Consider the following 72,089-nt stretch of genomic DNA (forward strand, 5'->3'; position numbering starts at 1 on the left):
CAGTTCTTTTCTCTCTGCTTCTCTGTGAATTTCAAGTTTTTAAAAAATATTTCAGGCAGCCAAAGATTTCTCATTAATTAACTGAATACTCTATAATATTATTCTAAAGACTTAGTGGGGCACATGGCTGGCTCCATCAGCAGAGCATGTTGAGTCTTGATCTTGGGGTTGTGAGTTTGGGCCCCATGTTCGGGGTAGAGTTTACTTTAAAAAAAAAGTCTTAGTTTTTTTTTTAAGGATCTTGAAAATTATGTTTAAGCTGCAATTATAAAATAACACAATCATTGCTATTAAAGTTTGTCAGAGAGATGACAATCAGAAATTTTCCACAGGGTGAAAAAAAGAGGGATGCCTGGCTGGCTCAGTTGGTACAGCATGCAACTCTTGATCTCAGGGTCATGAGTTCAAGCCCCACATTGGGTATGGATCCTACTGAAAGAAAGAAAAGAAAAGAAAGAAAAGAAAAGAAAAGAAAAGAAAAGAAAAGAAAAGAAAAGACAAGACAGAAAATTTCGAAGGACATTGAAGGTGAAGTAATGAAATCCGAAGGATTTGAAGCATTGTCTGAAATTCACAAGAACAAATCCATTTTTTTCTTTATTATTAACACATTTATTGTTATAATTTAATTTAGTTGAATGTACATATTTGCATTCTCATAATCTTAAATATTTTGTGGAAACAATGATAATTTATTTGACCTGTAAAACCAGTATCAAAAAATTAGAAAGTTCAAATCAATTAAGCTTTCCAAAGAAAACAAGACAAGAAAAAAAAAAAAAAACCCGAGTCTTGCCTAAGATGAGATATACATTTATATTACACCCCACACTGTGGATAAAATGAAGCTGAAGCTGTAAAGCTGTTTTTAAGCCAAAATTGTCAAATCGGTCTTAACTATCAAGGATTCACCTCTATTGAGAGTATCAGTGAATGTGGATCCAGATATAATTTTGCATTCATTTATCAAATATTAAAAATACTTCATAGCAGTTCACCTTAGTACTTTCTTATGACTGTGTAGACTTTATTTTCTGTATTCATAATCAAAATGCTCTGGCATTTGAAGCCTTGATCCTGGACAGACTGCACCTCCCAGGGCTAGCCAATCCCTAGAGAGCAAACACTCCTCTCTAAGAGTCTCTTTAATATACAAAGCAACCAGTCCAGAGCCTACACCTGACCATCTCTTTTATCAAACTCTTCACACACCAAGCCAGTATTTCCCCTGCCCTAAACCACCTCAGCACTAAGTGCCAGACAAGTAGGGACTATAGCCCAAAGCCCAGCAAAATTACTCAAACCATCCAATGCTAAGTTTACTCAGTACATCTACCCTGCCTCACCCATTCCTTCCTATGAACCACAATAAAGGCTTTGGGCTGTATTCTTGGCTTCTGTCTCTTGATCAGCATGGTGCTTCCCCATGTGGCCCTATGTCACATGCCTAGCCTCCTGTTTCTAGGAATCTGTGAGTATAAACTTCTTTTCATGACAATTGTTTCCATGTCTGTATGTCTTACCATCCCTGATTTTTTAAAATACTGGCTTTAGGGCACCTGCCTAGCTCAGTAGATAGAGCATACGGCTTTTGATCTTGGGGTTGTGAGTTCGAGCACCATGTTGGGTGTAGAGATTACTTAAAAACAAAATTTTTTTAAAAAAAATCCCAGATTCATTTCTTGAACAGACTGCTAATTGTTACCTCAATGCCTATTTGCATTTCTTTTCCTTCTCTTGAGATCCCCATTATAAGTCTGAGTGACAGGTTCCTGTGATCTGTTAACCAACTATCCCTCAACAAAGCCAATCACAGATGTACAGACAGATCATCATACATGGCCAATCACTTTTCCTCTGTGGGGAAGGGCAAAGGTTTTCCTCACATACAGATGCACAAACAAGAACCACAAGCTCCGGTGCTGTAACTTTAACCATGGGTCAGAAACAAACACAGACACTAACACATGTGCCTACCATAAACAAAAATCAGAAGTAAACTTGTGTAGGTAAACACTTCTGAGAGTGCAGAACTAGACAGGCAGAAAGTGTGGGCCACTATTTTCTCCCCACCCACTCTGGGGATCTTGCATGGTTCCATCCTGTGGAATTCCTTAAACAAAGAAATGTTGACCTAAGCCTGCAAGCCCAGGTCTCCACTTCACCTTTGGAGACTTTTCTCGGACTTCCCAGCACAACAGTGGTTCCCCAGAGCCTTACCCAGGCTCCCAGCCTTTAAGCTGGAAGATGAACATTTAACTTCCAACTTCGTCTACCTGGACTTCTCTCTGGTCAGCACCTCTGGGACCCAGTCCAGGCCTTTCAACTCTCCCCCGAAAGACAGGTCCTAGCGGTTTCCAACAGGCACACAGACATGACTTAGCCACATTTTCTGCTTCTAACTTTTGAAAGACAAAACACACACACACACACACACACACACACACACAGACACACACACACATCTCATCCACAATGGACAGATAGGTATGACCACCAGATTTTGACGCATAAGAACTCTGAAAATGAGCCAAATTTGCCAGATTTTGGCCAAAATTCACTGGTTGGTTAAAGCAACTCTGAACTCAGAAGGTCAGGGTGGCACAAAGTATCTCAAACTTCTGTTTTCTGTGAGGTTCTTGATCTGGGGGCTGCTCTCTACTCTAGGGAGTCCTTGTGAGGGAGCAGGACCACGGAAACTATGAAATTGTTAAAATGACAATAACAATCATTGTTCTTCAAATGAAGTTATATTCCTCAGCAAATCAGCTGAGCCTTAGTTTGGCCTATTAGGACACATTCTCAGGTGATATTAAAACATCACACAAACATCTCTGCCTTATTTCCAAGTTTTATATCATTTTCCCTGAACAAAGTTTCATCTCTGGAAGTAGAAGCAAAGACCACAAATAAAGGCAAGTTCAAGTGCTAGATTTTCTGATTCCTAAGAAATGAGAAAATATCACCAGATAACTTTCAAACACAGTCAGATGTTAAAAGTGTTCATAGGCTTTGAATTTAACATTCCACTGCTAAAAACCTATGCTACAGAAGTCTATGGAGGCGTATATGCCCAGAGCTTCATGCCCAAAGATGTTTGTCTTCATGCCCTTTATCACAGAGAAGAACTGGAAACAATCCAAAGGGTTCATTAATGATGTGTAGTAGAAGCTTTTACTCCTTCAACAGTATGGGACTTTATCCTCACTCCACTCCTTACCAATTATGTGTCCTGAACTCCTAGCCTTTTTGTAAAATTAGGACTAACAATGCCCAGGGTTGGATTACCCAATATGCAGATGTGCACAGGCCCTAGTAAAGCAGAGGCACCAAAGAAAATGCTTTTGAAGGAATCTAATGTTTGAGGGAAAGAAAAAAAAAACCACTATAATAGTTAGAATAAAGTATACTTTCTTGCGCTTATTTTATGTTTTTTGTTTGTTTGTTTTTGTTTTTGATTTATGAACAACATGGTGCTCCCATGATCTTGTTGGGAAAGAAAAACTTTACCTCTACCCCCTTAAATTTAAAGCTTGGGACCTGTGAGTCAAACTGATAAAAGAGCTTAGCAAGAGAAAAGATGATTTTAATCTCATGTGTATGGGAGTTCACAAAGCCGTGTGATTCAAAGGGGCGATTAGAATTTGGGGATTACATGCCATCCTAAGAGATGAATCAGGGGAGAAGGAGAAGGGCACAGTATGGAAAAAATAAATGGGCCCTTAAGGGAGTGAATGGGACTCAGGATAGTTTTGCGACAGTGTCTGTTTGGGCATGGTGCTGACTTCTCTGGGAAGATTAGTGGCACCTGGGGAGGGGGTTTATGACTATTAAGTTCTTTGGGGAGGCTCTGCTTTTAGGCAGATAAGGGATTTCAGGAACTGAAAATATTTGCATTCCAACTCAAAATAGTTTTTATACCATAGTCACAGAGACTTAAAAAAGGACCCCTTCAGTCTTCTCCTAACCACGAGTACTCTTTGTCAGTGATTGGTTGTTACACGGATAAGCTACTTGAGAATTTGGGAATGAGGGAAGTAGGATTGCTCCAGAAGGTGAACTGTAAACCCTGTGACTAATGGATCAGAGAGCAGATAGGCAAAATTACTGAAAGAGGCTCAGCAGCCCGGCAGGACTTGACTGCAACCGGATTAAATATATTAACATATTTAAAGAGAGTGTGTCATTTAGAAGTAGGGCTGACTTTTCCCCTCTCTTGTAGTTACTCTACTTTCCCCAACTGCTTACCTTTAAAGCAGACTTCCCATAAATGTTTAAGGGTTTGAATTAGGATATATTGACCACCAGATGCCAGACATTGGGCTAAACGTCGTTAGTGTGTTATCATATTTGAGTGTCACAGTAGCCTGAAGCGCAAGTATTATTAACCTATTTAACAAATATTTAGAGAGACAAGAGTGTTGCCCAGGAGATAGCCCAAGCTCTCAGGTGGCAAAGCTAAGACCAATCCTCAGAATCCCAGCTCCTGCCCTTCATGCTGCCACAGTCCAGACTCCCGTCCAGGTATCCCTCCCCTGGACCTTGAATGGTTGGCCAGAAATCCCCTAACCCAAACTTTTGCTCATTTTGACAGTGGACCAAAGAAATGGAAAATAAGTCCAGCTCTCCTGGTCTCCTATTCGAGTGACCCACAAAAACATAAATCTTGCAGGGTCTTCACCTCCCAAGATGTCTAAAACCTAGGAGGTGTGAAATCCAAGCATCACTGTGAAGAAGAAGCAGACAGTCCCTGTCTGAGCCCTGGTTCTGCAAACGACTACCTGGGTGATATGGGAGAAGTTGCTAAGCCTCTTTGGACCTAATTTTCTCGTTTAAAATGAGAGCAGCAGGCCTATATCTTAGCACTACCATCCTGGGATTCTGTGGTTCAATAAAAAAGGTAAAAGTCTCCTTAGGGGTAGAGTTTGCAAGCAGAGAGACTGAGTCCTCACTGAAGTGTTTCCAATTCCAGTGATAAAGCTATTTTTAGATTTGATCTGGTTCCCTCATGCATGTTGCATGTTACAGGATGGTTTTCTGGGTCAACCTTTCTCAGATAAACTGTCACCTAATCCATGACCAGAACATTTGTCCCTATAGAGTAACAGCTTTTCCCACACTAGCATTGGCTATTTTGAGATTCCTTTGCCCCACTTATCTGACTGTCCTTCAAAGAACTGTGATGTAGGGGCTCCACATGTCTTTGTTTGAAAGGGGTATTGTGGAGGTTCTAGTCTGTTACATGTGGAATTACGTGCATTCATTCATTCCATAGTTTGTTTTTCTGGAGAGCCCACTTTGTGCCAGGAACTTAGAATGCAATATGAGAATAATAGACAGGATCTCCACCACCAAGAAGCTTACACTGGGGGGAGAAGACATTAATTAAATAATACTACAAATTTTTATTGTGACTATAATGAGAGTGCTACAAAGGAAAAATATAGGATGCCCTGAGAACCTACAATTGGAAGCTCAGAGAAGGTCCTTAGGAGGTGCTATTTGAACTGAGTTCTGAAAGATGAGTATAATTAAATAGATGCCAATGAAAGGGAAAAAAATTCCTGGAAGAGAAAAATTCTAGGCAGAAGTCTGTGAAAAAGGAAGAGTCATGAGACTAAAAGAAAGCCAGTGTAGTTGAGCACAGAGATCAAGGGCACGTCAGGGAGGAAAATCTTTTCCTCTACCCTCTTAGGTTCAGTGCTAGCAGGCTGCAAATTAAACTAACAAAAGATAGCTTAACAGGAGAAAAAATTATTCATATATATATGTGGGGGCTTACAAAAGAAGTAGCCCGATAAATGGTTAAAGTCAGAGGTTTATATATCTAATTTAGTAGGGAAAAGAAATGGGGGGAAGGTCTCTATGAAAAGAACAAATAAGCTTCTTTAGATGAGACAAATGGGTTTCTAGAAGAACAAATGGGAGATCAAAAAAGTTTGTGATAATGTTTGCTCATGCAGGTATAAGTGGTCTTGCTGACTTCATCATGGTCATAAAACTCCCCTAGAAAGAGAGTTCATAGTAGGTTAATAACTCTTGGTCTCATATCCAGGAGCAAAAGCCACCCTGAAGAGGGAATCTGTGGCATCCTTATCTCCCAGAAATTGCTGCATTTAGTCAGATAAGGGAAACTCTAAGAAGGCTTCTTTCTGCATCTGTTGAATTTCACATGTCTTCAGTTTAAAAGAATCTTCATACCATTTCTGGGGTTCTAAGTGGGTTTCCACAGGTGACTGATGCAAGGTGATGCCAGGGAGGTAGCAGGGCCAAGATGACGCACAACACTATGTTAGGCTATGGACAGTGGAAAGAATTGGAGGGTTTGAAGCAGGAGAACTGCAGGACTGGATATGCATTTGCTGAACTTTGGGTGCATGTGAAAACTCTAAGAGTTGATGGTGAATAGGCAGCAAGCTGGATATACCAGCCTGGAACACAAAAGACGGCTCTAAAAATCTTTGTATGAGTCATCTACATATAGATGGTAATTATAGACCAGTGCATAGCTGAGGTTGCCTAAGGAAAGAATGTATAGGAACATAGTGTTCCTTCCCACCCACCTGTAAATTAAAAAAAAAAAAAAAATGGAAGGAAGGAGGGAGAAAGGGAAAAGAAAAAGTTGTAGGGAAGGAAAGCTAGTTTGCAGGAAAACAACCCGTTTCTAGGTTTGCTGAAGGGACCTCTAGGAAATTGTAACTATGTTATTTCTATGACTTCATTGCAACTCTGACCTTGGAGGTGTCCCTTCATCTGGCTAATGAAGTTTACTTTACTTCTGCTACTTAAAGAGACTGATAAAACTTGGGGCGCCTGGGTAGCTCAGTCAGTTAAGTCAGTTAAGACTTCAGCTCAGGTCATGATCTCACTGTCCATGGGTTCAAGCCCCGCATCGGGCTCTGTGCTGACAGCTCAGAGCCTGGGGCCTGCTTCAGATTCTGTGTCTCCCACTCTCTCTGCCCCTCCACCGCTGATACTCTGTCTCTCTCTCTCTCAAAAATAAATAAAACATTTAAAAAATATTTTTAAAAAAGAGACTGATAAAACTCAAATAATATGAAAATTCTTAGAACATATAAAGTATTATATTATTATTGTTACTATTATTACTAATGTTATTATATCATTGTTGGCTAAGAAGGGAAGGAAAGTGAAACAGAGAAAAAGAACATTTGTAAGTTTACTAATTTACCACACACTGTGCCAGCCAATTTGCATTGTTAATCCTCACTAGAGCAAGACAGAGGCTAGAGTCCCACTTTACAGATGAGAAGCTGAACTAAGGCTCAACAAGGTAAAGAGATTGCCTCTACAGTTTCATCGCTAGGACATAAAGAACTACAATTCACACTCACACCTGAACACCATGGCTCATTCTTTTCCTTTTAAAAGTTCTTTGTCTCCATCTGTGCAACCCCACACCCCACCACCGCCACCCACCCCTCACCACACACACACACAGATTTTTCAGCTCAAACTGTGCAGTATAATCAAAGGGAATAGAATGTCATAGGGTCATAAAGGTTGGTCTGGGTCACTCCTTAGGCTGGTAAAGCTCTTGTTCTGACACTGGGGAAATGAAGAAAGTCAGCCTTCGTCCCTATTGTCCTGCTATCGGACTTGCAGTTTGGCAAACAGTGTTACATTTATTTTCTCATGTTATTTATTTACTCATGTGTGTCCTCACCGACTTTTTATACGAAGAATTAGTAGCTGTTTATCTAATCTAAAGAGCTGGGGTGAGGGGGGCATCTGGATGGCTCAGTTGGTTGAGTGTCTGACTCTTGACTCCCACCCAGGTCACGATCTCACGGTTCGTGGGTTCGAGCCCTACACCGGGCTCTGCGCAGGCAGTGCGAAGCCTGCTTGGGATCCTCTCTCTCTCTCCCTCTCTCTGCCCCTCCCCTGCTCCTACTTTCTGTCTCTAAATAAATGTCAAAAAAATATATTTAAAAAATAATAAAATAATAAAAATAATAAAGAGCTAAAAATTTGTAAAATTATCATCGTTGGGCTATGCAGGTCAAATCCTACTACATCAGATGTATTCCCAAATCTCAGCCAACCAGTTTTCTACCTTTCTTCCATTTTTCTCATAGTACAGAAACAAGTACTATAAGAATAAGTACTGTTCTCAGTAGAACAGCAGGGAAAAACTTTGGACAGTGCAGGTGTGTTGTTATTCAGCACTCTGTAGTGAGAACCTTAAACACTATGGAGGACACGTATATGTATCTACACACATTAAACCCCGGTTCCTACTCTCAAGGAGCTTACACTCCACCTATCATCTAATGGCCATCCTCCTGGGCACTGTGAGATAGCTGTTCTTGCTTCTGAGAAAGGTCAGAGAGGTCACTGTGACTCGGGAGGTTGAAGACACATTCACAGCAGAAGAGCCGCTTGAATTTTGAAGAAAAGACAGGGTCCAGAGAGTGCACAGGGGGGCATTCCAGGCAGAGGGAACCACAAGAAAAAAGGCACAGAGGTCAGAACTGAGAAAGGCAGGTTTAGGCATAGAGACAGGACCTGCCTAAGAGAAGCAGGAGTGCAGGTGGGAAGTGACGGTTGGATATGTGGGTGAGGGGCATAGAATGGAGGGCATCAATTGCTGAGTCAGCTCAACTCAGGGTTCCTCTACCTCAGCACTATTGCTAATATTGACATATTAGACCAGATTGTTCTTTCTGTGTGGGGGGTAGAGGTGGGAGGATGGGACCCTCCTGTGGTTAGGGATGATTAACAGCATCCCTGGGTTCTACCCACTAGATGCCAGTAGTACCCTCACTGCCTATTGTCTCTTCCACTCAGCTGTGACACACACAAAAATGTCTTCAGACATTGCCAAATGCCCCCTGGGGGTCAAAATTGCTCACTGGGCTGAGAACTACTGAGTTAAGGCATTGTAATAGTATATGTGATCCATGTGTGATTTATCTTGGGTCGACAGGTCTGTTGTGAACTGGTTTCATTCTTCCACGCACCATCAGGGCTCCTGTGCTCATGGCGCTGTGACAGCGACCTACGGCCCAGAGAGAATCCGTCTTCCTGGTGGATTCAGCTGTGGGTGGTGTCCTTCTTCACCAGCCCCTACTTGCCTAGAGAATGACACTAGGGGAGAAAGAACAGGTACAATGCAGCAAGCCAAGAATTAACAAGAGCCTGCCATCCGAGTGGAGATGAAACACTTTAAGATATTAAATAAAAACACATGGAGAGTTCTGAAGCAGTTTATTATTAACATCAAACCCATGAGGATGGCTACTATTGACAAAACAGAAAACAAGTGTTGACGAGGATGTGGAGAAATTGGAACCCTTGTGCACTGCTGCTGAGAATGTAAAATGTACAGCTGCTGTGAAAAAGAGTATGGCGTTTCCTCCAAAAATTAAAACTAGAACTACCCTATGATCTAGAAATTCCACTGCTGGGTATGTACCCAAAAAATTGAAAGCAGGGTCTCAAAGAGGTACTTGTATACCCATGTTCAAAGCAGCATTATTCACAGTAACTAAAATGTGGAAGCAACCAGGTGTCCATCAACCAATGAATGGAAAAGCAAATTATAGTGTATACATACAATGGAACATTATTCAGTTTTAAAAAGGAAATTCTGCAGTATGCCACAACATGGATGACCCTTGAGGAAGGTATGGTAAGTGAAACAAGCCCGTCACAAAAAGACAAATACTGTGTGATTTCACTTACATGAGGTACTTAGAGTCGTCAAAATCATAGAGATGGAAGATAGAATAGATTTAATACCACTGAACTGTATACTTAAAAATGGTGAAAATGGTAAATTTTGTGTTATGTGTATTTTACCACCATAAAGAAAGTGGAAAAAAAAAAAACAGAAATGGTAGGGAAATGCACTATTTCCTTCTGAACATTGAACCCATTCACAATAAAATGACAACTGTGATTGTCCCAAAGTTGGACAGTGAAATGCTGTCCAATTATTAGAGCTGGCATCAAGCCAACTAGAGCCCCCGATTAACACCAGCTGGGATGTTTAGAGGCTGATGTATTGTTTTCTTGGCCTCCGTGACTGGCAGGTTGTTGATATCAGAACCCTGTAAAAATGTTTACCATTATTCTGGCTTTTCCTAATTAGAGATTCTAGAACCACAGGCTTTCCTCAGGGCCTCTGACATGGGGAATGGAATGTCAGGCATTGGAACAGAGCATGTGTGCGGCTGGGTGACCCATGTAGCTGAGCTTCCTATCTCTGTACAGGCCTTTCTGCAACCTGTCCCCTTCCAGTTTTATCTGGAAAGAAAGACTTGTGAAATACCCCTCTTGGAGCCTAGAAAACTTTTTTAAAAGGTCATTCCATTACTGTTAGAATGAGTATTTGAAAGGCTAAATTCCATTGTAGTGATAGCTAGCATTTATCTAGTATTTAGTATCCTTAAAGGTCTTACCAACACAGCATGAGGAATCTGAGGCCTGGAAATGGTGGATGTCCTGCCAAGTACACACAGATGGTCACTTGTACACTGAGAGTTTGAGTGCAGTTCTGCATGTCTCCTGAACACCCTTAACTTTAACACACATCAGCAGTCAGACCTGCCTACATGGGCTGCTGATGGATCCCCTCAAACCCTCACAAAAAGAAACTCCATCCAGACTTGCTTTACATCGAGCCTGGGGGACTTATAGCTGTCTTGTCTGTATCCCCTTCTTGACCAGAAGGGTCAAGAGTAGCTGTGGAGAACCTACGACAGTTCCCTTCTTGCTCTTTAAAAAAAAAAAAAAGTTTCTTTCACTTATTTATTCACTGTAGAAAGTTAGAAAACTCCTGAAAAGCACTGGAGGAAAAAAAATTTATCCGTGATTACAAAACCTTGAGACAAGCTTTTAAAACAGCTCCATGTATTTCCTTTACATACAACATGTTTTCAGAGGCCTGTTGACCCCAGACTCTCTAGTAGCTCCTAACCCTTGAGCATTGGTAGTGTTCACAGGCAGGCCCACCCTACATGCTACCCACAGAAGGTCCAGGAAACACCCCTTGTGTCCTAGAAGCTTCTCCCTTTACTCTCATGGGTGAAGACTTTCTCCTCAACGTAGCCTCCACAACACTGTGTCCTACAATCTTCCTGCCGCAGCTCAAAGTCAGAGTTTTGAAGCCAACTTTTAGAGAAGTCTGGAGAAATGACCGCAAGCAATGATACACTGTTTCCTCCCTGAACTTCTTATCCTGAGCATAATGCTGATTTGGTTCAAATCTGACGCTGGCTTTTTTAGAATTCAGGCACCCTACTCAGGCTAATACAGAGTATGTAGTTACAGCTCTAATAAGTAACCATGTCATAAATCAACCAGTCCCTATCCCTCTAGACTAACAGAAATATAATGTGACCTGCATGTGTATTGTAACTTTTCTAGTGGCCACATAAAAAAGTAAAAAGTAAGAAGTGAAATTAATTTTTAAAATATTTTTAACCCAGGACGCCTGGGTGGCTCAGTCGATTGAGTGTCCGACTTCGGCTCAGGTCATGATCTCACGGTCCATGAGTTCGAGCCCCGTGTCGGGCTCTGTGCTGACAGCTCAGAGCCTGGAGCCTGCTTCGGATTCTGTGTCTCCCTCTCTCTGACCCTCCCCCATTCATGCTCTGTCTCTCTCTCTCTCTCTCAAAAATAAATAACCATTTAAAAAAATTAGAATAAATAAATAAATAAATAGATAAATAATAAAATATTTTTAACCCAAGATATTAAAAATATTATTGAGATAGTCTACAATCTTTTTGTGCTAAGCTTTTGATATCCAGTATATACTTTATCCTTATGGCCCATCTTAATTTGGAGCAGCCACGTTTCAAGTGCTGTATAGCCACACGTGACCAGTGGCTGCCATATTGGACAGCACGGCCACACCGATTTTAGCTCCATTTGGTGACCGGCAGCAGCTCCCCCTACCATATCCCCACTCTCAGGTCACTTCCCAGCTAATCTTGAATGCTCCAGGAACGGGAGAAACAGAGAAAGGGTCTTTTTACACACTGAACAGCCCTGCCCTCTGTCTGGCATACTAGATAGCAGGAAGCTGAAGCTGATGAGAGTCTCTGCAGATCTGGTTATCGTAGGCTCAACATCCTTCAGTACGTGAGCCCAGATCACCTTCCTGGAAGGCGGAGGAGCACATCCCACTCCCTTCTCAAAGCCCTCCCACTGGCTTCCTATTGCATACACAGTAAAGTTCAAACTCCATATGCCGCTGCCTAGCTCTGATTTACCTCATCTTCAGCTTCTTTTCTCATGACTCCCCAATGGAACCTTAGCTAAAGCCAAGCCAGAGCAACCTGGCACCGTACAAGCAGGCCTGGCATCTTCCTGCCTCCAAGTCCTTGTGTATGCCACTCCTTCCCAACTAGAATGCCCTCACCTGCTTATTCCAGCCACATTCCGAAGGCCTGGCTCTTCCTCTCTTCCCTGAGGCCTTAAGGACTTCTGCTTCAAGGGTCTTTGCCCTCCTCTGACATCTGTAACACATTCATCGGCAATAACCAGGTCCTGAGATGTCATATTTTAGGTCATGTCTTACTTACTTTCGCTTTAGGTTGTAAACACCTGCAGGGCAAGGCTCAGAGTCTTAAATAATAATACATGATGGTCAATGTCTATTGAGCACTTACTATGTTCCAGGCACTGTGCTAAGCATTTACATTTAATTCTCACAACAACCCTGGTGAATTATTCCTATTTTATAGGTGACAAAACAGAGGCAAAGAGAGGTAACATACCCAGTCCCACAGCCAAGTGTGGCTCCACCCAGACAGTTTGGATACCAGTGCCTGACTACCACTTCCCACCTGACGCACACTCCAGGGCCTCTCTACTACATTTGTTCCTTCTCTAGCACAGTACTGTGAACTTAGTAGACAGTAAAGACACATTTAATTATACGTCAGGGCACCTGGGTCGGTTAGGCATCTGACTCTTGATTTCGGCTCAGGTCATGATCTCACGGTTCATGAGTTCAAGCCCCACGTCGGGCTCCACACTGCTGGTGTGGAGCCTGCTTTGGATTCTCTCTTTCCCTCTCTCTCTGCCCCTCCCCTACTCCCTCTCTCAAAATAAATAAACTTTAAATAAATAAATAAAATGTTAATTATATGTCAACCACTTGGGGTTTTTCCCAGAGCGTCTGACGGTGCGTTAGGCACATAATAGCGATGCCATAGAGATTTAAAAACTAACGCCCTGCACCTGCATGGCCACCACGGGACTGGGCACTTCTTGCACAGCCGTAGCATGGCTCCCTGCTCTGTACAACCAGCACCCCCAGCACCTACAGCACAGCTGTACCATCAGATGTTGCTCTATAACTAGATGTTGGCTTTGTTCTCAGTCTTGGTGCATGCCATGTGCAGCAAACAACACAGATCCCAAAAGTGGGGAGCAAAGAACATCCCCACAGGACACGAATGAATTCCTCCCCCATTTCTATCAACCTTATCTGCTTGTTGTGGCTCTTATCGCTAAGAAGAAATTTAATCCCCCTCTTGGAACCCAAAAGTCACATACCCATTCCCCAAGGAGCTGAGATCATAAGAAAGACCAAAGTTTAGGATTACTCCTTGATAAGAGTCTTGTTTAAACAAGATCGCATATAAAAGCCAGTCTGATCTCCACACCCTTCTTCCCTCTGTTCTCCTCTCTGCTTTTTCCTCCCTGCTTGGAAGATTATGAAATTGTGTAGTCCACCCCAGGGACTCAGGCTCTGACAGACCTAACGCCCATTGCTTTCAAACACACAAATCTGTTTCCCAGCCCTCTCTGGAAGCCAATGTTTGGGACTCCCCCAGGGCTGTTTGCTCAGACCAGTTCCTGGGCACTTCCCGTTGGCACTTGTTCGTTTACATTTTGAAACTAGAACAAAGTTCAACACCCGTTGGCTTCAGCACCCTATGAATCGCCCAACCCTGGTTAGAAAAATGCAGATAATAGCAACCTGGGAAAACTGCCCTCCTGAAATAGCACAGCCCCACAGCATTTTGGCAACAGGTTTCCCCGTGGTGAGTCTTCTGGCTCTGCAACCGTGGAGACACCCTGGGATGTAAACAGCAACGAGAAAAGGCCACTTGTGCCACTATTAGGTTTTGCGGTGGTGAGCGCATTTTTCCCCCCACACAGCGTCAGTTGTAATTTTTTGTTGTTCCATTTAAACTTTGAATGAAAGTGTAAACACCGAGAATTGAGGCCTTGTTGTCCTGCTTTTATGCTATGAGAGTTTCTCCCCCTCCTTTTAGTGACCTGGCTTCTCTATTTCAGCTCCTGTCTGTCCTGTCTGAAGACAAGTTCCTTCAGGCTGCAGACCACTGCAGCCTCAAGAGCTGGGACGGTTAGAAGGAGGTAGCAAAGCCCGGCGCCTGGTGCCACTCCTGCCTGTGACAGGCCCTCGGTAAGTCAGGGTCACAGTCAGATTGGGCTGTTGCAGGCCACTGTGGGGGCATGCACTGGGGGGCCCCCTTGGCACTTGCCCGTCACACCGATACCTGGCAGGCTGGCCTGCTGGGCGGAGCGCAGGAGCTTGGGGTGGAAGCAGCCAGCTCCCCACACTGATCCCCTTTTACAGGATTCCAGGCCAGGGCCAGCAGCCCTTCGGCACAGAACTTTCTGTACATTCCACAGCAACTGAAAGGGCTTTTGTCCGCAACAGGAAGAATGAACGACAAAGGCAATTGTGCGTCTCCTTGCAGACCTGCACAGCAGGCTTGGAAAGAGAAACTTCTTTCCCCAAGAGACCAGTTTGCCTGAGCGACTGCAATCACAGATGTGGTCACACAGTCACACAACACGGGAGCAGTGTGGTGTTCAAGTTCCCACGTGTGTGGCAGGGTGCTTATCGCACGTACAGTACACACCCTCACACATGCACACAAACCCCAACACACTGCTCCCGTGCCAGCCGAGAAGGGCTGTGAGTTACACACCACAACTGCAAGGGGCCTCAGGAAGGCGTCCCGCTGACCCCTTCAGGAGCCATCGCTTGATTATTCCTCTCTTCTGGTGGAGCCACAAAGGTCTAGCGGGTCCTATGACTCGTCACAGGTCACATTGTTCTTTTCGAGACCCACACCCCATTCCTGTGAAGAACACTGGGCAGCATCAGAGAAACACCTGTCTACAAGAAGCCTATCCTGGGGTCCCTTCAAACGCATAGTTATTCCTGGCCCATTGAGTTCTGGGTATAACTCCAGACCGCCCATATAAGATCCATTACATGGAAGAAATATTTCTCACCGGAGGAGAGTAGATCTCTCCTTTTGCCATTTTCTCCCTCCTCTTTTTCCCTTTTTCCCTGTAATTGCCATAATAGGAGGCCAAAGGTTTGAAGGGTTTTAAATTTTGTTTGTTAAAGGAAAAAGCTTTCCTTATCAAATGAAATTATTACGTATCAGTTTACTGCACCCTATGAATGGAATAACGCAGCCCATTTCCCCTGCAGATCTGACTGCCAGAATTCTCAGTGCTGAGTTTGGTGGATGGGTTAAAGCCACTTACTCAACCCAGGCACATCTGCTTCTCCCAACAGGTGTCTGCCCTGGTGTTTGTTTTTGATTCATATCTTGTCGCATCCCAAGTTTTAACATCATAAGCAATCTTTGTGCTATGAAAAAAACTTTTATTGACCTGGGAGAGTTGGGAAATCTGAGTATTATTTCTGGCTCTGCCTGAATGATCAGTTCTACCTTGAGCAAGACATCCCCTTTCTCTGGGTCTTGATTTCCTCATTTGTGAAACACGAAGACTGAGCTGTCTGTGTCTCCCGAGCTTGCCTGTCACAGCATCACCAGGGGCTCTGGTTAATTGTACAGATCCCCAGGACCCTTGCCTGGATGGCAGGGGAGGCTGGAATCTGTATCTTTAAATCAAGCAGCCCAGTGGATTCTTATCTTCCAGCAAGTTTGGAAGACACTAACACCAGATAGTTGCTCTGGTCTCGTTCTGCACTATGATCTATAATTTATATAAATAATTTCTTAGAAAGAAGATGAAAAAGGATGAGGATTTTGAAACTATATGTTTTCTATTTGCTGGATATAGTTTATCATGATCTTCAGTTTTCATTTATAAACACATGAGGGGCACGCTTCATATTTCCCCACCCAAGTGCTGGGTCTCCTGCCCATGCAGGCTGCGCTTCTTCAGGAGCTCAGCAAACATTTCCCCAGACACTTGCATGACTCCCCTCCCTCCACACCTTCCCCTGAGCGCTTGCTCAAATGTTACTTTGAGCAAATGTGAGGCCTTCCGTGGGGCCAGTATCACAGCTTCACAGCTCCCTCCTCGTTTCCAATCCTCCTTAGCATGCATAACTGTGTAACCTCCTTAGCATGCATAACTTTTTCTCCTTAGCATACATAACTGTGTAACCTCCTGAATTTTCACTTATCTATCTTGTTTGTCATCTGTCTTCCCCACTAGAACACAAGCTCCTTAAGGGGAGGGATTTTTTGTCTGTTTTATTCTTTGGTATAGCTTCAGTGCCTGGGCTGGGACATGGTAGTTGTGCAATCAATATTTTTGTAATTGGTAAATGAAATCCCTACTGGACGAATGAATGAATGAATGAATGAACGAACGAAATTCCAGAAAGTGTCCAGACGTTTAATCCCAGGGAATGGCTTCTCCATACCCATGCCGGCTCCAGGCTTCCAGCAACTGTGTTCTAGTTCGTTGCTCATTACACACAGATAACATTGGAATCCCATGATTGAGGCTCTTCTTGGGAGGATATTACTCAATCCTGCCTTGCTCCTGTGGGATTGGCCTCAGGGCACACAAAGTTCCCCAGGCCCCCCACTCACACCTTACTTCTTGATGCGTGACCCTGACTGTGTCCTTTGACACAATCCCCTTTTTTCTCTCCTTTTCCACTAGGATCCACTGAGACCTCGGTCACCTTTGCTCCAGGCTGGTGTTGTCCACCTCCCAGCCACACTCCTGAACCTTTCTCTAAAAAGAAAATGTTCTCGGGGCTCCTGGGTGGCTCAGTTGGTTAAGCATCCGACTTTGGCTCGGGTCATGATCTCACAGTTTGTGAGTTCAAGCCCCGCATCGGGCTCTGTGCTGACAGCTCAGAGCCTGGAGCCTGCTTTGTGGATTCTGTCTCCTGCTCTCTCTGCCTCTCCCCCGCTCGTACTCTGTCTCTCTCTCAAAAATAAATAAAACATTTAAAAAAATTTTTTTTTAATAAAAATAAAAAATAAAAAGAAATAAAAAGAAAATGTTCTCATTTAACAGAGGGGAAATGGCAGATGCTGGGATCCATCTCCCAGCGGGAGGTAGGCCAGGCACCCCTTTAATTTTAGTTTTGAAGTAAACTCTATACCTAGAGTGGGGCTTGAACTCATGACCCTGAGATCAAGAGTTTCATGCTCTACCAACTCAGCCAGCCAGGTGCCCCATTAGAAGCTTTTAAAATTTAGCCAGCTACCACACCTCAGATTAACTACTTCCAATTCCCTGGAACAGGGGTCTGGGCATTATCATTTTTAAAGCTCCCAGGTGATTTCAGTGTCCAGTCAGTGTTGAGACCTCAGGGCAGGGGATGCAAGCCCCCACCACATATGCTAACACCTGTTCTCTCTGAAGCCCCTTTCCTGCCTCCTGGGCCAAGGGTTGCCCAGACCACAGAACTCTCTAGAGGTTGGATTAACCCTTTGGGCTCTGAACTTCTGCCCTGATGACTTCAGCAGCAACAGCCTCGAGGCCCCACATGGGTGGTTCTGTTCTCCCAACTCTTCTCTCTCCCAGCTCTTCTCTCTTTTGGTGGAGGAAGGGGCAGGATATTAGTAAGTGGTTGAGGAGCAATGCCACAGGTCTGGGAATCAAGAGGCTTGGCTTTAGTCCTCTCTGGGAGCCCATGTGACCCTGGCCCAGTCACTTGTTCCATTCAATACCTGTAATCAGATAGGTCAGTTCTGAGTTTCAGGGAAATTCATGTATTTGTGAAGCGACCGTGTATGCCACTGGTCCATACAGTGACTTTGTGCAAATCCAAGCGAATTCTGGGTTTTGATAGTCCCTCAGCTGCCTGCTCGTATATAATGAACAAGTATACCTGGCCTGAATGAAACACACCTTAAAGGAAATTTAATTGGCGAAGAAAATACTGGACCTGTACCTCCACCTGAGATGAAATGATGGGTCTGCAAATGGGAAAGGGTGGAGGAGAGAGGAGGCTCTGGGATCTGCTGTGGAATCTCTTGCAGCCTCAAATGGCCCCTGTGCGGGGCTGGGACAGACCAGCAGCAGACAGTTCAGCGTGCATGCTCTCAGCCACGCAGAGGAGCTGAGACCTGGTTTGTAAACCTAGCAATACATGCTTATGTGCCTGTGTTCACAAAGAGAAGCTGGAAAATAAAACAGATTTTTTAAATGAAGATTAAATAGAGTCACTAAAGCTACAGATGTTCATCTTCCATCTAGACATTTTGAAATTGGTCAAATTTGCTCTGAGATACTTCCATCCCCACTCTGCCTTCTCCCCTTCTCTGTGCCCTCTTGGCTTTTTTAAATGTCCAGTGTCCCCAGTGCTCTGCTTACCATTCTCCCTTTCTCAACCACCTCACCCCCATCCCATTCCCATTCTACCCTTCCAGTTAACTTGAAAAGTTGTTGGAAAGACTACAGATTAGACAGATCTGGATTCAATTCCCAAATAACTGGGTGCACTTGAGGCAGTTAACAAAACCCATTTGAGCCTCAGGTTCTTCATCTGTAGAATGGGGATAATGATACTGAGCTGATATAATGGCACTTAGTTGATAGCGTTGCTGTGATAATTAAACAAAAATATACACAGAGTATCAGTATAAATGCAGACAGATTCTACCATTTTTCTCTCTGGAAAGGTGCTGCCCTTATTTATTTAAGCCCTAGTACAAATTTCGATCATATCTTCCTTTTCCTATACGTGTGGGTATTAATCCTTTCGTTGTTGTTGGGAAGCATTGCTATATCTTGAGCAGCCCCAGGCAGCTCATTTCCTGAAATGCACTACTCTTTGCAAACACTCAGTCTTGGAGGGGCAGCGGCAGGGAGGCCAAGCTGTGTGGAAAAGGGCAGGGTGCCCTGGCTTTATGCATGCTTGACAGGTAGCCCACCGGGACAAATGGTATTGGGTTCTGGGGACACATGTGTGGACACCCCCTTGGCCTCAAAGGCACAACAGGATGCAGCTGTCTGCTCTTGAGCCTCGCAAGCCCTGACGATGCTGAGGGCATGCCCTCTGAAAAGCCAGGGTCTCCATGCCTCTCTGAGGAGCCCTGCCCACTATTGAAGCTGCTCGTCATTCTTCCACACCCCTGTCCTTTCCTAAAAGGCTCGGGCCATAGGTTTCCCACTGACTCTCTAAAGTGAGCTGCTGACCTAGACCTCAATACAGAGGGAGCACCGCGGCCTCCTTCAGCCTGGCATCCTAGGCCTTGCCAAGGGAACAGCGGCCTCTTGGACGCCAAGATGGAGAGGAAGCACCACTCAGGTGACATCGGCTCTCCTCTTGGGCACCTGTGGCTCCCATGTCCGTGTGAGCACCTGCCCCCTTCCGAGGGCAGCCTCTTCTGTTGTCTCCATTGTCCACTGTTCTCATAGCCCCACACTCTGAGGCAGGACCTCCTAACATTTTAGCCTTTGTTTGGAAAGAGTGTAAAATCTCTGTGCATTTTGAAGCAACAGAGCTGAGTCACAACCAGCAGAGAGCTCACTTCTTTCTGTCACAACGGACCATGACTGTGAAGCCTCATCCCCAAGGCACCTCCCCCTCAGCTTTCACAACCTTTCACAACCAACTAGTCCAAGCTTCTGAAGCTCAGGGTGTGTGGGTCAGAGCCTGCTCGATGCTATAGTGGGGGTGGGCATCTAGCCTTGTGCTGGAGACAGTAGTTAAAATCTATGAAAAGCTAGCTCTCCCCAGGAGGGAAGGACACTTCCTAAAAGAAGAATCTAGATGTCTTTCTCTGTTCTGTCAGTAAGTCATTTCTGTTGTAGATCGAAAGCAAATGTAGGTATTATTATCAAAAATAATCCCTTTGGGGTGCCTAGGTGGCTCAGTCGGCATCTGACTCTTGATTTTGACTCAAGTCATGATCCCAGTGTCGTGGGATTGAGCCCCCGCATCAGACGCCACGCTGAGCATAGGGCCTGTTTGGGACTTTCTCTCTCTCTCTCTCTCTCTCTCTCTCTCTCTCTCTCTCCCTCTGCCCCTCTCCCCTGCTTGCACTCTCTCTCTGTCTTAAAAAAAATCATTTTTTATTATAAAATCAGTATGTGTTAATTTGCTGAGAACCCAGAGAAGCAAAACAGAAACATAAAAAGCAGCACAGCCCTCCCCCGCATCTGCATGTTTACAGTAACAACTACTTATTGAATGGTATAAGCTAGGCGGAGTGCTAAGCCTATCCTGTGCATTTTTAAATTGAATCCACACAACCCTATACAATAGATATTATTTAAACCTCCAGCAGATAATTAAACAGTCTCACAGAGGGTAAGTGTACAGTCAATAGGGAACAGAGCTGGGATGTGCACACACACCTCTCACCATGGACTAGAAGACTTTATTCTCTGTTAAGGGGCTTTCAGGCAGCAGAGGGAGCTGAGGAGCTCTTTCCAGCCCCTACATCTCAATCCTACAGCAGCCCCCCACTCTGGCATTCCTGCCTTGTTGGCCAACCCTGCCCATACCCACCTGCCCACCTGCACCAGCTTCTGCAGTCGCTTTGTCTTTGCAGCCACAGCAACACATGTGCATGTAGCCCCTGGGGTGGCTACACACCATGGACAGAACTCTTCCTATTAGGACTGCTGATATAGGAGCCAGAGGCCCTGCCCATCAGTACCTTACAGGGTGACCTTGGACAAGATCCTTGAGAGTTATTATTATTATATAACTCTCATGGGAATAATAGCAATCAGTTTGTCCTGTGGTTCTAAAGGAGGTAAGGTAGGGGTGCCCGGGTGCCTCAGCTGGTTAAGTGTCCAGCTTTGGCTCAGGTCATGATCTCACAGTTCATGGGCTCGAGCCCCACGTCAGGCTCCGTGCTGACAGCTCAGAGCCTGGAGCCTACTTCAGATTCTGTGTCTCGCTCTCTCTCTGATCTCCCCTGCTCGTGCTCTGTCTCTCTTTCTGTCTCAAAAATAAATACTAAACATTTTTTTAATAAAAAATAAAAACCTAAAGGAGGTAAAGTACACAAGACTATCATTACCGGTGGTTTAAATGACATAGAACAGTTACCGAGAAGGCAAGAATAAGCTGTATAAAACATGTTCGCAATGTGTACAGAGCATTTGATGACATGAGACAATAAGAACAGATACAGACAGACCACCATGACACCAAAGGTGCCTTAGTTGTGGAACAGGGATAGGCAAATGCATATTGATCAGAAAATTTACCCGACATGCCAACCCAGAGTAGGCAGGTTCCATGTGACATTGGATGAATTGGGGGGCTGGAACCACCCCCCATTCAATGTGTGAGGGTGCGACTGAGATTGGGCTGGAGTCAGGAGAGCCTGGGCCAAGAACACAGGCCTGATTTTTCATCTGGTGCGGCCCTTCCTGGAAGAGGCTGAGTCCCAAGATCCCGGCCTGTTTTGGACTTTCTGGAACCTGGAAAAACATCCCATAGGCTTTGTCTCTTTGAACCTCAGAATAAGAAGACTAAACAGCAACAAGAGAAGAGAGTGGGCCAAGGCTTGCAATCTCCACATCTAAGCACGTCAGCCCCACCAGCCCGAAGTGGTCAAATCAAGCTGCTGACTTGTCATCTCATGGCCCTTCTGGGTCTCACATCCTGCGGGCTTGGTTTTTTTTGTTTGTTTGTTTTTTTGGTTTTTTTTTGTTTAATGTTTATTTAAAGAGAGAAAGCATGTAAGCAAGGGAGGGGCAGAGAGAGGGGGACAGAGGATCTAAAGCAGCCTCTGTGCTAAGAACACAGAGCCCCATGAGGGGCTTGAACTCACGAACCATGAGATCATGACCTGAGTTGAAGTCAGATGCCTAACTGACTGAGCCACCCAGGCACCCCTGCCCTGTGGTTTTAATAGCCATCTCCTGCAACAGGAAGAAGAAAGTACCATATTTCTCCTGGGCTTTGACAGGCTCTTAAAACAATGCTGTTTCTGTTTCAGATGATGATACCCTGAAATGATCTGCCCATCCCTACAGCTTCTCATGCACCCAGTCAATAATTAATTGACCAACTCACATTCCTAGAAAGGACACTGTTGAAGACCCAGTGCTGTGTTGGGCCTATGAGGTTGCTCAGAGGTTCACAACCCTGTCCCTGTCCTCAAGGAGGTTAGCCTCCAGATGGTGTTTCAGTCACCTTGGAGCTCACCATGGGCACAGGAAGAAAAAAAAAAAAAAAAAAAAAAAAGTACAGGAAATGCCTTCCTTGGTGTCAGCCTGAGGACATTTGCCTATGTCTGGAAATGTTTACATGGGGATTGCACCGTATGGAGCGTTACACCACATACATCTGCCTTTGCAGTTGTATTGTCCTTGCATATTTCCATGGGCTGAGAAAGGGAAGACAAGGAACGTTCCTGGGCTCCTCCTGTGGGTCAGCACTGTACCAACAGCTGACTGGGATTATTCATCCTCACACTGCCTCGTGGGAAGCTTCAGGAATCTGCTGTGCAGGGGGCAGATCTCAGCTCTGAGAGGCAGGAGTGCTGAGCTCAGGGGGCTGGAGCTGAGAGTGCGGGTCTGTTAGCTATTGGTTGTGGGGGTTAGCCATAAGGTGACGAGGCATGTTTCCAGCTCATTAAGGGCCTTGGGTGCTGGCTAAGGAAGTTTCTCCTGGCTGCTGAGCTGATCAAGTCTGTGGGGAAGCTCTGTGGCAGCTGTGTGAGGGCTGGCAGGAAGAGGGGGAGGGACTACAGAACAAGGCTAGAGGAGAGGGCTCCGGAAGGGCAAATCTGATGTCCTTCTCCTCCTCCTCCCCACACACAGAAGAATGGTCTCTGGACTCAAGTAAGTCATTTTAATAACCCAGCTTTAGATTTTAGACCCAAGCAGTGGCCCCTATATTAATTTGGATAGTCAAAATTGGCCACATTGAGACAGCTGAGCGAGGGGAGCTTGTGCTGTGAGCAGCAGCCTGGCTAGGTGACTGCTACGAGGACAAACGGAGGAGATTTGGCACCATGACTGAGGGAGCACCCGGGGAGAGGTGGGGGGAAGGCGCTAATTGTAGATTTAGGCAGGCCTGGTTCTGAAATCTGCCCCTGCCATTTATGAGCCATAATACCTGGAAAACATCATTTAAGCTCGTTGGTCCTCTTTCCCTCACCTGTAAATAGATTTCATCATCCCCCTCTTGCATGATTATGGAATTAGAGTATTCAAAGTGCCTAGCACACGGTTGGCGCTCAGTGAATGCAGCTAGTGTGACTTCTCCTAGTGGCTCCCCAGTGCTGGCCCCATCAGCCTGGTCTGCCCTGTAGAGTAACAGTGCCTTTTAGTGGCTGAACAGGGAATGACAGGTCTTCTAGGTGCCCGGGCCCTGCTTCTGCCCCACCCCACATCCCACAGGCTACAAGTCTCCATTGTCCTACACAATCAGAGCTGACAACAACTCAGACCCAGCCAGCATGCACCTCTCAAAAGAGCCCAAACCCCACTCTGGTCAGCAGGGGACAGGCTTCGTTGTTCTAGTACTGGAGGACTTCAAACCCGGTGGGTTCTGAATCTTGGTCTAGGAAGAAAACACAACCTTGAGTAGCTTGGGAACAGTTTTCTAGAAATGGCCATGACCTCCACGAAGAATCGTGTGAGTTGAAAGCAAAATTCCAGCTGCACAGCCAGGCATTCCCCAGCAAAACAAGGAGGAAAGCCATTCAACAAACACCAGGCACCGTCCGGGTCGCTGGTTCCACCAGGCTGCAGATACCACCGCCAGCAAGCACATAGCCCTGCTTTCCCAGGTAGCTGACCATTTAGTGGGATAAAGACATCAGCCAAACAGTCACCCGGATATATAACTGCAGACCATAATAAGGTCATGAAGGAAAGGTTCAGGGTGCTGAGTTCACCATGGACCAGATAAGGGGCTCCCACAGGCCTCAGGAGCACCTCACTAGTTAAGGTGCCGCCCCTAGGCTCTGTGCACTTAGCATATATTTGAATGTTCACTACATTTTGGAGGTGGGATGACATGGCTCCGTGCTGTCTACCCCTCAAATTGGTAGACAGGAGTCAGAGAAGTCACCAAAGGATGAACAGGCATTAGTAAGTGCTGGTTTTTAAAAAGAGCATGCCCAGAAGCAGTTCAAAGGTCCTGAGGTGGGATCCCATGGAGCATCTTGGTGCACAGAAATCAAGGGTAGTGGCAGTAACTCTGGAGCAATAGGCAGGGGCCAGGCCATGAGGCATCGGGGGTCATAATCAAGAGTGCAGATGTCACATTTAGTGCTTCTGCCTCCCTGTCACCCACCCACCCACCCACCCACCCACTCGCCTGCTGGGACAAGCCCCTCATGCTGCCTTCCTCTTCCCCTCACTGCCCAGGGTGCTTCTGTTAAGTCTTTTCTGGACTCCATCCTTTTTTCCCTTCTCTCTGTAGCAACCTATCAAATGTGTCAGAGATTTTTTTTCCCTTTCTTCCTTCCTCTCTTCTTTCCACAGAAAATCCTAAGTAAAAACTGGCATTCAAAACCAAAGTCCCATGCCTAAGCTGCAAGGATTTCTTGCCAGCCCTGTGTGCCCTGTGCTGGGCCTGGGGATGAGAGAGAAGATATGCTCGAGAAAATATGCTCCTTCCTTACCCCTAAGGGCTTCTCATCTTGTCCTGAATCCAGAGACTGCCTCTCAGCTATGCACTACTACATTCTGAGCCCTGTTGTTGGAAACACTTATAAATGCTCCCTCTCTTTCTGAACATTCAGGTCCCCACGCGGTAATCAACCTGGTGGGCAGTCAGTTCATCTGGCAAATGGCTTGAGGTACACAGGAAGGGGCACTGTACCTGGAGCCAAACGCCTGGGTTTGTAACCTGGCTCTGCCATTTTTCAAAACTGTGTGTCCTTAAATTTTTTGACTTCTCGGGGCTTTGGTTTCTTCTTTGATAAAGTGGGGAATAACGAATAACAGGACTTTCCTGCCTACCTTGCAGAGGGTTTACGAGGATCAGATGAGGCACTGCAGTGGTCCCCACATAAGGCTTCTGTGACAGGTGGCAACTGTGAGGACATTTTCACCAGCCCAGGGTGAGATGAGGAAAATAAGGTCAGCGGAGGGAGGCGTTCACAAAGGTAGATTTATTCAAGGGGAAGGACTGGCCATTATTCTGAGATTGTGTCCTTCTTTGCATTGAAACTGCATTTGTTTCATGAAATGATGTTAGAAGATTTTTATGAATGTTTTCACTTCACAAAATAAAAGGGTAACTATTCAGTTTGGGGGGAAACTCACTGCTCTGTGAAAACCCAAATCCACCCGAGTAAGTGAACCCTCTGCAAACCACAGGTACTACTCTTGCTGCCCCACCTCCTGGACTCCTGGCCACAGCCCTCTCATCCTGGAGTTAAAAGCAAAGTTTCTGGAACCCAACTGTTAGGGCTTCAACACCGATGATACACTTTCTAGCTGTGTGTGATTGTGGACACGTTGCTTATGCTTGAGTTTCAGTATCTATAGTGAAGACTAAATGTAAGGGACGTGAAACAGCGCGTGGCACCTATGGACACCGATGAATGTGAGCTGTGATTATTATATTATTTTTCCTCCCAGCCCCAGCTCACCAGGTCACAGCTGCCTGTGCCAAGCCTTGCGTCATTATGCCCTCGGGTTCTCTTTCTCCATCTCCAAGGCCTTTCTAGATCTGCCTTTAGGGGCCAAGAAGCCATTGGTTTCTCATAGCAAGTTCTGGGAAAGGAAATGTACAGGACTGTTCCTAATAAGCAGAAAGAAGAAGAGGGGTTTTAACTCTACTGTGGTGTGTGTGTGTGTGTGTGTGTGTGTGTGTGTGTGTGTGTGTGTGTTTTCCTTTCCACCTAAAACTCTGTCCATTGACTTGCAAATGAGGAATTGCTTTCAGGTTTTCAGCCATCTTTTGCCACAGCTAAGCCCGGAAGTGAACTTGGAAGCTGAAGACTTGAGAGGGGCACGTGCTTGGCAGAGACCAGGTGTTTTGGTTTGTTTTAAGAGAATCCTTTTCTACTTCGGTTTCCCCTTTTCAGGACACAGACTCAAGACCTCTTCCGCTTGTGGCAGACATGCGTGCTCTCCATCATTCGCTAACAAGACGTCACAGCATCTGTCTCCCTTGTGATTAAAAACGTGCGGGGAGCTAGAACACACATATGCCTCAAATGCTTCTGTTCCAATAAGAGAAAACTCACAGCTGGCCCTGGGCTGGGGCCAGCCCATCCAGATCTGAGCATAGGAAGACAAGAGGCTTGGTCCTGAACTTCCAGAACAAGCTGAAAACACCAGCTAGCCCCCGATTCCACTCTCCGTGGGAGCTGGCCACTGACGCCACCGTGGAGCCCACAGAGGTAATGCCCTTTTGCTCTTGCTTATAGCTTGTGGTATCTGCATAATTGACAATGGAAAGTTTGTCAGCAAAGGCGTTTCCGTATTTTTTTATACTTTGAACAATATAAATAATGGACACCGCAAGGTTTTTTGTTAGACTCTCTACTCTTTTTGTCCCTAAGTGCACTAAAAAGCACACAGAGGGTTTTTCCTTTCAGAGGTGCTTTAATCCAGGCCTGGCTCCAGGATTTATTTGTGGTTCCCTGGGCTCTGCCCTCTCTCCTGCACTGCCCACACCCCTAGCCTGGTGGCCAGATGGCTCAGGCAAGCCACAGATGTCCCCAGGAAAAGAGGAAACAGGTCTAACCCAACATTAGAGGCAAGACTCCTACGGGGCACCTGGGTGGCTCAGTTGGTTGAGCGTCTGACTTTGGCTTCGGTCACGATCTTGCTGTTCGTGAGTTTGAGCCCCGCATCGGGCTCTGTGCTGACCACTCAGAGCCTGGAGCCTGCTTCAGATTCTGTGTCCCCCTCTCTCTCTGCCCCTCCCCTGCTTGTGCTCTGTCTCTCTCTGTCTCTCAAAAATAAATAAATATTAAAAAAAAATAAAAAAACAATTAGAAGCAAGACTCCTGAGAGTCCCCCTAACTGAACAACCCAGGACATAGGGGCCCCCGTGAAAGCACTGCTCAGAGGAATGGAGGGTGCCCACTGGCTGTGCCGACCAGAGACCCCAGGAGCTGGGGCTTGGGCCCCCTTCTCCTGCTGGATGTGGGCTCCTTGAGGAAGGGGTGGACACGAAGGCTGAGGGAGGGGCACGAGCAATGCCCACTACTCAGTCATTCTTGAGCTTTGGAAACTACATAAAAGTAATGGACACTCTCCCTTGAAAACTGAACTTATACCAATGACATAAAACTGTGCCTCCAAATTTAGAGGGTTTGTGGGCTCTTGAAGTCCACCTCTGGGGGCTAAGAACGCCTCCACTGCCCTATTTGGCTCAGCAGCTGTTACAACATGCCAACTTGGAAGAGCTCACACCTTTCTGCCCACTCGTCCTCTGAAACCTTCCGGGGTCCTCCCTCATCTGAATGTCCCCTCCACCTGGTGCCACTGTCCCTCTGCACCTTAGTTCTGCCACCTCCTCACTGCTCCTTGAGGTTTCCTGCAGGTAGCCTTTGAGACTGTCCCTCCTCTACCTGATTGCTTTTCCTGCTTTCTCTTTCAGACTAAACACTACCCTAAAAGCTGAGCCCACCCAGAGACACCCCCCTGCCACAGAGCCCAGTCTTATCTGAAGCCTGTAGCTCCTTCCCTCATGGTTCCCATGGAACACTGTGCTCTGGCTGTCAACTGGCTCATAGAACAGAAGGATCTCTAACTTGCTCAACAGCAGAATAGGCCTCCTTGTTCCCAGACTCCTTCACTCCAGCAGGACCTCGGTGCACAGTCACTGAGCATTTGCTCAGCTCCATCCTCTCCTAGTTTGTCCACATCTTCTCATTCTGTCTCCCTCCACCCTGGCTGGACTGTGGAACTCAGCCAGGTGCCATGATCCACACGGGGAGGGGACATGTGACTCTGGCCTCCCCAGCATAGGCCCTAAATAGCTGAGCCAGCAGGGCCTGGAGCATGCATGTTATTGGTTTTACTGACTACAAGTCTTTATGACCATCCAGGACTCAGATAAGTAGCAAATTATCCCCCAAGTTACTCCCTTAGCGTCTCCGACCCTGAGAGGGCATGCAGCCTCCAAGAACCACAAACCATGCAGTGGGATTTCAATGGAAGGAAGTAAGAATCTGTGGCACGTGTTCTCTGTTTAATTGAACACATTGTCTTAGAACATCTACCACCTGCCTGGAATTGTTCTAGAAAGTAAGGATACATCAGCAAACCGACAAAGTCACCATCCTTCTAGAATGTCCCTTCTAGAGAAGAAAGGTAGACAATAAACAAATAAGTGTAATATTTAGTATGCTGGATGGTGAAAGTAGTTTGAAGGAAAATAAAGTTGAGGAATGGGAAAGGGGACGAAGGAAGTAAGAGCAGGTTTGGAATGCTCAGCAGTGTGGTCAGAGTTCATTGATGGAGTGACATTTGAGCAAAGGCCTGAAAGAGAGGAGGGATCAAGCCCTGCAGAGAGGTGGGGGAAGGGCTTTCCAGGCAGGGGGAGAGCAAGTGCAAAGGACCCGTGGTGGGGACAGGTCCAGGGTGATGGAGAACAGTGTGGAGGGCTGAGTGGCCACAGCAGAGTCAAAGTACTTGGTGTCCAGGCCTGGGTTTGGCCTTCAGAGCAATTCAAGGGAAGGGGACAACACAGCCCTTCACCTCAGAGAAGGAAGGAGCCTCTAAAGCCCACACAGCAAACGTGGCAATAATAGCTCACCTAGAAAAGAGAGAGTCCAAGTCCATGCTACACAAGCTCAGAAGAGAAAGCTCAGGACTCTGGAGCAGGCAGAGAGGGCTTCAAGGGACGGTAGAGACCAGCTGAGGAGGCACTGGACAGGCAGGGAGGAAGGGAGCTGGGGCACAGTGCACACTGTGGGGCATTCTGATCAACTATCAGCCATGCTCCCTGTGAATAAGTCTCTGAAATTATTGCAGCTTGGGATTTGGCGAGACAAATCAATAGAGGTTCGTAATGTGCAGGTATTTTCTCCCAGGAAGAGAAATTCTATATCAAGGCTTCTGTCTTTTCTCATTACAAAAGTCCTATTGCTGTACAGTATGAATGTCTTCTGGACATCAGCATTAAAGGAGGGAGTGGGGATTTATAGTAGGAGAGACTGACCAGCAAAGGAGCCTGGACTGCCCAGAGCAGCCTCTACAGCGAGACTCAGGAGCTGCCCTTCCCCCAGAACCCTCAAGGGTTCTCTGTGCCACAAATCTTTCCTGCCTGATCGAAGGCAAATAACCCTGGGAGAATCATATTCCGAGCCCATCACACACTTATGCCTGCTGTCTTCCTTAGTTCATTGTTTTATTCATTTGATTATTCACCAATTCATTCAACAAATTTTTATTCTTATTATTCTGAGGTTGTCAGTGGCTACCTACTCTCACCCCATGGCCCCTTGAGAAGTTCATCTGAAGCCATGAAAACCTGATAAATCATCTTTAATAAGAGCCCAGTAACTTCAGATGCCATATGGACAGAACCAGAAGAGGGTCCCTACCGTCTGCTACCACCAGGGCTAGCTCCCTATGGTGGTATGAATGAAATGAAAATACAGGGTCTCGGGGTGCCTCGCTGGCTCAGTCGGAAAAGCACAAGACTCTTGATCTCAGGCTCATGAGTTAGAACCCCACACAGGGTGAAGAGATTACATACATACATACATACATAATACATACATACATACATACATACATTTAAAGAAAACACAGGGTCCCTTATTCAAAAAGCAAGGAAAGAGGTGCCTCAGTAGTGCATATGACTCCTGATCTCAGGGTTGTGAGTTCAAGCCCCATGTTGAGTGTAGAGCTTACTTAAAAAAAAACCGGGGCTCCTGGGTGGCTCAGTTAAGCGTCTGACTGTCAGTTTCAACTCAGGTCATGATCTCATGGTTCGTGAGTTCGAGTCCCACATTGAGTTCTGTGCTGACCGTGCAGAGCCTGCTTGGGATTCTCTCTCTCTCTCTCTCTCTCTCTCTCTCAAAATAAATAAACTTAAAAAATTAAAAAAATTAAAAAACTGCAAAAAGGAAGGAAAACATGCCATTAAAAGCATTAAAATATGAAACTTTCTTTTCTTCCATGGTCTCTCTTTCTCACACTCCCGTGGTGTTTCTTATCTGCTATCCCTGCTTTGGGCACAGGGATGTTTGTAAGATGAGTGCAAGCCCTCACAGACGCTGAGGGTGAGCTGCCCGCTGACTGCATGAGCACACACAGCCCATCAGCTCTGGGATTCCTCCTTTAGCCAGCCACCAGACTGACATGCCATGCTCCAGGCAAAACCCACGATGGATGGGAGAGCCCTAAAAGGATTAAACCTCTGTGCCAGGACATGCTCAGTACCTGGAGCAGCTGTGGTAAGGGATTCACCCCTGCTGCTGCCTGCCTAATGTACTGTGGCACTGGCAGCCCTGGGTACACATGCTCAACTGTCATTCTCCCTGTACCTACATGCAGGCCCCTACCCAGGGCAGGGGGTGACAGCAGTGAGGGCATGCATGAGGGCAGGGAGAGGGGAGCTAGGCAGGACCAGGGCAACCAGGGAGCAGAGGACAGCCAAGAGCCCATCCCAACCAAAGAGGCAGAGAGGCAGTGAGAGGCAGACCATTCATGAGCGGAGTCTCCAAGCCCCAATGCACACTTCTTTGTGCCATCAGACTTTATTTACAAAATGTAAATTCAAAGATAACATTATGAAGAAGGGTAAAATTATGCTTAAAATTATATTGTTTAATAATTCTTTTTTTGAGAGAGAGAGAGAGTGCTGGGGATAGGGGCAGAGAGAGAGAGAGAGAGAGAGAGAGAGAGAGAGAGCATCTCAAGCAGGTTCCATACTTAGTGAGGAACCTGACGTGGGGCTGGATCCCACAGCTCTAGGATCATGACCTGAGCCAAAATCAAGAGTCAGAACTGAATGAGTCACCCAGGTGCCCCTTGTTTAATAATTCTTGAAATGATTAAAAGTCAAAGTATCAAGATCGTGACCACAGAGCATAAACTCCAAGTGCAAGACCCTTTTTTTGAGAGAGCGAGAGCAAGAGTGCATGTGTGCACGTGGGCTCACGCACGAGAAAGGGGGGAGGGGCAGAGGGAGAGGGAGAGAGGATCTTAGGCAGGCTCATGCTCAGTGCAGAGCCCAACTCAGGACTCGAACCCACAAACCAGGAGATCATGACCTGAGCCGAAATCAAGAATCAGATGCTTAACTGACTAAGCCCCCCAGTCATCCAGTGCTGGACCCTTTTGAGTGTAGGCCCTTGCAAGCATGGGGCCTATGTGATCACACTGGTTGCACACCTATGGAACCAACTGGGCGACAACTTTCAATACATGTGTCTTATGGTTTAGGTCCTCTGCAAAGTCTGTTGCTTCCATTATCTCCTATCAGGGCTGAGATGGGTCCTCATCTGGCATTAGGAGAGACATGAGGCTCCCCACTGTAGTAATAAAAATATCAGCCAAGGCCTGAGGAGTAATGGCTGAGCATCCTCAGATTCGGATCACTGCTGCCTCATCAGCTTCTTCCAGATGCTGAAGGCACCTCAGGGTTTTGGGGCCTGGTTTGTTTGTGTCAGATATAATAACTTGCGTGGTAATCGCTTTTAAAAATTGGATATGCTTCCATTTGCCAGCCTCTGAAATCAGACCCATGTTTCATGTTTCCCAGTGTGCCTTTGAGAAAAATACATAAACCCATAAACACTTTCCTTTTTTCTCTCCAAGGAGCAGTTTAATCCCAATACTTAATACCACCGATTACTGGGGAGCTGTGCTGAAGACACCTTCTCTCTTAGGCTCCATTTCTCATCCTAAGGGACTTAATGAATATGCACCCACACTTCATTATGGGAAATTTCAAAAGCCTCTGAAGAAAACGAAAGCAGATTTTGAGTGACACCTTATAAGAGAATAGAGAGGAAATACTAGCAGAATTTTCAATCTTGATTTTATAATCCATTTGCCGAGATCTGGTTTTACAAGAATAAAGAAAAGCCCCTAAGCATAGTAGCTTGTTTTAATACCCAAATACATTAGCAGGCAACTGAGAGCATCTAACTTGAGATATTTGGTCATACAAGTATATCTGAATAAATCCTGAATCTCTGCTGGGCCCTTGTGCTTTGTCTGCACAGAAGCTGGCACCTGTGAGCCTGGCAACTGTGGCAGAGTCGGGAATCAGCAATGCCAGGGCCACGGTCAATGGTGTAGTGGGAAAGTTCCTTCAAAGGGCTTTTTGGCCAACAGGTATAGAGCCAGGAGCCAGGGGAAGAATATGGCGGACTTTCCATAGTGCACGCAGCCCCAGACCGCACGTTCCTATCCTCAGAGCACTGCAGAGTCTCTGAGGGGAGCTCTCCAGGCCGGTAGCTGGTGCTCAGAGTCATTGTTCCTTGAACATTTACACCAGTCTGACCCAATTTGCTAAGCACAGGCAGGAGAAGCTAGATATACCTCCTTAAATTCGAAGCCAAAGACACTCAGGGGTATTTTCTGAGGGGTCCTGGTGGTTGGACAATCGTTCCGTGCTTGATTTGCCTCCTGCCTCACGTTGAGTCTTTTCTGTCTTTCCCAAATGTGGGAAAGGACTTGGGTGGGAGTCGTCCTTGGTTTTGATGCACTACACCACACTCAGCCAGCAGAGGGCAGCACTGCATTTTGGAATGGCAGTTTGAGAACCTTTAAGGAACTCGGATAAATGTGAGCCTCCCACCCTACCCACTTCATATTCTTCGTTTAAACCTTTGTTTTCTTCTGTTTACTGTTCTGGGCAACCTTAAAGCTATCCGAAATTATTCCGTTGCTGTTGTGAAGGAAAGATTTTATTTCCTCATTGGGATGGACTTGAGCAAAATTATACCATGGTAGACCACCCACCCTCAGGCAAGCCCAGCTGGATTTTCTTTACCTCCTTCAAAGTCATATGCATTCTCATATCCTTTCTCTCTCTCTCTCCTCCCCCTCTCTCCCTCCCTTCCTAAATGCAGAGTTTGCTCCCCATTAAAATGAATGTCAGGCATGGGTAAGCAGGTGAGGAAAACATGTGAGGAGGTAGACCAGGTCAAGCCAGTAAGTCTGAGTCTGAATCTCTGGTTCCAGAAACACCAGTGCCTCTGCCCTGAGGTCCTGCTTCCTAACTCTGAACCCAGCTCTCCTTGGCAGTGACAGTCATGGCTTCCAAACTGTTTCCTAATCATGCCATGACTGAGCCTGTGTAAATGGGCCTTGTGAGTGCCAGAGAAATTCCTTTATGGGACATGTTTTCCTTCACCCTGTCTCAATTCACAATTAGCTAAATCTTGGCCAAAGCTACATGCTAGTATTTGGCTGTGGGATCCCCTCCTTGCCCCATTCTCCACCTTCTGGGCTCCTTCTGGGAACCAGTGCCCTTTCTCAAGATCTGATGGAATCGAGAGGAGGGTTTCTTTGCAGGCTGTTTTCCTCAAGTTTTACCTCTGCCTCTCTCATCTGGTGGGGTGTGTTTCTCCACCAGAAGTCCTGCTAGGGAAAAAGAAAACTCATTCACCATTCACAGCAAGGTGTTTGTTTTTTTTAAAAAACTGCTTTTTTTTTTTTTTTAATAATCTCTACACCAAACATGGGGCTTGAACTCACAACCCCAAGATCAAGAGTCCTGTGTCCCACTGACTGAGCCAGCCAGGTGCCATCTCAAGGTTTTCCCGTTTTAACTAGGGGACAATAAACCAAAGGAATTGAATTCTAAAGGTGAGACTCGTAGTTTTGGGGTGAGATATGTGTAAGAGGAGACTAGGCCACCATGTGGGGAGGTGCCTCTTCACCCCTCACGGAAACCAGCCTACAATCTAACCAGCTGATCCAGGGCCAGAAACACCCAGCCAGGTCTAGTAAGCAACCACTTCTGCCAGAGGTGATCTCATTGCAGTGGCTGGGTTCTCAATGATCTGTCCCAAGCACAGAATCACCTCTGATAACCTTTGCAGGTGATAGTTTATCTTGAGCAACTCCTGTATATTCCATACTAGGCAAAGCTCTGACGAGGATACAGTAAAAGAAGCCACAATCCCTCGAGAGGCCTTCCACCCACCTCCTACCAGAAACTACCTTCCCTCTCCATGTTTTTCTCATGGACTTTTAGTGGGTCATTTCAATAGTCCCACTCCATTGAGCAACACTGCATGCTCCCAAAGATGATGTCAGGCTTTATTACACACTCCCATTACAGACTTCTGCATGTAATATTTACATATGCACAGTTTCTTACCAAGGAACTCAAAGCCATTTATGGATCCTAGCCCTTTCGCTCCCATGGGAGCTCTGAAGGTAGAGAGGTGTGGGGCTCATTCTATCTGGGAACAAAGAGACTGAAAGAAATTTCCAGGTCTTCTCTAGTATCAGAAAAGAGTCTTCCAAGGTTAGTCATAGTTGCCAGTGTGTGCTTTATCAACATGTTGAGTTGATAATCCTAGGACCATCTTGTGAAACAAGCATGTGCAGAATGATAATCCTCATTCAGGAGCCAGTGTTCTACTGAATTCATCAGGCAAACTGAAACACTGTGGATTCTGTGATAGGGAGTCAGTGTAAGGACCGAGGCTTAAGAGCTTGCCTGAATGGCCAACCAGAGCCAGGCCTTGGCAAGTCCCAGAGGATGAGCGAAGGGTCTCAGGTAAAATGAGCAGTTAGAAGAACCTAGACATTTTCATTAAAATGGCAATTTGTTACCACACAGACACATGAGCAAAGGTGAAAACCCTGATGTGTGACAGCATATTTTGGGGAAATAACAAGAGGATAATGAGTTGGGTGGGAGATTGGATGCAAGTGCAAGTGCAGTATGAGAAGTAGCCAGGGACCAGGTCGGGGCCAAACCGTGCAGGTCCTGTGGACTTTAACAAAGATTCTTAGACTGTATTCTCAAGGGTCTCTGAACAGTTTTTGTTTTTTTTTTAATTTTTTTTTCAACGTTTATTTATTTTGGGGACAGAGAGAGACAAAGCATGAACGGGGGAAGGGCAGAGAGAGAGGGAGACACAGAATCAGAAACAGGCTCCAGGCTCTGAGCCATCAGCCCAGAGCCCGACGCGGGGCTCGAACTCACAGACCGCGAGATCGTGACCTGGCTGAAGTCGGACGCTTAACTGACTGCGCCACCCAGGCGCCCCTTTTTTTTTCTTTTTTTTTTTTTAATTTTTTTTTCAACGTTTATTTATTTTTGGGACAGAGAGAGACAAAGCATGAACGGGGGAAGGGCAGAGAGAGAGGGAGACACAGAATCAGAAACAGGCTAAGGGTCTCTGAACAGTTTAAGCAAGACACGGACCTGATCAGATTTGCATTTTGAAAGAATCACCAGGGCTGTGATGAAGAAAGTGAGTCAGAGAGGCCAGAGTAGGCGCCAGGAACAAGGCAGAAGGACTCAGGCAGGGGCCAGTAGTCTGGACTAGAAGGGTGGTAATGAAGGCAAAGAAAAATCAATGGATTCGAGAGCTTTTTAAGAGAAAAAAATCCCAGCAGGATGTGAAGAGAAAGGACCCAATGCTAGAAATTGGATTTCCCAATATAAACTTTGGTATCTAATAAAATTTTATATCCTTTGAACTGCTGGGTATCAGGGAGAGTAACAGAGTAAAGACGGAGTCTAATGTTGGAATTCTCAAATTCCTACTGTGTGCCAGGCACTGTCTGAAGCTCTTTTTTTTTAAAGATGTTTATTTATGTATTTATTTATTTAGACAGGCAGAGAACAAGTGGGGGGGGGGGTAGATGGGGGAAGGAGAATCCCAAGCTGGGTCTGTGCTGTCAGTGCAGAACCTGATGTGGGGCTCGAACCCATGAACCATGAGATCATTACCTGAGCTGAAATCAAGAGTTACACACTTAACCAACTGAGCCACCCAGGTGCCACTTAAGCTCTTCTAACTCATAGGATAATATGGGCTTTGGAATTAGAAGGATTCCATCTCTACATTTATCAGCTGTTTGACTTTGGACAATTTATTTAAACCTTCTCATCTATATAATGGAGTTAATAATGCCTTTCATTCAGGGTGGGAGGAATGGGCAAAATGGGTGAAGTGGGGAGAGGTTAAGTAATTTACCCATAATTTTCACTTCTGGTCATGATGGAGTAACAGGAATCAGATATTCCTTCTCACCATAAAAAAACAGAAAACTAGGCAAAAATGCGTAACAAATATGATTAGACATTGCACAATAGGCAACACAACTCTGCGATCCCTAAGAGAAGGGAAACACATGAAGTGATTGCCCTGGTTTTCTGCCTAGAAACACACTCTAGACCAGGGCACAGGGAGAGCCCAGGGGACTTCCTGACTTGAGAGAGAGACCAGAGTACAGGGGTGGAGGGTGGACAGTATTTGTAGGGCAGAATTCCAGAGGATCGAGTCACATTGAAGGTCCCCTTGAGTCTTTGCTCGAGTAAAGTATACATGAATAGAGTGGAACTCCATGAAACATGAACATTGAGAAGTGGAAGGTATGAGAGAAAAAAACCAAATGGAATTTGTAGAGATGGAATTAACAAGAATAGATAGTGCAAGAGAAAAAAATTACTGAACTTGAGACATAGCAATAGAAACCAGCCAAAGTGGAGCAGAGAAAAAGACTTAAAAAAACAAAGCCTCAATGATCCATGTGACAGTATCAGGTGATCCAGGGGCACCTGGGTGGCTCAGTCAGTTAAGCGTCTGACTCTTGATTTGGGCCCAGGTCATGATCTCACAGTTCATGAGATAGAGCTCCATGTGGGGCTCTGTGCTGACAGCACAGAGCCTGTTTAGGATTCTCTCTCTCTCTTCCTCACTCTCTGCCCCCTCCACCATGCACACTCCCCCCCCTCTCTCTTTCTCTCTCTCTCTCTCTCAAATAATACAATAAACTTAAAAAAAATCCAGTGATCTAACATAATTGAAGCCCCTCAAAAATGAGGGAGAGCAGAAAAAAATACTTGAAATAATAGCCAAAATGTTTCCAAATTTGATACTGTTTGAAGTAAAAAGAACAAAAGTTTTTTACCGTTTATAACATATGGGGTTTCGGGGCACCTGGGTGGCTCAGTCGGTTAAGCGTCCGACTTCAGTCAGGTCAGGATCTCGCGGTCCGTGAGTTCGAGCCCTGTGTCAGGCTCTGGGCTGATGGCTCAGAGCCTGGAGCCTGTTTCTGATTCTGTGTCTCCCTCTCTCTCTGCCCCTCCCCCGTTCATGCTCTGTCTCTCTCTGTCCCAAAAATAAATAAACGTTGAAAAAAAAATTAAAAAAAAAAACATATGGGGTTTATAACATATGTAGAAATAAAATGTGTGATCACAATGGCCCAAAGCGTGGATGGGAGAGAAGAATTGGAAGTATATTGTCATAAGATTCTTAAATTTTATATGAAGGGGTATAATAGGTATTCTGGGATATGTAGTTTATCCAAGGTTACACATATGGTGGAGCTGGGATCAAATCAAAAGCTCCCAACTGCAAAGCCTTATGTAGAGAGAGAAGATGAGAGGACAAGTTCACATAGCCTAAGAGTCCTGTAATGCTCCAAGACAGTTTTACCAAAGGCTGTGGGAGTTAAATAAAAATAAATTTAAATTAAAAAAATAATAATAAATAAAAGACATGTTTAAGTCCTAACCCCCTGTACTTGTGGATGTGACCTTATTTGGAAATAGGGTGTTTGCGGGGGTCATCAAGTTAAAAGGAGATTATACTGGATTACATTGAGCCCTAATACAAAGACTGGTGTCCTTTTGGAAGAGAGAAATTTGGACACAGAGAGGGAAGAGACACAGGGGAAGTGCCATGTGGCAATGGAGGCAGAGATGGGAGTACTTCTATAACCCTAGGAACACCCAGCATTGACACAGCCACCAGAAGCTGGAACAGACAAGGAAGGATCCTCTCCTAGAGTCTCCAGAGGAAGCATGGCCCTCGCCAACACCTTGATTTTTTACTTCTAGCCTCCAGACGGCAGAGTGAATTTCTATTGTTTCAAGTCACGAAGTTTGTGGTGCTTTCTTATGGCAGTTGTAAGAAACCAGTACAGTCCTGTAAATTCGCTTTTCCTTCGTGTTCCCAGTCTTTACGAGGTAAGAAAAAAAAAAAGCAAAAAAGCTCTGGGGGCCCAGGTAGGAAGTGAATGTTGACAGCGAGACTCTACATTGAAAAAATAAATGAGCTTCAGGATGTAAGAGCCATGAAGGAGGGAACTGGTTGGACTGGTTTTCTCATAAAATTCAGTGAGTTTAATCCCAACCAGGTTGAATTTTAAAGTTAATTGACCCAGCACTTAACACCTGAATAGCTTGCTCTGTGTGTGTGTGTGTGTGTGTGTGTGTGTGTGTGTGTGTGTGTGTGTGTGTGTGTGTGTTTGCGGCCCCGTGTTAGGCCCACAGGCCAGATGAATCAGATGCCCTCAGTCTTGAGAAGCTCTTTCTAGAAGGACTCCCCTTACTGCAAGGTGTAATTGCATAGGTCAGTGGAATTAGTCAAGTGAGTGAGTAACCAGCTGCAGGGGGTCAAAATCAAGAGTGATTCATTCCACCTAGAGGAGGATCAGCCAGCCCGCTTCACGGAGGAGGAGACACTTCACCAAATAACACTTCACCGCGGCGGAGTCTGCAGCCCAAAGGACAAACTGATCTTATGTGCCAACTAGAGACAAATGGAGGAAAACAAAGCTACCAGGAATGCTGGTGTTTTTCCAGGGGATGTTTCACAATAATGAGGTAGTGCTCTCTGTTCAGTGGAGAGGTAGAAAGCTATCTAGCCCCAGCTTGAGCAGGGGGCGATTCTCTGGGCTCTCAGAGTCTATCCTCTCCCCTTCCAGTTCTCCACATGGGGCCGGGGTTCATCACCACATTCTGCAGGGGGAAGGTGGCAAAACTGGACGTTTTGTTAAGGAGCTGGTGCAGACCCTCGTCTAAAATTTGCAAGATTCAGTGTAAGAGTATAGCCTGCATGTCCCAGTTCATCCACATTGGGACAAAAAGTAGCACCCCTCAGCCCCACTTGGGCCTCCCCAGCAGCATGGCCCACAGTCTGGGAAAGGGACCCAGAGAAGAGGCTATGCCAAGCCTGAAAGCAGACTTGAGCCTTTTGAGCAAGGAATTGTGGTGTCCTGAGTACTCAGAATGTGGTCTAGAAGGGAGAGGCAGGGTCTAAGTAGACATATTCTCCTGGCCTCTTGGCCCTTAACCCATTGGAAAAGACGTGGCTGGAACAGGACTGTAGCAGGACTGCCTAAAGCCTGGACCTGAGCTGACCGACCCTTAGATTCATTTGAGGTCTAAGGGAGAACTGAGTGAACTGAGTTTCTTCCTTTTGTTCTGCTAGCTGGACAAGCTAATACCATTCATCACAGCAGCCTATGTAAAGAATTTCATGGAAGGTAATGTGTCTGAAGCAGTGGTTCTCAACTGGGGGCAGTTTTGCCATTCAGGGACATTAGGCAGTATCTGTAGACATTTTTTCGTTGTCACAACTGGAGGATACTACTGGCATCTAGTGGATAGAGGCCAGGGATGTTTGAAAAATATCCTCCAATGGTGTCCTACAACAGTCCCACCCCCCGACCCCCGCACACGGCAAACAGTGATCCAGCCCCAAACATCAGTAGTGCTGAAGTTGTATCTTGAGCCTGTCGACTTGCCTGCTGCAAGATGCTGTGCCTAGAAAGTATAAGATCACAAGAGTCAGGGCTCCTAAAGAAGGACCCAGAATGAATGCTTCCAGAAAAATGCATCAGTATCAACAGAAAAACAACTTGATGGTGAACTTGGGACTGTATCTCATCCTCAACAAATGGACTTGCGTCCCTGCCAAGATCCCCTATAACAACAGCCAGCCCTGAACCATCAGCCTTTCCTGTGCACCTACCTACCTGCTCACTACCCCTATCACCCCTCCCCTTCCCCTTGTCTTTGGTCTTCACAGGAGCAACTCTCCATTCAACTAAGTCTTCAATGCTTAAACTAATTCAGTTTTCTTTGAGAGCTGAATACCATGCTTCCACAGTGTCTACTTTTATCAGGTTGCACAACACAGGACACAGCTAGGCACCTGGCTTAGTCAGTAGAGCAGATTCTTGAACTTGGGGTTGTAAGTTTGAGGCCCAAGCTGGGTGTAGAGATTGCTTAAAAATAAAATCTTCAAAAATAAAACTATTTGGATTTAGGTCTGTGTGGTCAACTGAGCAACTAGTACAGTTTCCCCAAGCCACCAGGGGTCTGGGAGGGATGCTTTGGGGAACATTTCACTAAATGTTTTCTAGCCCAGAGCAGAAAGTGATGGTCAGGACATTCTGAACAGCAACCCCCCCTTCTACCCCTGCCCCAGGCTCATGACAACTTTTTAGGCTGAGCATACTACAATCAATTAATTCTTCTAGACATAAAATAACTAGTATTACATTCACTCCAAGCCCATGAGTGGGCAGGACCAATTCCAAGACCACCCCCGAGTCTTCATCATGAGGGCTGGGATCCCAATAGTTCTGGGGTCTTAAAAGCTTTTCAGGGGATACCTGGGTGGCTCACTCAGTTGGTTGAGAATCCAACTCTTGATTATGGCATAGGTCGTGATCCCAGGGTTGTGGGATCGAGCTCTCTGTTGGTCAGTTGGACTCTGCACTAAGTTGTCAAGCCTGCTTGGTATTCTCTTTCTCACCCCCACTGCCCCTCTCCCCCTCCCTCCTGCTCACACAAGTGCGCTCAAATACATACATACATACATACATACATACTTACTTTTCAGACTCCTAAACTTTCCAATAATGCTTTTCAATTTCCAATGATATTTTTCTCCAAAAAAGATCCCCAATAACTAGCTAAGCAAAAAGGAAAAAGTGTGTTTTTACTGACCTGGTCAATTCTTAATTATTTTGGAAGGAATCCTCCCATTTAGAAATCCCCAGCTTCTTCTTTTCTCCCAAGCTGTTCTTCATTCATTCCTTCATACATATTTATGTGGTACCTACTAGATAGTGGGGCCCGGCCCCTTAGCATTGGGGTGTATAGTGATAAAGAGCCATTTTCCTGTATAATATCACCCAGGTTGATTCCCAGATTTACCATCTCAGTGTGGAAAGAAAGAAAAGTGTTAATGAAATATTTGCAGTGAAATTTCACCAGGGTAAGAACATCCCAGGAAATAATTTCTTGTACTTCAGTTATTTGAGGGCTATATAATGGAGCCTTTAAAAAGGTGGTATCATGCCTGTTTCCGATTCTGTGTCTCCCTCTCTCTCTGCCCCTCCCCCGTTCATGCTCTGTCTCTCTCTGTCCCAAAAATAAATAAACGTTGAAAAAAAAAAATTTAAAAAAAAAAAAAAAAAAAGGGGGCGCCTGGGTGGCACAGTCGGTTAAGCGTCCGACTTCAGCCAGGTCACGATCTTGCGGTCCGTGAGTTCGAGCCCCGCATCAGGCTCTGGGCTGATGGCTCAGAGCCTGGAGCCTGTTTCTGATTCTGTGTCTCCCTCTCTCTCTGCCCCTCCCCCGTTCATGCTCTGTCTCTCTCTGTCCCAAAAATAAATAAACGTTGAAAAAAAAATTTTTTTTTTTAAAAAAATAAAAAATAAAAAGGTGGTATCAGAGAAAGAAACTGAAGGGAAGGTTCTGAGAGACTGGTTGTTTTTAAAAGCATCTTGACCTGGTCTGGTGCTTTTCCTACAAACAAATAGTACGCATATCTTTCAAGATCTAAGAAGTACTGGTGAGCATCAGTTTTAGGGAGAAATGAAACAACAAAGCTTCCTCTGTGCAATAAGAATATATTAGCTTAATGTTTCTTTTCTTTTCTTTTTTTAAGTTTTCACTGACCTTAAAAACATCGAAATCTAAGAAACTGGATTCTGGAGCTTGAGGTTGGGGGAATCCCAGGATTGTGGGCACACAACCACATCAGCAACAAAAACAAAGGAAAAGGAAAAACTGGGGCAGCTGCCCGAGATACTAGGAAGCCTTGTCCCAGCAGGGAGCCCACGGGACTGCCAGGAACCCGGCCCCATTCAAGCCACGTGATCACTCTCTCAGCTTGCCCCTGGGGCCGGGGGACACAAGAGAGGGGAGGAGACTCGGGGACAAAGAGCAGAGCTGTAGAAACCTGCCCTGGGGTGAGGAAGCCACGGTTACTGGGTCGGAGTTTCTGCCTTTGTTTTTTATCTCACCCAAGGGAAGTTAAAAATTCACCCGAGCTTGTAAAAGGACTCTTTAAGTAAAAGTACCTGTGGGGACCTCTAAAGATAGTTGCTCACCTAGTCCGTCGGCCGTACTGAGGCCAGAGCACAGAGGGGAGGGTTTTCACAACAGGCCCGAGCCCCCAGTCTCTCCTTTCAGGACCTCCCCACCCTCCCCACCTGGGATCACTGAGCAAACCTCCTCTCTCTGCCTCCCTCTTAGCAGTTGTGCCTGAAGGTGTCTGTGCCTGCGCTACATGCCGCGTGGGAGAGAAATCTGTGCTCCCCGGCAAATGAGCCTCACCAAACAGCCACATGGTGTGAAAGAGATTGTTGTTGTTATTTGATGTCCTTCAGAGAAATGCACACAGCGTGACCATGAGGCCAGTCTAGAAGGCATGGGGAAAGCAGGACATGTTCAGGTGCCTGCGTGGCTGTGGGTTCCGTTTCCTCTGGGTTCAGTGAAATTTCCTCCAGCTTCACAGTTAAGATGATTTCCAGTATTTGGCATATTTGTGAGTCTCTCTCTCTCTCTTTCTCTCTCACACACACCCACCCCCCCCCCCCCCCCCCCACACACACACACACTGAGAGCTAGAGGAGAGTTTAGAAATCAAATCACTGTTGAACAGACTGTGAATTTAAGTTTTGGAGAAAAGGAATAAAAATCCCAGCTCTACAGTTCAACCCCAAGTTTAGCTGCCTAACCTCTTTAATTGGTAGTTTTGCCTTTGGGCTCCTGCTTGCTTCTCTGATTTCTCTCCTGGTGAGGAGGAACCTTGGAGTCCCAGGCTCTGTGGACCTTTTTCCTATCATAGGGTGAGGATGTGCATTGAGGACAGCAGTCTCTTGAAAGTGGCCTGGAGTAAGGGTGGGAGGTGGGGCAGGACGGGGGTGGGGGTCAGGTGCCTGAGTGGCTTAGTTGGTTAAGCAGTTAAGAGTCAGATTCTTGAGCATCTCAGCTCAAGTCATGATATCACAGTACATGGGTTCAAGACCCAAGTCAAGGGCTTCTTGGGATTCTCAATCTCTCTCTCTTTCTCTCTCTCTCTCTGCCCCTCCCCTACTTGTATTCTCTCTCTCTCTCTCTCTCTCTCTCTCAAAATAAATAAATAAGAACTTTAAAAAAACAAAAGAAAGTGATCTGGGAGGCAGATCCAAGGAAACAGCACGTAATATGTTTTCCTTGGTTGCTCATTTGTCTGTCATTAGTTCTAAGGGTGCCATTTTTCTTTACTTTCTTTTTTTATTTTTATTTATTTTTTTATGTTTTTTAAAAAATTTTTTTTAACATTTATTTATTTTTGAGACAGAGACAGAGCATGAATGGGGGAGGGGCAGAGAGAGAGGGAGACACAGAATCGGAAGCAGGCTCCAGGCTCCGGGCCATCAGCCCGGAGCCCGACGTGGGGCTCTAACTCACGGACTGCAAGATCGTGACCTGAGCTGAAGTTGGACGCTCAACCGACTGAGCCACCCAGGCGCCCCTATGTTTATTTTTGAGAGAGAGAGAGAGCAAGTGAGCGGGGAGGGGCAGAGAGAGAGGGAAACAGAGAATCTCAAGCAGGCTCTGCACTGAAAGTAGAGAGCCCAATGTGGAGCTGGAACTCGAACCATGAGATCATGACCTGAGCTGAAACCAAGAGTAGGATGCTTAATCAACTGAGCCACCCAAGTGCCCTGCTTTCATTTTGTAAAAAAACTGAGATATAATTTACATGCAATAATATGCACAGATCTTAGGGGTGTGGTTCGGAGAGTTTTGACAAATGCATATCCTTGTGTAACTCACACTCCTATCAAAATAGCACACATTTCCATTACCCCCTACCCCCCACCCCCAGATTTCTGTATGCCCTTCTTCAGTCTCTCCCCTCCCAATCCCACCCCAGTCCCAGGCAACTGTGTTCTGATTTCTGTGACCACAGCTTAGCTTTGCCTGTTCTGGAATGCCATACAAATGGAATCATACAATATGTACTCTTTTCATCTGGCTTTTATTGTTTAGCATAATGTTCTTGAGATGCATCCATGTTGTTGCAGGTATCCGTAATTTGTGTTCAAGGTACTTTTGATAGCAAAACTCCACAATGTATCAGGCCCCCTCTCTATAGAGCCTGGTCTTAGGCACTGTGTTTTTCAGAATTCCTCTCGCTGTATATTCCAGGCAAGTGTTGGCTACAAGAGAAACTTGTGTGGTATTTGGAAGATGCAAGTGGAACATCAGCGGTGATTTCAAGGGTCTGCAGGCGGGCGCCAGGGCACCAGGCACTGAGGTGGTTCATGTGCGGCTAGTTCATGGGCAGGAGGCAGTATCCGGACCCATAGCACTTACTGCTCCCACCTGAACTCCTTTAGCTTCTCCATGGGCTGGGTCAAGTGTGTGTGGCTGTGAGGACAGGTGCCAGCATCTCCTGGAGGGCACCCATAGCGTCTGGGTTGGAAGCGGTAAAAATCAGAGTCAGGTTTTAGTTTGTCTTCATGAGTTCCCATGTGTTCTCACTTCACTCTCCATCAAATCCAGCTTTCTTTTCTGACGGCCGGTATGGTGACCTGTGGTGACTTCAGGCTAAACACTAGATCCAGAGGCAGCAGCCTCACTTCTACCAGCTCCCACAATTGTGCAATTCTATGTAATCCCTGTAGTAAATCCTTTATTCTATACCATTCATAGTTTCTGCTTTTCTGGTCAAATCCTGACTGATTCAGGAAGGGCTAGAAGTCAGTATGCATGTGGGCAATGCATCCAACATGAAACCTACCCTCCCAGCTCCTCAGATTTGGAGCCAGCAATCTACTTCAACAGTCTTCTGCTGTGGACCCTGGGCTCTGAGAGCCCCTGGAATGCTCCACCTCTATAACTACTGGCACACATTCTTGTTCCTCCTGTCTTCTTACTCCCCTTCCCTCACTACACCTGCTCCTTGACCTCATCTAGTCAGCCTGCCTTTGACTGCTCCCTTTCTTTTATCTCAGTCCCTCAGCCTCCTTCTGTCTCCCCTTTATCTCTGCTCCAGTCTACAACCTCATAGAACCACCTGAATGATTTGCAGAAAAATTACCCAGATATGGAAATAAAGTAAGACAATGACTGCCTGTCCTTTCAATGTTTGGCACTGTTTCATAGGCTCCCCTAAGATTATTTAGTTATCTAAAAGAATCCAAGTTTGACTTTGCTATGTACTATTGATTACAGCCCAGACACTGTGAAATTATACATTAGCTTACAGATTTTTATCCATTGGAGATGCAAATTATTTCTGTCCAGTGGGAAAGATAAACTACAGTTTTGTAGTTTATATCTAACAAATGTTGTATCTAGCAAATGTAGTCTAACAATCCTTTTTTTTTTTTTTTTTTTTTTTTTTGCTTATAAATACTTGGTTTCTTTTTTTTTTTTAAATACTTGATTTCTCAATGCTTTTGGAATAAGCTTTACTCTTTTACTGGTTCACTCATTAATTGAATCTTTTTTTTAAGTTTTTTTAAAGTTTATTTCTTTATTTTTGAGAGAGAGAGAGAAAGAGAGAGAGGGCATGTGTGTGAGCAGAGGAAGGGCAGAGAGAGAGGAGAGAGAGAATCCCAAGCAGGTTCCACGCTGTCAGCGTGGAATCATGAGATTGTGACCAGAGCCTGGATCAAGAGTTGGACGCTTAACCGACTGACCCACCTAGGCGCCCCAATTGATGAATCTTTAAGGCATGTTATTTTCATATTTGTATCAGAATCACATTTTTAAATTTTTGAAAATTATGCTTTGACAATAATTTCACCCCTTGTCCATTTGGAGCATCAGCTCTACAAACCACCTACCCTGTGTGCACCCAGCCATTTGTACCAAGCTGTTCCATGATGTCGTTTTTCTCCAGTAGGGTCCAGCAAAGCCAGATGTGGGTGAAGCTAATTATGGTTGCTCTGCAGGAGTTTCAACTATGTCTCTTTCCTAAATCTTCAACTTCTTTCCTGACTCCTTCCCCTCGGCTGACAAATGGGCTCAGATTTTGCCCACCTTAAGAAAAATATCATTCTTGACCTGAGAACATGGAAGCATAGGAACAAACACGATGGTACTATTTAGGTTATCACATTGTTTTTTTGTTTTTTTAAAAATATTTATTTATTTATTTATTTATTTATTTATTTATTTATTTATTTTGAGAGAGAGAGAGCGAGAGAGAGAAAACACAAGTGAGGCAGGGGCAGAGAGAAAGGGAGAGAGAATCCCAAGCAGGTTCCGTGCTATCAGCACAGAGCCCGACATGGGGCTTGAAATTATGAACAGTGAGATCATGACCTGAGCAGAAACCAAGAGTTGGATGCTTAACTGACTGAGCCACCCAGGCACTCCTAGGTTATCACATTCTTGAATCGCTGACACTTCCTCTCTGCTGGAGTGGGAAGAGCCAAGATTCAGGTAAGGAACTAAGGGAGAAGGAGGAAAAGCAGGTCAGTTTTGGTTCTTGACTTTAGGTCACCCCTACCCCAGGCAGAAATGGTTCCTCATATGGTCTACCTTCACTCACTAGATCCTCCTAGAACCTGGGTTTTAAGGCCAAAGCCTTGCTTACAACATATTTATTGTCTATGTAAATAATGCATTGCGTTAATTGCTGAAGATATAATGGACAACAAAGACCTGGTCCTTGCTTTACAGAGCTCATAGTCTGGTATGAGAGGTGGACATTGTTCAAATGATCCCCAAATTCAAAATTACACTGGTAAAAAGTACAACAAAGGAGGGCTGCTTGGAAGTGTAGGAGAATCAGACCTGTCAGGGTCAGTAAAGGTTTCTTTGAGGACGTCTGGATGGCTCAGTTGGTTAAGCGTCCGACTTTGGCTCAGGTCATGATCTCATGATTCGTGAGTTCGAGTCCTGCACCAGGCTCTGTGCTGACAGTTCAGAGCCTGGAACCTGCTTCAGATTCTGTGTCTCCCTCCCTGTCTGCCCCTCCCTTGCTCTCTCTCAAAAATAAATATTAAAAAAAGAAAAAAGGTTTCTTTGAGGAAACAGTGATCATGCTGATGTCTGAAGGATAAGTAGGTATGGATTAGACTACTTAGAACATTTCAGATGGGAGGGGTGGGCAAAGCAAGCACAAAGCCCTGCAGGGGTAGGAAGGGGCAAATGGGAGCACAGTGTGCTGGAGGAGCAGAGGGAAGAGCAGGGCTAGAGTGACAAAGGCCCAGAGAGGCTGGGAAGGGAGGCAGAGACCACACCATGAAGGCCTTGGTCATGTTTAGAATTAAGAATTTACCCTTAAAACAACAGGAAGCCCTTGGAATGGGGATGCAGTAATCAGATTTGGGTTGGGGAAGATTCCTCTGGTTGTTACATAAAGAATGAGTTAGAGAAGGACATGAGTGGGTGTAGGAAGGGATGGCTGGTTGGGACCAGGATGCAGGTGTTGTTGGGTGCCCTGATTCAATGCAACTTCATCTCATACCATTCCCACACACCTTCATTCTTCCTCTGTTCCTCCTTGGTGGTCTCACACCTACCCCAGCACCTATCTTAGTGTATTATTGTTGTCTCTTTCATTAGTATGAGCATTTCTCAATGGCAATGACTCTATCTCCTTCATTTCTCTCCTTTCCTCACCCCACCATGTTTTCAGTCAAACAATTGATGCATAGTAGGTTCTCAAATAAATGCTTGTAGACCTGAAGAGTATCTTCCCCCAGTTTTCACTCCAAGGTCAGGGAGAGGCTCCACCTCTTCATGTCCTGTTCATGCCCACCTCCTCCATATTCTGCCTCCAACACTCCACTGACACTTCTGTTGCTATGATCACCACAACCTCCAGGTGGTCAAACACGATGGACAATTTTAGTTCTTGCCTTAGCTTGAACTCTGCCCATCAGTATCTCTCAACTATCCCCTTCCTTGTGAAAACTTTTCTGCCCTGGTTTCCACAGCCCCACTGTCTTCTGCTAATTTAGCCCTCTAATTGCTTCTTCTCAATATTTTCTGAGGGGCCTACTTCCTCTATCTGTCCCTCAAATATTGGTGTTCCCAGAGATCCAGTATCAGCTTTCTTTTCTTCTCTTCCTGGATGATTAATTCATACACACTTACAATCCCAATTATGACCTTAGATGCTGAAGACTCTGATATCTATCCATATGCCTATTCCAAAACTTTCTTCTTGGCCCCAGACATGTGTTTTCAAGTATACTAGATTATCTGTACCTAGATGTACAAGGAACACCTCAGAGTCAGATATGAATTCACCCTCTCCTTGGAATCCACCACCAAACTTGCTCCCTCCCCTTCACTCCTTATCTCTGTAAATAGGACAACCATTTACCCCATCACCAAGTCCTGAGAGTAGAGTCATCTTAAATTGCTAAATTGCTCTTTTTTTTTAATCTCCGACATCCTGTTGATTCTATCTCCTAAGCCTCTCACAGGTTTGCACCCTCTTCTCCAGAACCAACACCCTGCCAACGTCAGTTCAGATCCTTGTTTGATCTCTCCTCTTACATGGTCTCTCCTGTCTCCGTCCTCTGCCCCTCCAGTCGGTCTTCTGTATCACTACGAAAGGAATTACTCCACACCTCTGACCACATCACTCCCTGGATTAGTCATCACTTGGATAAAATCCAAAGTCCCCTATCAACTGGCCTTTACCTTCAGCCTCATCCCCCCATCTCCCTGTATGCACCATGTGATCTTGCTATATGTAACAACTTTCAGCTTCTCCATTGTTAGACCTCTGTGCAAACTGTTCCCTCTGTTCCAAATGCCCCTTCCTCACTTGTTGCCTGACAAATTCCTGTTCACCTCCAAGACCATTTGAGCAGCCCCTCCTCTGTAAAGCTGTCTTTGCTCTCCTAGCAACTTGACATTTCTATACCATACCCCTTGTCTTTACTGTAGTCATCTCAACCTGCCAGAGTCCTGGACTGTGAATTCCTTGGACAGATGGTCCCTCTTAAGATCCCCAGTGCCCGGCACTGCAGGTAATCCAGTAAACAGTGATTAAAAAGACAGATGATTAAGTAAAAAAGCCTCTCTAGTCAAAATATTCAGTATTGGGTAAATAAAGCTAATGTATAAATAAAAATGGAAAAAGAATGTAGAGCTATGAACAAGTGAATGGAAATTAATGAAATGCCATTAGACTAAGACCAGAACTTACTGGTAAGACAAGCATCATGGGGCATCTGGGTGGCTCAGTCTGTTAAGTGTCCAACTCTTGATTTCAGCTCAGATCATGATCTCATGTTTCCTGGGATCAAGCCCCGCATGGAGCTTGCTTGGGACTCAATCTCTCCCTCTCTCCCTGCCCCTCCCCCCCCTTGCTTGTGTGTGCTCCTGTGCTCTCTCTGTCAAAATAAATAAGTAAACATGAAAAAAAAATTTTTAAGACAATCATCATGATTCTTTTAGAAAAAGATGGATAATTCATCTAATGATATTGGAAAAATGGGTTATTTTTGAATGTATTAATCTAAATCCTGGCCTCATGCCATGCCCCAAGATTAAGTCTATATGTATTAAAGAATTACTGCAAATATAGATCACTTTTTTTTCCGAGAGAGAGAGAGAGAGAGAGAGAGCGTGAGGAAGGAGCAGAGGGGGAGAGAGAGAGGGAGAATCCTAAGCAGGCTCCATGCCCAGCACAGAGCCCAATGCAGGGCTCAATCTCACAACTGTGAGATCATGACCTGAGCCAAAATCAAGAGTCAGACTTCCAACCAACTGAGCCACCCAAGTGCTCCAAATATAAAACCATTTTTATGAACTAGAAGAGGGGTGCCTGGGTGACTCAGTTGGTTAAGTGTCTGACTTCAGCTCAGGTCATGATCTCGTGGTTCATGGGTTTGAGCCCTACATCGGGCTCTGTGCTGACAACTCAGAGTCTGGAGCTTCAGATTCTGTGTCTCCCTTTCTCTCTGCCCTTCCCCTGCTCACACTCCATCTCTTTCTCAAAAATAAATAAACATTTAAAAAAAAAGAACTAGAAGAAAAATTTATCAAATAGTTATGTGCTTTCTGGATGAGAAATCTCTTCCTAAGCATAATGATAATGGAAGGAAAAAACCTTAAAAAAGGGCTGACAGATGTGACTATATGAAAATATAAATCTTCTATAAATCCAAAATACAAAATGACAAGTCAAACAACAATCTGGGAACAACACTTGTCTATAAATATGACAAAACATTGTCACATAAGTGCTTATAAAAACTGATTTTAAAAACCATTAAGATTTTGGGGTACATGGGTGGCTCAGTCTGTTGAATGTCAGACTCGGTTTTGGCTTGGGTCATGGTCTCATGACATGGTTTTGTGAGTTTGAGCCCGGCATTGGGCTCTGTGCTGGCAGCTTGGGATTCTCTCTCCCCGTATCTCTCTGCCCCTCCCCCACTCACTCTGTCTCTGTCTCTCTCAAATAAATAAATAAAAACTTTTTAAAAAGTTTAAAAACCATTAAGACTTCAACGGAAAGTAAGCAAAGGACACATCCACATAATTAAAAGAAAGTGTAATAAAAAATTAACATCCCTGTAATAACTAAAAGGTGGAAACAATCTAAATGCCCATCAATTCATAAATGGATAAACATGGATAAATGGATATCATAAATGGATAAACCTACAATGGAATATTATTCAGCCATAAACAGGAATGAAGTGCTGATACGTGCTATAACATGCTTGAAACTTGAAAACATTATGCTAAGGGAAAGAAACCATGATTACATCTGGATAAAATGTCTAGAATAGGCAAATGTACAGGCTGAGTGGAAAGTAAATTAGTGATTGCCTAGGGCTGTGGGTGGAGGAGGGTGGAGGTGATGGCCAGGGGTGCTGGCTTCTTTTTGGGATAATGAAAATGTTCTAAAATTGAGTGAGGTTATGGATGCCCAACTGAATACTAAATATCACTGAATTGTTATACTTTAAATGAGTGAATTGTGAATTATATCTCAATAAAGCTGTTATACACACAGTGAAAAAAAGAATTAACATCCCTTGTAAAGAGGAGAGCCCAATCATAAGCTCCCTTTGGAGTCACTTGGAAGTTATTAAGTGCCAGAGTTTATCTCATACAGAAATAAATATTTCTGTCTATTTCATGACTAAGACACAAACTTTGCGGCTGACAACAGCATTCGATGAGCTAATGTATATCTGCTAGTTATGATTTCACAAATTATTGAAATGTTGTAGTTTAAGGTCCAAATTGTTACCATTTGTTAAAACTGGACTTGCATGAGAAATTAAAATATAATAATGATGATTAATTTTTAGCCAAAGTGCTCTCTTAACTGAAATGCTTTCTTTTTAGTCTGCCATAAATGTGTTCAATTAATAATCATTTTCCTTGGTGTTCAGGAGAAGGCCAGTATTCAGACCTAACTTCAGAGCATAAAGAAAAGTAAATTTAACATCCCCTGAAAGATTCTTCTGGAGATTAGCTTATGGACTCCCTAGACCCTAGTCTCATGATGGGTTTGGGCACCATGATGTATCTTTCTTCTGAAAAGCTCAGTGCTCTACCCTAGTTTTATTTTCTGGTGTTAATATGTAGCTGTTATTTTTATTATTATTATTGTTTCTAAGTAGGCTCCATGCCCATCATTGATCTGGAAATCACGACCCTGAGATTAAAAGTCGCTTGGTCTACCAACTGAGCCAACCAGCTCCCCCCTATTTGTTAACTTCATGTATGTTTCTGATCTCCCCCAACTGCACTGGAGAGGACAGGGCCTACATCTTTTACTTCCTGGACACCAATAATGGTTAGCATTGAGCTGTATAATTTAAATTAAGTAACTTAAGTGCTTAGTAAATGTGTATTAAGTAAGCAAGTCACAAATTAATCCCCTGCCAGCCCTGTTCTTCAGTGGGGTGATCTGACAGGTACTAAAAGACCCTACAGCCTTGAAGTCCTCCCTCAAAACGAGCTTCTGTGCCTAAGAATCCCACCATCACTTATCTCTTTTTTTTGTTGTTATTTTTTAATGTTTATTTATTTTTGAGAGAGAGAAACACAGTGTGTGTGTGGGGGTGCGGTGCTGTTTGCAGAGAGAGGGAGACACAGAATCTGTAGCAGGCTCCAGGCTGAGCTGTCAGCACAGAGCCAGACAAGGGGCTCAAACTCACAAACCACAAGATCATGACCTGAGTCAAAGTTGGAGGCTTAACCAACTGAACCACCCAGGTGCCCCTCACTTGTCTCTTTTGGATAAAACATTGTCTCCAAGAGCCCTGTATTAAAATGTAAATATTGGGGTGCCTGGGTGGCAGGTTAGGCGGCAGACTTCAGCTTAGGTCATGATCTCGTGGTTTGTGGGTTCCAGCCTCACGTCAGGCTCTGTGCTGACAGTTCAGAGCCTGGAGCCTGCTTCAGATTCTGTGTTTCCCTCTCTCTCTGTCCCTACCCTGCTCATGCTCTATCTCTCTCTCTCAAAAATAAATAAACATTTATTTTTTTTAATGTTTTTATTTATTTTTGAGACAGAGAGAGACAGAGCGTGGGGGGGGGGGGCAGAGAGAGGGGGAGACACAGAATCTGAGCAGGCTCCAGGCTCTGAGGTGTCAGCACGGAGCCTGAGGTGGGGCTCAAACTCACAAACCATGAGATCATGACCTGAGCTGAAGTCAGACGCTCAACCGACTGAGCCACCCAGACGCCCCATAAATAAACATTTAAAAAAGCGTTTTTAAAAATGTAAATATCTAACCTGGGAGGTTGCCATCACTAGCACCTGGTCTTTAGTAGTTTCCTAGCAGAGAGCTTGGGCCTAGGATTGAGTCCAGGGAAAGGGCCAGAGAACTTAAGGTCCCATTTTGGGGTGTGAGTTAGGTCTCTGTGGGATAGGGGAAGGAATATCCAACTGGGCTACAGTGCATCTCCACACAACCAGAATTGATCTGTAGTACAGAGCCTTCACAAACTAAGCCACGCTGCTAGATAGGAACCAAGTTTTAGAGTGAACTCCCATCTGATCAAGGCAGACAAGTGACTGATCCAAGATTACACCAAGAGCACCGTCTGAGTGGTGATGAGGCACTAGGCTGCACTGCCTTTCAGAAGTAACTGCTGCTCTCTTTCAAATCACAATGAGAACCAAAGCCGGGGAACAGAGGTGAAGGAATGTCTGGGGGAACCAGAGGGTTTTATTAGCTTAAGTTCCCATCTGGAACTGCCCTCCAGAATGATGGGAGGATGGGTCAATGTGGTATGGCTCTTGACCCAGAACCAATATAGTTTCTGGATTCTGAGCAATCTGTACATAAACATAACCTACACCCATGCACAACATACCTATGCTTCAGGGCTTCCACATACATAAATCCAGGATTTTTTTTCCCTATGAATTGTTTGCTAGGAGCCAGAAGTCAGCAGCATCCCAAAGTGAGTGGGGGTCACAGATACCAGGCAGGTCCTCTCTCTTCTATCAACCCCCAGTAGGAAGCAGATGGGACAGGTTCCTATGGTTACAAGGGCTTGGCTGCTTTATTACTTTCATTCTTCTGGGCGTTTTTACAAGAAGTAAGCAAAGTACAAATATTTTATAGCCCTTTGGCTACAAAGTATGATATCCCATTTCAAAGAATGAAGGCCCCTGTAAAGGTGAGCCCCTAACTACAAGCTTCTTTGGGAATCGATCACATTATTAAGTACGAGAGCTTATCTGATACACAAATATTTCTCTAGGTTTATGACTGGTAAGACGTAACTCTTAGGATTGGTAGCATAGAAACTGTGTGGGGTGGGGAAAGAGTGGCACAGAGGTAGGGGTCAAGCTTCACTATTCACCAACCATTCACTGGAGCTTGGGCGTTACTGAACTGTGCTTAGCCGGCTCTCTCATTTGTAAAAGAGAAATAAGTGATACAGTCCTGTGAAGAGTAAATAAGATAATGTGAAGAAAGCACATTGTGAGCGGCTAACCAAATGTTCATTGCTCCTTCTCTTTCTTTGCAGATGGTAAGCTGAATTAACTAACTGGTAAGGAAGGTTTCTTTTCTTTTTTTTTTTTTAAAGTTTTTATTCATTTATTTTGAGAGACAGCGAGCACAAGCAAGTTGGAGAAGAGTAGAGAGAAGGGCAGGGGAGACAGAGAATCCCAAGCAGACTCCACGTTGTCAGTGTAGAGAGCCCAACACAGGGCTCGAACCCACGAACCATGCGACCGTGACCTGGGCTGAAATCAAGAGTCAGACACTTAACCGATTGAGCCACCCAGGCACCGTGGTGAGGAAGATTTCTAACAAGTATCCAAATAAGGCTCTGAAAGCCCTCCAGGGTAAGAAGAATCTAAAAAATAAGCTGCAAAAAAGAAAGCAATCTGTTTCATTAACACTTAAAATAGTGTAGAACTGGACAGTAGCCAGACCAATCCTGTTTCTATTAATTCTGTGTACTGAGTTCTCTGTGGTGGGTATCTGTCTCACCCCTGAAGTTAGAAATTCCTCAAGGGAAGGCATGAGGACCGAGAAACCTAAGACCCCTGTCTTGTTGAACCTGAATCTCCACAGAACTAGTATGGAGCCTCCTAGTTTGATGGTTGATTAAAACTGAATCATTTTATCTCCCCTCCTTGCCAGTTGGTTCTGAAATCTGATTCTCCTTAGGTAATTTTGGATCCCCTTAAGGCTTACTGATAGGCCAGCTTTCACATTTTTACCCCCATTGTATGCCCAACATGCATGAAACAAATTTACCTGTGCTTTCCAACAGGTGATTTCTACAGGAGTGAGCCAGCTTGGGTGATATACAAGCCAAACTATGCCTGTGTTCTTATCTATACTCCATATACTCCATAATTCCACTGGTTAGTGATTGCCATTCAATGGACCCACTGCTTTCTCCCACCCAAGCGTTTTGCACCCAAGGATAGAAGCAAAGTGTGATGTCCCTCCATGTCAAAATGGCTTACTAACCCTTCACCAGTCTGAGATATTCTATGAACTATTTGTAGCATTTAGACCCACATGCTATTTTTTCTGGGCTATATATCTACATATCTATATCTATATGTTTTGCTATCTTTTTGATCTAATAAATCCTGCATGGAAATGGAAGTGTGGTCATTACTTTATTGGTTCACAGACTTCTCTACAGGCTTCTGGATTTCCCTTCTTTTTTTACAAACAGGGAACCAACAAAGATGTGACATATCCTCTTTCCTCCCTCCTCTGTCCACATTCCTTTATTTCCTTCTTTCACTTCCTTCTACCAATTCATAGCCATAATTCTCCCTGTAATGCACTCTAGCACCCTAATGCTAAGGACTGATGATCCTTAGCACTAGGACAGTGGACAGCCTAGAACTCTCAGGGACGTTATCAAACTGGGTACATTCTGAGTCAGTATTGTATACACAGTGATGTACATTGCATGTGGTTGAGCTGGGCCATGACAGCTCATGTCATTGATAACTCACTCATCCTGAGTAGGAATGCCGGTGAAATTAAGTTCATGATATTTAGTTCATTCTTATCACACACCTTGAGTTTCTAGGGACATCTCCGGAGTCCCTATCAGAACATACAGATAATTCCAGAAAGGAGAGCCATGTAAGTGTGTACTTTCCCTTTGTTGTTCCTTTCTCATGCCTCGCGAGCTGCCAATGTGTTTATTCTCAGCCAGCAATATGAGAACCCAGGCGACAGTCCTGTTTGACCCTGGCCAGTTACCAGGAGAGAGAACTTCCTCCGAATCGTGTATGTATACTTGGTTGCTTCAGAGATGTCATTAAACTTGAACACTGTCTAAAATAAGCTCTCAGGTTTCATCAGGGCTTTGGATACACTGTAAATGACGCATCATAAAGACCCCACCCCTCTCTGATCCCGATAAGGCGAGGGTTAAGGTCCATCTCTGTTTGCCACACTCTAGTTCCTTCTGTCTAGGCCACAATACAATTTCTGGAACCAACTAGTTCCTTTCTCAGCTGGCTCTAAGAACACTGTATTCTTTCTCAGTATTGAATGGTTAACTCATACACAAAGTAAATGCCCAATACTTATTAATGACTGTGACTCAATCATCCAGGTGGTTATTAAGCTAAGACTGGTCACCCCAGAGCTCCCACTTCATATCCTGCCAGAGAGAGCACTTCCACCCCTCCCTACAAAGATTGCCACCACCCACCACTATACTCTGCAGGGCAGGGCAGTCATCCGGAAGTTCCTTGACCTTCGTATTAATATTCAAAATCTGCACAGCTCAGGCTGATTTCCCATCTCCCTGCAAGAGCCTGTCATGCTAGTCAGACCGTCTTATACCCCATTTGCCTCAGTCACTGCCAGAAGAACACCTTCTAGGTTACCCAACATCACATGGGCCATTCATCCCAGTACCCTTGAGTTCATCACCTAATCTAATCCAGTCCCTCTCTGCCCTCCCCAAACTCTCCCACTGCACCCTTCTCGACTCCTGCTCTGTCACCATCAAACATCCCGATAGCCTCCTCTTCTTTGACCACCCCTCCACCTCTAGGTGATGAGTGAAACTGGCTTCCCTCCCAGGTGGAAGATGCTTTTACTTTTTCCCTCACTCTCAGGCACCTCAGGGCCAGGGGGTGTGCGAGGTGTTCTGCTTGTCTTTTCCAAACTATTTCTTTAATCCTTCTGAATGTCCAGCTGCTTCAAATCCCCTGTGGTCACCCCTTACCCTTTAGGCTCCTCACTTCCGAGCTTCATTGTCACAGTTCTTCACCCTTGTCTGACCTGCATCATTACTTCCCAACCCTGCTTAGGTGCCATGGCCCAGCACTGCCATTCCACTTTTGCAAACACCTTCCACACTAACCTCATCCTTCTTTTATCTGTCTTGTTGGCTTGGAATATCCCATTCTGTTGACCCCCTACTCCCTGGCTCTCAGAGCTTGCACCCAAGCAGCCAGTTATTGCTAGAGGAAATCACACCATGTAGCTGATTGATTTCACTTTGAATTGTGACCTGAAACCTCAAAGGAACACTCTGCACTGCTGGCAAATACTATCAAGTTTTCCAGGAAAGTTCACTGTCCCATGCTACAATGATGTTTTCAGGGGTGTCTGGCTCAGTTGGAAGAACTTGTGACTCTTAACCTTGAAGTTGTGAGTTCGAGCCCCACATTGGGTGTTGAGATCAGTAAAAATAGATAGATAGATAGATAGATAGATAGATAGATAGATAGATTTGTCAGAGATTTTGCTCAAAAAAATTTTTTTTAATAAAAAAGTAAAATGACGTTCTCACTTTTTCCTTTTTTTCCTCAAAATCTTCCACACTGCAGGGGCGCTCGGGTGGCTCAGTTGATTAAGTGTCTGACTTTGACTCAGGTTATAATCTCATGGTTCATGAGTTAAAGCCCTACATCATGCTCTGTGCTGACAGCTCAGAGCCTCGAGCCTGCTTTGGATTCTGTGGACTCCCTCTCTCTCTCTGCCCCTCCCCGTCTCACACTCTCTCTCAAAAATAAATACACATTAAAAAAAAATTAAAAGCCTCCCATACTGCAAATCTTTAATAGCTGCAAAGTATCTCCCCCAGAATGTTTATCATGACTCTCATGTTTTTTTCAAGTTTTTTAAGAGTTTATTTATTTTGAGAGAGAGAGAGAGAACGTAAGCAGAGGAGGGACAGAGAGAGAGAGAATTCCAAGCACATTCCACACTATTAGTGCAGAGCCCAGTGCAGCACTTGAACTCACGAACTGTGAGATCATGACCTGAGCCGATGTCAAGAGTCGGATGCTTAACAGACTGAGCTACTCAGGTGCCCCACTGATGGGTTTTTAAAAAATGATTCTGATGGTTTTAACATAGGTCCACAAATTGTATTCCTCCATGTGGGAGGTGATGCTTCATTTGCCTCCCCTTGAGTGTGGGCCACACATAGTGACTGGTTTCAAATGAATGGAGAGGAAAAGGGAAACATAGCCACTTACAGTGGGGAAACCTGGCAGACACTACCTTACATGGTGATTCAAGTGATCCAAGTAATAAAGAATGCAAATAACAAATCAGTTTGATATCATGTACCCTGGATATGATTTAATGAGGGGGGCCTAACACCTCTGTAGTATTCTTCCCCAAACCCATGAATGACCTCTGTCTTCACATGAGAAAATATCCGACAAACCCCAGCTGAGAGACATTCCACAAAACTGTACTATACCAAAGGGTACTATACCAGTAGTACTTTTAAAAAGCATCAAAGTCATTAGAAAAAGGGAAAGACTGAGAAATGGTCACAGACTGAAGGAGACCAAGGAGAGAGGATAATTAAATGCAACATGGGATTTTAGATCAGAAACTGGAACAGTAAAAGATCATTCGTGGAAAAACTGGGAAATTCTGAATAAAGTCTGCAGCATTGGTAGTAATATCATACCAATGTTAAGTTCTTCTGGGCATGTAAGATGTTAACACTAGTGGAAACGGGGTAAAGGACATATGGGAACTCTGTACTGTATTTTCAACTCTTCTGTAAATCTAAAATTATGTCAAAATAAAAATTAAAACTAATAATTTTTACATCTCGTCTTCATAGCCTTCTTTCGGCTGATGACCTTGCCTCATACATCCATGATAAGATAAAGATAAAAGTGTCAGAACAGAACTTTCATTCTTTCACAGCCCATTAGCTGCTGTGTCTGTGTCTGCCTCCATCTTGCTGGTGGAAGAGGAAAGCCATCCTTGCTCTCCCTGAGGGCTAACCCTTCCACTCTGGGTCCCATTCTCTCTCCCTTCTCCCTTTCTCCAGGATGCCCCTCCCTCACCTACTCCTCTTCTGTCCTACATCAGCAATCCCCCCCTCTCCTGGATCATTTCCATCACCATGTAAACACCATCTCTCACATTAATAAGACCCTCCCTTGACTCTTCATGTCTCTCATTCCACTACCCCGTTTTCCTCATCCCCTTGGAAAATATTTTGCAAGACTTATCTGCATGTGTTCTCTCCTCAATTACTATTTCCTGTCAATTTCTCTCCATGATCGCCATGATTCTGCCAAAATTACCAAAATCCATTGGACCATTCTGTGTCATCTTATTGATTTCTCAGTGGCATTCAGTACAATTGGCCATTAGCTGTCTTTTGAAAACCCTTTTCTCCTGGCTTCTGTGACACTCCTTCTCCTAGCTTATTGCTACTTCATCTGCCAGTGCTCCTCAATGCTCTATCCTGGCTCCTCCTCTTTCCTGGTCAACTGAGTCAGTTGAGCGCCCAGCTCTTGGTTTTGGCCCAGGTCATGATCTCACAGTTCGTGAGTTCGAGCCCCATGTCAGGCTCTGTGCTGACAGCTCAGAGCCTGGAGCCTGCTTCAGATTCTGTGTCTCCCTCTCTCTCTGCAACCTCCCCTGCTCATTCTCTGTCTGTCTGTCTCTCTCTCTCTGTCAAAAATAAATAAATGTTTTTTAAAAAATTTAAATGAGGGGCGCCTGGGTGGTGCAGTCGGTTAAGCGTCTGACTTCAGCCAGGTCACGATCTCGCGGTCCGGGAGTTCGAGCCCTTCGTCAGGCTCTGGGCTGATGGCTCGGAGCCTGGAGCCTGTTTCCGATTCTGTGTCTCCCTCTCTCTCTGCCCCTCCCCCGTTCATGCTCTGTCTCTCTCTGTCCCAAAAATAAATTAAAAAACGTTGAAAAAAAATTTAAAAAAAAAATTTAAATGAATTAAATAAATAAAAAGTTTAAATAAAATAAATTCTTAAAAAGAAAATTTAACACCCATTTATGATACTCCCAGGAAACTAGAATTAAAAAAAAAAGTTTTTCAACCTGAAAAAGGGCATTCATAGTAAAAAACTCACAGCCAATATAATACTTTATATCAAGCAATTGAATGCTTTCTCTCTAGGATCAGGAATAAGGCAAGAATGTCTACTTTCATCACTTCTATTCAGTGAAATAAATAATATTTAAAAGAAAGAAGTAAAACATTTTTTGAAGATAATATGATTGTGTACATATCAGAGCCTAAGAAATCTACACACACAAAAAAACCTGCTAGATCTATTAATGAATTTAGCAAGGTTGAAGGGTATAACGTCAATATATAAAAATACATTGTATTTATGTATACCAGTAATGAACAATTGGAAAATGAATTTACAATACAATTGTCCCTTGATAATATGGGTTTGAACAGCACAGGTCTGCTTATAAGTGGATTTTTTACAGTACTTTATTAAAAAAAAATTTATAGTACTGTACTTTAATTGCATTTTATCTTTCTTATGATTTTCTTAATAACATTTCTTTCCTCTAGCTTGCTTTATTGTAAAAATATAGTATCTAATACATATAATTATTATAGTGCATAACATAAAATTTTGTTAATCAACTGTTTATGTTACTGATAAGGCTTCCCATCAACAGTATGCTATTAGTAGTTAGGTTTTGGGGGAGTCAAAAGTTACACTGGGCATTTTTTTTTTCTTTTAAAAAAAATTTTTTTTTTTATTTATTATTGAGAGACAGAGCGAGACAGAGCACGAGCATGGGAGGGGCAGCGAGAGGTGGAGACACAGAATCTGAAGCAGGCTCCAGGCTCTGAGCTGTCAGCGCAGAGCCCGACGTGGGGCTCCAACTCACAAACTGAGATCACGACCTGGGCCAAAGTCTGTTGCCCAACCAACTAAGCCACCCAGGCGCCCCTACACTGAGGATTTTTGACTGTTGAGGGTCAGCACCCCTAAACCTTGTGTTGTTCAAGGGTCAGCTATAACATCAACAGATGAAATGCTTATGGTTAAATTTAACAAACTATGCATAAGATCTTTACACTGAAAATGACAAAACATTTTGAGAGAAACTAAAGTGAGTTCTAAATAAATGGATAGACCTTGACATAGACTAGAAAACTCAGTATTACTAAAATGTTAATTCTCCCCCAAATTTGATATATAGATTTAATGTGATCCCAATAAAAATCCCAGCAGGCTTTTTCATAGAAATTGACAAGCGTAGTCTAAGATGTATATGGAAATGCAAAGGACCAAGAATAGCTGAAACAACATTGAAAAAGAACCACAACATTGGAGGGCTTCTGCTCCTTGATGTCAAGACTATCTTAACCAAGCTGGCAGAGTCCTAGAGCAAGGACAGGCACGTACGTCAACAAAACCAGAGAGTTCAGACACCGACCCCACACACATATGGTTAACTGAGTTTTGACAGGTGGCAAGGATAGTTTTTTCACTGTATGGTGCTGGAACAACTAGCCAGACATGTGAGTTAAAAAACAAAACAAAATGAAAAAAAAAATACGCGCACAAAAACCTTGACTTTTAAAAAAAAATTTTTTTTAATGTTTAGTTATTTCTGAGACAGAGAGAGACAGAGCATGAGTGGGGGAGGGACAGAGAGAGAGGGAGACACAGAATCAGAAGCAGGCTCCAGGCTCTGAGCTGTCAGCACAGAGCCAGACGCAGGGCTCGAACTCGCAAATCGTGAGATCATGACCTGAGCCGAAGTGGGTCGCTCAACTGACTTAGCCACCGAGGCGCCCCTTGACATTTTTTTTTAAACATAAATTAACGTATTTATTATAGGCTATCAGTGTTTCAAATGGTGGAGCTTCTACTGGTCTTTCAATTTCTTCAGTCTCCTGATGGCAGATTTTCCTTGTGACGGCAGAAATGGTGTTTGTTATAGATCCAGGCTCCACCAGCCACCGTTTTCATGAAGGAACCACAGTGCCAGATCCCCACAGCTCATCTTTTCATCTTGGTTTTGCCACAGAGGGAGCAGGTGTACTCGGTGTGCTGGCTTATTTCAATTTTCTTCACCATTTTCCTGAACGAGGCACTTGAACAGTTTCCTGGTGCGGTTAGCCATGTTGCCGCAGATGAGATCCCAGCCCAGTCAAAAACTTTGACTCTTCTATCATACATAAAAATTGACTTGAAGTAGATCATAGATCTAAACTTAAAAGCTAAAACTATGAAAGTTCTAGAATAAAATGTTGAGAAGACAACAAAAAGTTGGATGATTTCCGCATAAATAATAATGGAGAGACGCGTGTGAGAGAACTTTGTAAGAGAGAACTGTCTTGTACAGTAGGATAGGAACATGTACCATGTGAAGCTGGGGAGAAAAAGCAGCTGACTGCCTCTAGTGGAACAGGAATCAGGGTGGGGAAGGGAGCTCCTGGTTTTTATTTTAGCGCTTGTAGTACGATTTGACTTTTATACTATGTACATGCATTTATTTGATAAAAGTAAAAATCTGTATTATTTTTAATTACAATAGATTTCACCTAATGAGTATCTACATATTAATGTAGGAAATAGTGTACTAAATAATTATTATGTAGCGCTTTACATTTTATGAAAAAATTTCAAGGGCCAAAATATATAAAAAACAGTTTTTTCATGGTTAGGGGCTAGAAGTTTTGATTTGGAGACAAAGTTAACTTTTTTAATTACAGATAAAATGACACTTGATAAAAATTATACACATACATAGGTGTATATATTAAGGTGGGGCCCGAATATACAAATGCAAACTAGTTTTATAAACCTAAACCAAACTGAGTAATATGCCCATTTTATCAAGAGTACATCCAATGAGGGGTGCCTGGGTGGCTCATTCGATTAAGCACCCGTCTTCAGCTCAGGTTATGATCTCACAGTCCGTGAGTTTGAGCCCCGTGTCAGGCTCTGTGCTGACAGCCTAGAGCCTGCTTCTGATTCTGTGTCTCCCTCTCCCTCTGCCCCTCCCTCACTTGCACTCTGTCTCTCTCTGTCTCTCAAAAATAAACACAAAAACAATTAAAAAAAAAAAAAAGAGTACATCCAATGAAACCCGGTTCTTTAGAATTAATGAACACATGGCATCAAACTGTTTGACAATGATTATCTAGGAGAGAGAGAGGTTTGCTGGGTAGTGGTCAAGAAGAACTTTCATTCTTCAATCTTTTTTTTAAAGATTTTATTTTCACGTAATCTCTGTAGCCAATGTGGGGCTCAAGTTCACAACCCCCAGATCAAGAATTGCATGGGCTACTGACTGAGCCAGCCAGGTGCTCCTCATTCTTCCCTCTATATAATGTACCTTTGTTTTCTACTAATATATTATTACCCATGAAATATCAAAAATTTTAAGAACTAATAGCCCATTATAGTAAACGTTTACACATTACACTTCCTTTTAGCCATCTGCAAGAATAACATTTATCCTATTTAAGGTTTCATTAAGTTCATATATTATGTGTGTGTGCAGGAGTGCGCACACACACACACAGACATATACTCTAAACCTATGTGAAGAAACTAGTATAGGATATTAACTAGGTAATGTTCTTTTTTTTTTTTAATTTTTTTTCAACGTTTATTTATTTTTGAGACAGAGAGAGACAGAGCATGAACAGGGGAGGAGCAGAGAGAGAGGGAGACACAGAATCGGAAACAGGCTGCAGGCTCTGAGCAGTCAGCACAGAGCCCGACCGCGGGGCTTGAACTCACGGGCCGTGAGATCATGACCTGAGCCAAAGTCTCAGGTCATGATCTCCCAGTTCATGGGTTCGAGCCCCGTGTCGGGCTCTGTGCTGACCGCTCAGAGCCTGGAGCCTGCTTCACATTCTGTGTCTCCCTCTCTCTCTGCCCCTCCCCCCACTCATGTTTTCTCTCTCTCTCTCTCTCTCTCTCTCTCTCTCTTTCAAGAGTAAATAACATAAAAAATTTTTTCAATGTTTAAATAAAAAGTAAATAATACCTTGGATGTGTATTTAGATACAGTGAGTTAGAGATTAATGTGGTATTTTGTCAATTAATAATCATTTACTCAATTCTCTTAATTTTGATGAACAATTTAATAAACAGCCTTCAAGTTATAAGAAGATGAGGTAACAGAGTTAGATCTGGCAATGAAACATTTTGCAAATAAAGCCACAAAAATTAGTGAGATTATTCTTGGGAATAGTATGTATAGTTTGGGGGTTGGCAGTGTGCAACTTCCTGAAAATACCCAAAATGCAAAAGCAACAAAAATCAGGTTGATAAATTGTTCTTGATTTGATACTATTCATTTCACTTAAATTGCTGAACAGATCATAAAGTTCCAAAACCAGGTCTAGCAACTCAGATTTACAGATTTAAAAGACTGATAAGATTTCCTTATGAAGTCAATAATCAAATAGTTTTTTTAATTTTTTTTCAACGTTTTTTATTTATTTTTGGGACAGAGAGAGACAGAGCACGAATGGGGAGGGGCAGAGAGAGAGGGAGACACAGAATGGGAAACAGGCTCCAGGCTCTGAGCCATCAGCCCAGAGCCTGACGCGGGGCTCGAACTCACGGACCGGGAGATCGTGACCTGGTTGAAGTCGGACGCTTAACCGACTGCGCCACCCAGGCGCCCCTCAAATAGTTTTTTTTAATGTCCTAGTAAAATTCAAATTATACAGGTAGCCATTGTAACACAGTGACTATTTACATTAATCAACTGACAATAATAGGAAGGTACAACTTAAATTATTGCTCAATAAAAGCATAAATTTTTACTTGATATATACTCGAAAAATCAAATTTAGTTGAATCTTAAAATTGCTTTTTCACCTTTCCTCTTTTACACTTATTCTGATGATATCTAAAACAGAAAAAAAAAAAAAAAAAGCCAGAAAAAAAAAGCCTCCCCCTAGCCAAAAAAAAAGCCTTTTAAAAACAGGCTGTCATATTACAGCTAGTCCAGATAACATTAAAAACACTCGAGTCATTACAATTATTTTAAGATTGTAATAATAGCGTGCTGTAATTTGAATTCATTTGCAATGAAATTATTGTCCTTCGTTTCTCTTTCTCTGTATTTTGAAAGGACTATCGACATTGTTCTCCAATATTAATCAAAGCTGGAATCATCTCAGTTCTCAGCATTTGGCTCTTTGGGAACATATTTTCTTACATCTTCAGGTGCTAAAAATGCTTATAAAAATGGGGAAAGAATGAGAATAATTATAAAGAACACACGGATTTGTCATCTCCTGACAGCCAGGGAGAGTTTTCTTTTCTAGCTTAAAAGAGTAAACGGCCAGGTAAAGTTCAAAGGTCGACTTTTTTATTGTTGTTCCGACGGTTCTCCAGTTTCCCTTTACATTCCATTTTAGCTTCCGCCTTCCCAGACCCCTCACTCTTTCGTTCAGACCTCATTTCTTCAAGGTTTCAGAGTCGTGCTCCTTCTGGTAAAGGGAAGCCTCAGTTTTTTCAAATTTTCTCCGTAGCTACCAAGGCTCCCCGCCGGCTGTCAAGGTCATAGCCCACGGCCCCTCCAGCCCCATCAGCAGCCACTGCAGGAAGCACCTGCTGGCGGCGTGGGGCGGGGCGCCGCCCACGTACACCTGGGGACGGGGTGGCGCCCCCCCACCCCCACCCCCCGACGGCTTCGCCAGGTGTGGGGGAGGGGAGCTTACTCTTTCTCTCTCCCCCGCCCCCAGGCGGTGACTCATCGCCGGAGACCTGCGGCTGAGGTGTGCAGCCCGGGGCAGGGCCCGGGAGGCGGGGCCGCCAGGTCCCGCAGGTCTGCTCCGCCCCGCAGCGCGCTCAGAGTGAGCAGTTCCTCGGGGAGCTCGCACCGTCGGTGCGGTGCGGGTATAGCTCTCCGCCGTCCTCCCGACGCTGACCCGCGCAACCCACGCCCGTCCGCCGGCTCCCAGCGCCCCGTTTCCTCCGCACGCCCTCCCGCGAGACCCCAGCCCGCCTCGCGCCTCTGTCGCACAGTATGGCGCTCCCCCAGGTTCTCGCGTTCGGGCTCCTGCTCGCGGCGGCCACCGCGGCGGTGGCCGCGGCTCAGAAAGGTAAGGAGCAGAGTTGTGGGCTGCGGCCGGGTGGGGACCTCCCACGGCATCCGAGACGGAGATGGTGGGGAAGGGGCGGCCGGCCGCGCTTTCCCGTCTGGAGCGGATGGCGCGGGGCTGCAGCAACCCAGGCCCTCTGCGCTCTGCAGGCGGTGGGAAGGCTCCCGCTCGCACGGCGAGGAGGAAACCTCCTCACTATGCTGCTTTGCACCGCTCTCTAGGGAAATGGCCCGGAGCAGGGGCGGGGAGTCAGTGAACGAAGTGGCCTCGTTCGGTAACTCCTTGGCTTCGGAGTGGGCCAGGAGGGCTTGGGGAGGCGCGGCGGCCGCGCCACGTCTGGGCGCGCCCACCTACTCCCGCCGAGGCGAGCGCTTGGGGTCCTAGTGTGGCGGAACCAGCCGCGGCCGGGAGGGGAGTCGGTGGCGAAGATGGCCCGGCCCCTCCTCCCCCGGGCACCTGAGGCTGGCCCCGGATGTGGGTCTCGGGCGGGGGCAGGTGGCTGCGGGGAGGCCGTGGGGCCCGCTGCGCATCTGCGCGGGTAGCAAGTCGTCCTGGGCCTCGACTACCTGGGGTGTGAGAGTGGGTGTTTCCACTTCTTTAAGGATCGTGTAGGTAATGCCAAGTTTATTGTAGGAACCCAGAAATATCGGTAATTGTAAAGAGTAAAAAGAAAAACTCACAATCTGACCGCTTCAAGAGAATCTCCTAATAACCGACTATACTTTTTAGACATTGCTTTAAACGTTGCTGTAAACCGAAACACAGTTTTATATCTTGGTGTGTGTGTGTGTGTGTGTGTGTGTGTGTGTGTGTGTTTACTCCCACATAACATCCAGATTTTCCTTTTCTTTTAATCTTGGAAACCACAATTTAAGTGGTGAAGGAACAGTCTCTGGTGTGGAAGGTCACGCCATTATCCGAACATTGGACATATGGTTTGATTACATTTTTCTTTGTTATAAACATCTTGGCTGCCATCTCTTGATGGTAAGATGGTGGCCAGAAGTAAAGTGGCAGTTGGCGGACGCTTTCTGGAAAGGTCTTTAGACCTTCACCAACAGGGCCTGGGCTTAATTCATTACACTTTCAAACTATGCAGTTTAATTAACTCATGTTTTTCTAGCTCCAGTCTAAGGCTAAGTACTTAAATTGTTTTAAAGTGGTGATAGTTGCTATAGAGTATGTTCAGAAAGCCTGTACATGATTGGTCTGTTCTAAATTTCCACATCCCTTGGGCATGAAAATGGGCTTTGGAGCAGGTATAGTAGAGTGCTGCATAAGACTTTAACTCCTGGAGGACAGCCACTATCTCCTTTTGTGATCCCAATACGGAGTTTAGTGCTGGACCGATTATATTGGTGGTTCATATTAATTATAATTTAAACAGGGAATAATTAAAGCCACCTTGAGATGAAGGATCAATATAAAAATTCTTTGGTTTGTCACAGTAATTTTTGTTAATGATTGTATTCTCTTAGCTAGACAAATAAACGGAATTAGAGGGGCTTGCCAATTTGAAATTAAAATGAGGTTTTGAGATAGTGAAAGATAATGACTATTAAACTGGCACTAATACCCAGGATAAGCTGCTTAATATCACCTTCAAAATTGGGAACTTAGAATTCAGTTTAGTTAGGAAGCCCACAAACAAAAGTGACCCCTAAATTCACCGAAAGTATAATTTTTCTAAGATATAAAGTTGTCCAAGGGCTGAATATATTCCCACTAAGCTTAAATCTTTAAAGTTCAGATTTTAAGAAAATGGGCTGGGAGGAGGGAGGAAATGTGAGTTACTTACAGATCCTAGAATTGCAATTGTTGATTTTCGGGAAATGAGTCAGTAGCTGACAAGCAAGGGTTTATCTAACAGAACAGGAGGAGGGAAGGATCTGAGACTGAGAGTATCATCATGGAGATAAGGCTGAATATGATGTTTGGAGGGCTGTATTCTTGGTTTAAAAAAATCAAAATGGGAATGCATGCAAATTAGACTATGTGTCTGTATAATATATACAAACTATTCACCATGATATCAGCCACTCAAATTACAGCTGAAAAATAAAACATTCAGGACCATTTTTTAAGGTTTTGTGGCCCTATAACTTAAGCATTATTATTAGAACATAATTTAGCTGGGACACTAGAGTTCATAGTTGGATCCACATTTTAAAGTGGGATTTTGTTTTGTAATTTATCTAGGATGTGTCTGTGAAAACTACAAACTGACCACAAACTGCTCTTTGAACACACATGGTCAGTGCGAGTGTACTTCAATTGGTGCACAAAATTCTGTCATTTGCTCAAAACGTGAGTAGAATATCCTCATTGCCTTTAAACTGTATTTTGGTTTAGCCTTCCTTAATCAATGTGTCTTGAGTTGGGAAGTGTGTTGTGTTGTGTTTGTTTGTTTGTTTGTTTGTTTTTGTTCAAATTTGAATTATGTTATTTTGTCAAAATTATCTCCTGTAGCTGAACCATCTGAAAACTTAGAAAGTGAATATGGAACCATGTAAGTCTGCAATAATCTTTGGCTCTGGGAGTTTGGAGTTAAATTAAAATGTTTTTCCTTATGCATAAAACTGCAGTTACTTTTCAGTATGACATGAAGCTTTCTTTTCAGTGGCAACCAAATGTCTGGTGATGAAAGCAGAAATGACTGGCACAAAGTCTGGGAGAAGAGCGAGACCTGAGGGGGCTTTCCAAAATAATGATGGGCTCTATGATCCCGACTGTGATGAGAAGGGGCTCTTTAAAGCCAAGCAGTGCAATGGCACCACCACATGCTGGTGTGTAAACACTGCTGGGGTCAGAAGAACTGATAAGGACACGGAAATATCCTGCTCCGAACGCGTGAGGACCTAGTGAGTTGAGCTGTCAAATGTTCCTTGTTTTCATGCTTTTCAGATTCGTTTAATGACATTTATCTTTGAGTATGTAATGTGATTTGGTGGTTTAGAATTCAAAAGGTAGAAAAGGGTATACAGTGAAAAGCTTCCATTTTTTTTCTCAAACCCCCCCCCCCGCCCCCCGCAGCTACCCAGTTTACTTCCACAGAACCGATGTCACCAGCTTATTATATAACTTTCCAGAGATACTTTTATGAATTCACTAGCAATATATTTTTGTTATTTTAAGAATTGTTTCTTATAGTAGCCTACTAAACAAGGATTTTCCTCTTACATTTTTACTTAACACTGTTCAGATTTTGAAGTTGGATTAGTGTTAAATGTATATGAAAAATTTAAGCTGTTTATGTATTTGCCTATTTATTGCGTTTTAAAACGAGGTGTGGTTGTCTCGGGCTCATGCAATAAAAAGGAGCGGAAGCATACTCAAGCTAGCTTAAGGAAAAAAATTTTTATTTAAAAAGTGACTAGAGCTGGAAAGTTATCAAGACCAAGGCAGGCACTCTCTCCTTTGGTGTTCTGAAGCCTCATGGTCACTTTTCTCTGTTTCACTCGGTGCCTTTTTGTCTGTTCCCTTGAACGTGACCCAGCGTGAGCAGCTAAGCCTTGGCTTTACGTGACCTTGAGTATAGTGGCCCAGCGCCAGAGGTTGACCTGTTGGAAGGGTGTTCTCTCCTGGATGAGTGCTTTATGAGCAACGTGTGAAGGCCAAGGAAGAAATTAAGGGCATACCTATTGCATAAACCCTTTTCTGTTAATTATACTGTAATTTCACTTGGGAATTTTCCTATTAGTCAATCAATAAATACTGTCTTTTTACTTTACAGCTGGATCATCATTGAACTAAAACACAAAACAAGAGAAACACCTTATGATATTAAAAGTTTACAGACGTACGTACTATTAAGTGCATTCTGTTTGCACAGTTAATACTCAGATCTTCGTTCTACACCATTAGAAAAAGGAAAACAAGTCTTAATGCTTTTTCATATTTATGAAAAATAAGATACTATTAAGTAATATTTTAACCTTATTTTGGAAATAGAGTTGCAAGAATAATACAGATTCCTATAGGAGTCTTCACTCAGATTCACCAGTCACCAATGAACATTTTGCCCCACTTTCTTTTTAAATGTGTATGTGTGTGTGTGCTTTTTATATCTATCTAAACACGTATAGATGTTTTTTTTCTGGAAGCATTTGAGAGCAAGTTGTAGATATCATGCCCCTTTACCCCTAAATACTTTAATGTATCTTTTCCTAGGAACAAAAGGCACTCTTTTAGTTTCTTTCTCTTTCTTGTAATCTCTACGTGCAATGAGGGAATCAAACTCACAACCTCAAGAGGAGAGTCGCATGCTCTACTGACTGAGCCAGCCAGGCGCCCCGAAAGGCACTTTTTTACAGTTACCAAATTCAGGAAATTTAATGTTACACCAAATTGTGCCACTTTTCCCAGTGTTGATCTTTATGGCAGTTGTTTCCCCCTTTGACCCAGAATGCAATCTGAGATCATGCATTGTATTTAGTTATGATTCTTCAGTCCTTTTTGATATGGAACACTGTCTTGGCCTTCGTTGGTCCTTCATTACATTGATATTTGTGAAGAGTATAGGCAAATTAGTTCATAGAATGTCCCTCAGATTAGGATTTATCTGTGCAAGCTAAACATTTTTGACAGAAAAACTGCATAAGTGATCTTATGTCCTTTTCAGTACTTCACATTAGGAAGCACCTGATGTCTTGTCCCTTTATTAGCGATGTTAACTGTAGTTAAGGGGATATATATATATATTAGGTTTGTAAGGTAGAGTTACTGTTTATTTCTTTGTAATTAATAAATATAATATATGGGCAGATACTTGGGTACTGTGTAAATATCCCATTTCTAATCAAACTAGAACTCAATTATTTTAGCATCAATGGATGATTCTAGCCTGAATCAATTATTAGTAGTTGCAAAATGGCACAAAATTTTTAAAACAAGTTTGGTTAATGACAGTTCTAGAGCTTGAGCTACCTGCTTAGTTAAAAAGTAATGCTTCTTAATGTTGTGTAGTACACTTTTTTTAAAACACAGGTTTTTAATTATTTACAGTGCACTTAAGGAGGTAATCACAACTCGTTATCAACTAGATCCAAAATATATCACAAACATTCTGGTAAGATTTTTGTTTTTTTTTAAATGAGCTTTTGCAGAAAGTTGGTGGGATAGTATGGTTTGGGTATGAATTTTGATAGTGGTTAAACTGCACTTGAATACCAGTTTAAACCCTGGACGCTTAATTCAAATTTCCCGTTCTTTTCCTTCCATAGCCTTTGAAAACCTCAAGTTTACCCTTAAGGAAAATGTAGTATCTCTAATTTCCGTCATGCATGCCAGTCATTTTAGCCTGGGAAACCTCTCTCAATGATTGCTTTTGGTACATTTTCTTTAGGATGCCACCTAGCTCCCATCTTCTTTGGTTTAAGGAGCTAATTCTTAACCAGGTTACCCCTTCCTTGACTCTTTGAACTCTAGTTGAAAAATACTTGAATAGTGTAATGGAACTTTTTCAAGGCAGAAAAGTGATGTCATTTTTAAGGACAGGAAGGAATATACTTTTTTGCTCCTTAAAAGCAGAATGTGGTAAATGCATACTGCATTTTGGATTGTATTTCTTTTGTATTTTATTTTAAAAGTAGTTCTAACCAAATAAGGTGCTTTATTTTTTATTTTGTTTTTATTTAAAGTTTACTTATTTATCCTGGGGGGGAGAGAGAGAGAGAGAGGTCAAGTAGCGGAAGGACAGAGAGAGAGGGAGAAGCAGAGAATCCCAACCAGGCTCCATACTGTCGGCACAGAGCCCAGTGCAGGGCTTGAACCCATAACCTGTGAGACCATGACTGAGTGGAAATCAAGAGTCAGAAACCTTTTTTTTTTTTTAATTTTTTTTTTTTTAATGTTTATTTTTGAGAGAGACGAGACAGAATGCAAGTGGGTTGGGGCAGAGAGAGAGGGAGACACAGAATCCGAAGCAGGCTTCAGGCTCCAAGCTGTCAGCACCAGAGCCCGACCCAGAGCCCGACGCGGGGCACGAACTCACGAG

The 72,089-nt window shown here is 44.3% G+C and overlaps 1 protein-coding gene and 1 long non-coding RNA gene across 2 annotated transcripts in view; both read left to right on the forward strand.

Moving 5' to 3' along the window:
- The first annotated feature begins 22,629 nt into the window (after positions 1–22,629).
- Positions 22,630–32,190, forward strand: LOC122496819. The gene is made up of 3 exons (XR_006300955.1): positions 22,630–23,001; positions 26,208–26,525; positions 31,909–32,190. It is a non-coding gene; the product is annotated as an uncharacterized LOC122496819 (long non-coding RNA).
- Positions 32,191–65,797: 33,607 nt separating this feature from the next.
- Positions 65,798–72,089, forward strand: part of EPCAM (epithelial cell adhesion molecule) — a 14,699-nt gene continuing 8,407 nt past the window's right edge. The window contains exons 1-5 of the mRNA XM_043603329.1: positions 65,798–66,094; positions 68,294–68,401; positions 68,715–68,955; positions 69,828–69,893; positions 71,099–71,162. Of these exons, the coding sequence (XP_043459264.1) occupies positions 66,019–66,094; positions 68,294–68,401; positions 68,715–68,955; positions 69,828–69,893; positions 71,099–71,162 (555 nt within the window). The 5' untranslated portion in view covers positions 65,798–66,018. The remainder of the gene's footprint in view (positions 66,095–68,293; positions 68,402–68,714; positions 68,956–69,827; positions 69,894–71,098; positions 71,163–72,089) is intronic.

The sequence above is a fragment of the Prionailurus bengalensis genome, chromosome A3, assembly GCF_016509475.1.
Source record: "Prionailurus bengalensis isolate Pbe53 chromosome A3, Fcat_Pben_1.1_paternal_pri, whole genome shotgun sequence".
NCBI classification, from domain to species: Eukaryota; Metazoa; Chordata; class Mammalia; order Carnivora; family Felidae; genus Prionailurus; species Prionailurus bengalensis.